Here is a 60,948-nt window from a genome sequence, read left to right on the forward strand (position 1 = left end):
TTTTATTACCAGTCATATACATATTTAGATCATTTAGAGACTATTCAGAAGCGTTTTCTGCGTCATTTATCCCATAAAACTGGTTTTGTAAAATTATTGCCAACCTCTCTCATTTCAAGGTCAAGTTTGTCTCATCGCAGAAAAGTTTCTAATTATATAAGATAGTTAAATGTGTCTAAAAAATATTAAATAAGATAGTTAACAATGTCTTTAACACATCTGTTTTAGAAGAAATTAATTTTAATTTTTTCAATACCCGATTCACCTGATGTACAATTTTTTTTATACACCAAATTTTCATAATAATGAATCACAATTGTACGGATATGCCGTCTTTACGATGGTATGGATGATTGCCCTGATATTTTTGCTAACTCTATCAGTACTTTAAGGGCAAAGGTGAAATTGTCAAACGTACTGTCTGAAACGAAGAATACTATTAATACCGCTGTCGGTGTTCTTTTTCGCTAGAATAGTCCCTTTGGACGATTAATTAAAGAGGAAATAATGTGATGGAGGCGCAATACTTCCATGGGATACTTGTTTACGTTGATATAACGGTAAACAAGTATCAAAAAAAATATCCAGATTATTATTACAATATCGTGTATTTAATTTTGAATCCAAGACAGTGTTATTATAACTTATCATAATTTTGCACATTATGTACCGCGTTAAGCGAGTTAATCTCGCGGTTTTGTCTTCTCAAACTATAATCACATTATTAAACCCTCACACTATTTTAGTCACATTTGTGTTTATCTCTCAAACAATACGTATTGCGGTTGTTTGTTCAGCTTTCGAGCTTTATCGTCACAATAGCACGAGAGCACTACTCGAAAAATTTTATAGATCGGTATTTACACGTGTGTTTTTGTTATTTATTTTAATTCTGTTAATTAAAGCAATGTCATAACCCATTTTCGAGATTTTTCTTAAAGGCATTTTCGCAACAATGTGGAAAGTAGGCCGCGGCATCGTTACGAGACACACGTCACTTCGCTCGCGCTCCTTTGATAATGCACAATGAATTACCGTGGATGTTTTATTCATTAGAATGTCTTAGACAAAAGATATACAAATAAGTACCCGGGGTAATAAGCTATACACACGTATGTTACATACGTACATACATACATACGCAGACCTTATTAACCTCATAGCTGGATAGAGAGAGAATACATATATCCAACAGCCTCCGGATATGTGCGCACTGCCTTCTTTGCCATCTTTACGTACTAACAACCGCTCAATCTAATATGTCAGGAAAACGCTTTTTCTCCGAAATGATACACGTATTATTTTCTTATTATTTTATTCTCGTCCGTTGGCTATTTTCATAACAAGAAAAGTTTCTATGCGGCACATTAATACCTACTTTATTCGTATATCGTTCCCTCGGAGCACAACGGTGATAGCTCTACAATACCTAATTGTTCTGGGTAGCGCTGTATGGATTGTGATAATTCTAGGGGCCGAATATTAAATAATTAGTTTTTCATAATTCGTTCCAGTTAATTGTCATTCAATTGTTGACCCATTTATATTTTTCCCCGTTGATATTTCATTGGATAGTTTTGGAAAGAAATTAATACGTAATTTAAACGAAATCTATCGATTATATTCCCCAGAATAACCACGACCAAATACATTACAGATCACACGTACACACCTACATACATATTACAGATCATATCGCGATGGTGACGATAATGAATAATACCTAAATCTAGTCAGCAGTAATACGGTATCTCCGCATACAAACGTGTGATATAAAATATAGAATCTATATGTATGTACATGTGTATCTAATTTGTCACCACTGTCTGATATAATTTTAATATAATTTTCCATGTATTTATACATTGTATATACATATTTTATTTTATTTTATTTTATTTTAAAAAATCAATACCACAGAGACTTGACAGGTTGCCCCAAAGCGTCAATGTGATTTTAATACAAATAATAAAAATCATAAAAATTACAAAAAAAACATCATAAAAAAAATAATAAAAATCATAAATAAAAAAAAAACATAAGAAAATAATAAAAATCATAAATAAAAAAAAACATCATAAAAAAATAATAAAAATCAAGTAAAAAATATGTACACAAAATAAAAACAAAGAAATAAGATTGAAAAATTTATATCGTGCTATTTAGGATGTGTTCCACCAACTCAACATAACTGGCATCGAATAGGTCCAAGTAATGTGCCAGTAAGTTAAGGAGTCGAACAGCTCTCGAGAGGGGGGAGTTCATGAGCACGTTTGATTTAGCCCTAATTGGTAAAAATATATCATGTTTTCTTAAAACTCTACGATTTTCCGGGGCCCAGAATTTTAGTTTCTCCAGGATAGTGGGATTGTGAATCTCTCCTCTAAGTAATTTTACGAAATGTTTCCCAAGAAATAAATCTCTTCTCTTTGCCAGGGAGTTGAAACCCAAAGATCCCAAGACAAAGGCACTAGGGAACAGATATGGATAAAATCCAAATGTCTTCAGATATAAAAATCTAAGGAATTTCCTTTGGACTCGTTCCAACATTAGAGAGTAACGAAGTTGATAGGGAGACCATATAATGGAGCCAAACTCGAGCACACTGCGAACTAATGTACAATATAAGAGACGAATGGCAGTGAGCCCTAGTTCGGACGAATTACGGATTACGAATCCAAGGATTTTTGTTGCCCTATCACAGATATTCTCAATGTGAATGTTGAAACTCCAACTATTTTCGAAGACTATTCCCAGATCAGATATAAATAATTCTCTCTGAAGAAGAGAATCATGAAATTTATACGGATATTTAATAGGAGAACGAGAACGAGAGTAAGAAATGACCCGACACTTTAAGATATTGAAGGGAAGTTTATTAACATTAGCCCATTCATAAATAGAATTCAAATCCTCTTGCAAATAAAGAGCGTCAGGTAAATCAATTATTCTCTTATAGATTTTTAAGTCATCCGCATATAATAAAAATTTAGAATGGTGAATAGAAGATTGAATATCGTTAATAAATATTAGGAATAATAAAGGGCCAAGATTTGATCCTTGGGGAATCCCAGAAGTGGCAACATACTCATAAGAAAAGCAACTCCCAAACTTAACGAATTGACGTCGATCCTGTAAATAAGAAATAAAAAGACCAACAAGATTATAAGTAAATCCAATAAAACTTAATTTACTAACCAAAATTTTATGATCAACTTTATCAAACGCCTTCTCAAAATCAGTATATATTACATCCATTTGATTATTACAATCCAAAGTGCTGGTTATGTCATTAGAGAAACATAACAAGTTTGTAATAGCTGATCTGGCCGGTCGAAAGCCATGCTGCTGATCAATGAGCATACTTTGAAAGTGATTAAAAATGTATCTGTGTAATATTACCTCAAACATTTTGGCTGGCGCTGACAAGATAGTTATTGGTCTGTAGTTCCTTACACAAGATTTATCGTCCTTCTTATGAATAGGAGTTACTTTAGAGCATTTCCATAAATTGGGGAATGAAGAGTTCCTTAGAATTAAATTAAAAATGAATTTTAAAGGTTCTAAGAGACTAACCTCACATCCTTTTAGGATGTAATTAGGGATGGAGTCAGGACCGGAAGAATAAATATTTTTTAACTTTAGAAAGCCATATTTCAGATCGGAAGAGTCAAGATGATTAATCGCTAAAGTGGGGAAAGTAAATTCCGAGTCATTGGTAGGTTCCATGGAATCAGTAGGATTATTGAAAACTGATTTAAAAAAGTCGGCAAATCCATTAGCAATGTTTTGATCACCCTCTAACAATCCAGAATCATTGTACATAATGGTCGACTTTACACGATTTACACGTTTAGAATTGATGAAGTTCCAGAATTTCTTAGGGTTTTTAACTATGGAACTTTCACAATCAGCTACATAAACATTATATGCATTATTAATTAATTTCTTAATTTCCGTACGTAAAATACGGAAATTATTTAAGATAAGAGGATTGCTCGATTTCTTCCAGAGTTTATGTGTTTGATATTTACTTTTTAAGAGATTAATAATTTCTTTAGTAAACCAAGGCGGATAAATCCTTTTACTCGTCACTAATCCTTTCAACCGAAAACAATCATTAAAAATAGAATATATAATGTCATAGAAATTAGAGAGGGCCAAATTAACATCTTTGCACTCATAAACTCGCTCCCATTGACAATTACAAAGAATATCATTTAAATATTTGAAATCAACATTTGTAAATAACCATCCATTTAGGACAGAGGTATTAAGACAGTTATTTATTAAACGAAGTGAGGAATAAGTTATAGTTAATTTTAAATGAATATCAAGAGCAGGATGATAGCTGTCTTCAGGAACCAAGGAATCAACTGAATTTGAAATAATAATATTCTGACAATCTAAATTTGTTAATAGAAAATCCAACATGGAATTATTAAAATAGTTTCGAATAGTATTAATTTGTTTTAAGTTGAATAAAGATATAAAAAAATTAAGGTCATCAGGAAAACAGTTAGAAGAATTCAGATTAAAATCTCCAGATATAAAAATGCGACCATTACTTAAATGTGAATAATTAGATATAATTAAATCGAAAAATCGCTTATAAATATTTGGTGGAGATCTTGGTGGAAAATAAATAGTACATATGTATATAAAAAAAGGAATGTTAACAAATCTTAGTTTTAGCCATACACATTCATGAATGTCCTCAAGATGACTAAGTCTTTCAACCGAAATAATATTTGTATTTTTAACTGCTAGAAGAACACCACCACCTCTGGCAGATCTATCATGGCGATATATATTGAAACTGCTGTCAAGTACTTCGGCATCATGTACAGATGAGTTTAGCCATGTTTCAGTAATAGCAAGGACGTCAATAGATCTAGAAGCGGCGTTGTTGTAGAATTCCTTGAGTTTTGTATTTAAACCCCGCACATTTTGATAATAAAGTTTAATGTTACGGGTCACGGGTTTGGGCAATCGGTTTCGAAGAGATTTTTTTGAGAAATAACCATTCTCTTATGCCAGTACCCATAGGCCAAAATTCAGGATTGATAATTATATTAAAAGTTTCAGTATCTACACTAATTTTAAATGACGAGCACATGTCAGTTTTAGCAACCTGAGAAACGTTGATTCTTTTATTTTTAATTTTATTTAATATGAACTGTTTCACAGTATCACAAGTGCAGTTATTTGCCAAATTAAAAACGTGTACATTCTTCAATTTCGGAATAGTGGCCACCTGTAAAGTTTTATCAGGTGCTCCAGATCCACGAGTGTATGGCAGTCTCCCGGAAGAAGTCCCAGCGACCTGACTGAACGAATTTGAAGGATCTACAGTAGAAGCAGAAGCAGGAGCACAAGAGACAGGAACATAATCAGATGTTGAAGCAGAAGCTGATGTAAGTGTAGCTGAAGATGAAGATGGCAGAGGTGAAGCAGTAGAAGATAGCGCTGCGACCTGACTGTAAGATTTCGCAGGTTTTATAGGAGAAGGAGGAGAAGCAGAAACAGAAACAGTAGAAGCAGAAACAGTAGCACACCCAGGAGTAGATGCTGAAGCTAAAGCAGACGCGAGTGAAGTTGAAGCTGAATAAGGCTGAGGTGAAACGGTAGAGGATGCCGCTATAACGTCATACGGGCATCTGACAGGTGTTTGTTTATGTACTGTAGTATTGTTACATTCAGTTGACAGTGTGGAAAATTCTCGTAATGTTACCTCGCCCGATTGCAGAGTTGTAGGTTCAACAAAAACAGCTGGAGCCAGAGCTGCTGGAAAGGGACGACACATCATCCTCTTTATTTCACCGACATCAGTGTGGATAGTCTGGAGGGACTCCACAGCGATTTTTAGCGAGGCCAGGTTATTAAAAGCGACGCGTGCGATGGATACTATATTTTTAATTTCGTCGCTGATGTATCGCACCCTGTCCTTGGTAAGGACATTGGCACCAGATCCTTTTTTTGAAAGGTCCGCGAGTATTCTCTGGCTTATAGTAACAATATCCTCCATGGTAGAATGCGAACGATTTAACACGTCCAGACACAACGATAGCACAGATATGTATATCTGTGCTATGTACTGTACTATGCGATATACCATCACGTTTTTACTTTGATATGCGGTCTCACTGTTTCAGTTCTCGCGTGTCAGAGTGGGACTAAATAATACCGACCCTAACAAACTAATCTTAAATTAATAGGGCCAACCCTAACTTAACCTAACCTAACCTGACCCTTAAATAAATAGGTGTTGGCTGCTAAGATATGTTTTTTTTTGTGAAAATATTGATGAAATACAAATTTAAAAAAAATATATCTTAGCAGCCAACACTTATTCATTTAAGGGTCAGGTTAGGTTAGCTAAATTAAGGTTGGCCCTATTAATTTAAGATTGGGTTGTTAGGGTCGGTATTTTCTTTGCTGCTTTGGGCGGCAGGAAAAAACAAAAATTACAATAAAAAAGGTCGTTGCTACGATACAAATAAAAAAAAAATTAAAAAAATTTACGTCGTGTCGATAAGAATTTCAGTAACCGATACTAAGTTTCGGTTTGATAGGACTAACGGTGTTCAAAAAATCCCCAAAATACACAGACACACAGACACACACACATTTTTTCTAGATCATGAAAACGTGATCAGAAATCGATTCTGAGCTCGAATCAGTCAAAATCTCGAGTTCGAATTTTTGCATGATCACAAAACTTCATCTATTGTTTCTACGTACATAGATAAAGTAAAAATATTTGACTGCGATTCAAAGATAGATTGCATGCTAAGGTAGGCCGCATACTAAAGTAGCACCCATATGTACATATGTATGTATTAGAAGCCTGGTATAGGGAGTAGGGATCCCAAATCCGAATATTCGAATACTTTTTATACGAACTTATTATTTTTTTTTCAATCTATAGCACATTTAGTTATATTTGATGTTCCGGATAATGATTCTCTTAAAATTTGAATAATATCTTGAACTTATTATAACTACAAATAAATAATTTAAAGCTAGTATTCGATATTCAAATATTTGGGATCCCTAATAGGGAATAAGTAAATAAATAAAGTGCATGTGTATGTAAGTTCAATTTTGACCATAAGTGTTGATTTGGGCAACCGGTCATGACGATATGATAGAAATAAAATTAAATAATATGGGGTTTGAATAAATAAAGCGTGTATGTAAATAAATGTGTTTCTTGTATAGAGGTCGTTACTTAAGCTTAAGAGTCACCCATATATTCTGAATGCTGCAAGTAATAGGATTATCTCACCTAGAATGACTTTAATGTACAGCACAAATGTTCATGGGAAACTATACGAAATACCCTAGTTTTATCTCCCGGGAGAGATGCGCATTTTCTTTATGAATTCTCGCACATTTGACTAATCAGTGAAAATATTTTCATATTTACATAAATACTGACGGAAATAAGGTAAGAATTCTGTTATATCTGCAAGGGTTTATTTTTATTCGAATCAATTTGTAGTCGATCCGCTACCGGACAGGGTCTAGCACGCATGAAAAACTTTGCCAACTGAGCGAAATAGGAAAATTGTTTTCCATCTCTTGTTTATTCGGTTAGAACGCGTTTTCCTTGAAACAACAACTGCGAAACATTTTTCCTTGTTCGTATATTAAACGGCGTGGTGGATATGTATGTATAATATATACGAAACTGATCAACTTAAAGGAACCGTTCGTTCCCATATACGTAAGCAATAAGGGAAAAAAATTTCCATATCCCTCGCAGCACATCTCTTTAATTATCTCGCTTTATTATTGAATTGTTTCAATAATAAAGCGAGTCAATTATTTCATTTCATTTCAATCGACCGCATCGTTCGCCACGTGCTAATTCCACTCCAATAATCATCGGTTGGTCTTATAATTATATAATTACAGGCATACATATGCACATACGTACATATGTACTATATGTGTGTGATACGTACTTCTGTAGTATGTACTTATTGATTTTCCGCATCACGATGTCCTAATCGAATGCGAATTTAGATAAATGTCCTCGATGCGACGCTTCAAATAGTCTGCAGAATGCTCTCGTCTATTTTACGAAGAAAATTTGGCATTTTTTTATATCCCTTAAACGCAACACGTAGCTAAGTGAGCGCCATGGTTGGGCCACCTGGTATTTGGTAAGACCGTTTAGGTGCAAAGAGTCCCTCATAAACTTTGTTTACCGCATAAAAAATGACTTGGCACCATATCGTCGTTCCGCAGACATGGCTACTAATGTAAAAATATAAAGTTAAGTAGACCTGCGTGTGACGGCACTGGAAAAATGGCTGCTTTTTGCACTTCACCTTCACTTTTTTTAACTTTACTGCCAACTCCCTGCTACATCTGACGAATTTCAACTGGGGTATGTAGTGTTGCGACGAATATTGTGATTACATTTGATTTCAAAGTTTTCTTAATATTTTTCATGCTTTTTCATGGACACGAAAATTTTCGTCTTTAAAATAAGACGAAATCAAATAGAATTCACATTTATTTTAAATTTAATGGTGGATTCTGATATAACGACAATACAGATATTTTCAATTCGTCGCATTAGCCAAAAAGTGAATACACGTTGTTTTTATACAATTAATAAAAAAATTTAAAAGGAAAATGGAAAAAAAGGATATATATATGCAATGCAAATATATTGAGAATATTTATAGCAATAAACAAAGGGGAGTTTAAAGAAATTGATATTGACATACGATCAGGAAAAATTTTCATCTGCAAATTGTCTTCCACGTATATATCATTGGATCGATCAATAATTACGCTTTTTAATAATGTAAATTATTTGCACTGGTAATTATTTGTTATGAAGTCCTATAAATGACGGTAAACTATCGCTAATTCCAGTGAGGTTGACCAAAGGAATGAACAAAAAAAATATGCCAATAATATGTAAAACAAAAATTATTGAAGTATAACAGCATTTTTTCTATTACTTTTGCGAGTTATTTTAAACTGGGATATACATATGTATAATGCTACGTTTAAATAAAGCGGGTGAATCTACTTCGATGCTGCTTTTTTGTGTGCTTCTACATATGTATATTGGTATAGGTGATGTAAATTTGTATGTATATAGGTATACTAATAAATTTGAAGCGATTACTTTTCAGAAAATATATATCACTCGAAAAAGAATAAATTTCAAAAAAGGCGAGAAAAGCCGGCACAGGTGTTCTGTCATCTGAATAGAATTAATACTTTTTACCTTCAAACTGGGTTTAAATATATTGGAGTCTTTCCGTTGGCCTTTTTTTAAAAAGCGTGTTCATACTTAATTTAAAAATTTGAATTAAAAATGTGTCACCTGCGCCACGTACATATGTGTTTCGAACACTATAAATCTCGCGCAGTCAACGGAGATTTTATTTGATTTCGTTGCAACTTTTCGGTTTAGCTCTGTGATCGCTCGAGGAAAATGTATTATTTTTTTTTGGTTCTTGAATTACCCCTTACGCACCGCGGGTTATAAATTGGCCATCATTATTCAAAAATGTACATCCTGATATAGCTCTAGAAATTTATTCCCACCTTTAAGTCAACTCGGGCACTCAAGTTGCTGTAATTTGTCATTGTCGGCTCGCGGCTCAAGACATTTTTGCGGTATTGACACTTTCTTTTACCTGCGGTGGCGGATCATTTTAAAAAGGTACCTATTTCCTTCCATTAACTCGACCGGGCCATCTTGAGAATGTCTATTTTAGTTTTATATTTACATTACTTTTTCTAATCATTAATTACTCTCGAATATCCGGGCTAATGCTGGGGAGGGAGGGCACGGATAATTTAAAAATACGGATAATCCGAATCATCAAATTTTGACTTGTTTTCGAGTATAATATTATATTACCAACACAAATTTTTGTTTCATAATTTTAATACTCATTGTTTATTAAGAAAAACGCTTATAGTTAAGCAGATGTGTGGCCGTTAGTACCTATAGTTAGTACTACTGTTGCCAAAATATAAATAAAATCTAGTCAACCAGCCAGATGAAGTTGTCTACTAATCCTAATTTTTGATTTAACTCATTTTAACTGCTCATTTTTTATTCAACTATTTATTTATTTATTTATTTATATATATTTTAGCTATCAAGCTAATTTAATAATTAATTTAATATGAGTATAGTTGCAACCAAATCTTTGTATCTTGACATTTTCATACTTTTTCGTTTCGAAGGACCTGCAGAACGATCACGATCTCCCGCGAACGCCTCTAACTTATTTTTTTGTTCAAGTATATTTCGAACAGGTATGTAAATCTGAAATATTTTCGAGTTAATAGCAAAGAAAACAATTTCACACACAAAGTATTATAATTGATAATAATTAAACATACGTATGTTCGAAAAAATCTGCTCTGAATACACGCACTTGTTACTTCTTTGATGATCAAAAGCGACTGAAAGAATTGACGCAATAGTAAAATACATTTAAAAAGGGAATGATAAACATTTCTGTGTGACATCATTTGTTTCAAATAACACGCATGTCGCAATCAATCGGTGCGTCTCATTATTATATAAGAACAAAATTTAATTAATTTTAAAAAAATAATTAATATTTTTCAAGCATGGATAATTCGCACCCGGTATTTGCTTTATAGGTATTCATTTGATATGTAAATTTTGTATGGAGATGAAATAATAATATTGAATATACATATGTTTTATCCACGTGGATTCGAATAATATTCTATTCTCAGATGATTAATATATGTAGTTACAGATGGTATAAAAATTAACAGATTGTATAAAATTAATGTTATACTGTATAAATTATAGTATTGTATAAAGTTAAAGTAAATATATTTTCATAATACATAATTATTAGGTAAAATTGTGAATCATCAAAGGCTTGAAAGGAAGCGTCTAACCAACCAGTTGTGCAATAATCTCACATTATAAGCCCGTTTGGGCATTACTTTAAGGTAATATATTGATATAGCCTTAACATGAGGCTGATGTACATATTTCAAACCGAAGACAATACTTGACTGAAGATAGAGAGTTTTATTTTTTTTTGTACTTATTCTTACACACATTCTTACACACTTATTCTTATACAGAGTTTTACGAGTCTTACATATGTATGTTTGTATACTTGCGTAAAATTAATTCAAAAAGGTCAATTTTTTAATGACGTTTAGAAAATTTTATTCTCACGACAATACGTCAGATTTGAAACTGAAGCAATTGTCGTTTCTCCATCTCACAATACAGTTTCTTGAGTTTATAATGACCGCTAGATTGTTCGAAGATAAAGGAGCATTCTACAAAGCTGTAATAGTGTGCCGAGAAAGCACGAGAAAGCTCATTTAAGCTAGTACAATACAATGTGAAACGTTACGTAACGTGAAAAGTAAAGTACATATATACATACATACATACAACTGATAATATAAAGATTGAGGGGAGGTGGGGAATTATATCATCATATATAATATAATATCGTTATTCCGCCTGTCTGTCTGTTTGTCTATCTGTTTGTCTGTCTGTCTGTCTGTTTGTCTGTCTGTCTGTATGTCTGTTTGTCTGTCTGTTTGTCTGTCTATTTGTGTATCTGTCTGTTTGTCTTTTTGTCTATCTGCCTGTCCCTCTCTGTCTGTCTGTTGGTCTGTCTCTCTGTCTGTCTGCCTGTCTGTCTGTCTGCCTGTCTGTCTGTCTGTCTGTCAGTTGGTCTGTATGTCTGTCTATCTGTCTGTCTGTCTGTCTGTCTGTCTGCCTGTCTGTCTGTCTGAGATAACGTCAGTTTTACTACAATAGTCGTTTTGATTCGACATACATACGTACATTACAGCTCGACCACTGCCAAAGCGTATATACGAATACAATAACAAAACAAAAAAAACTTCTATATACTGTCACGTTCCAGGAAAATATTTATTTAATTTTTATTTACTACTTGGTTAACCAACCAAGTTTCTTTATTATTATTAAAATGTTACATTTATCTTATATTATAGATATATTCGAAAAACGACAGATTATGGAACGATGACTTTTATAATAGGAGACACGTAGAACTATTTCACTATAACTTTAACTTTCGTTCACTTTATTCTGCTGCTATGCTGACCGTTATTTGCGGACGCGTTCTCGGAGTCTTTATGATGACGACTGTCACTCTCAGAGTCGATGATGATGACTGTCCGTCACTGCGGAGTCGATGTTGATGACTGTCTCTCTCGGAGTCGATGATGATGACTGACTAATGCGATCGAATGGCGATCTATATAAATGATTTGTTATCTTATGGGTTGGGCACATTCCTGTGTTATCTGAATATCCTATTACAGGATTTTTATAGTTTTGTTATTCACGTATATGAGCGTGTGAAAAGTACATTTGATATTGTGGGAACTAGAGTGATAAGCGGGGTACATAACAATACATATACTAAATGCTACCAATCTTTCATCTTGGCAGAAAATTTAGCGCAATCTATTGAAAATTTATTTAATTCATTTTTCTATCGGTGTTTTATATTCTTTACATGTACATAGGTAGGTATGTAGTTTTTACCATTTTTTTTACATATTAAACAATTAAATATATTTAAAAGGTATTCGAAAAAAAATCGATCGAGTGGGGATCGAACACATGACCGACGATACATTTCTTTTCATTTTTTTTAATTTAATAACTTAATATGCCAACACCCATGCGATGATATGTCATCGGGGCCAATACGAGTACGGATATAATAATGGTAAATACGCGCTTCGATATTCACGTAAGATTAGGAATCATTCGGGGAATTGATCGCATTCGTAAATCGGCTTGCGGTTCAACAAAAGCAAATATTCCCGTCGCGATAAATCACCGACATATTATTATATAATATTTGCGTTTTTTGCCGTCGCAAAATAAAGGACGATAAATTTAATCTTTCGATACATTTGCGGTGTTTATTTAGACGAAGGGGTTTGGGGTGGATGGGGGGGGTGTGGGAGGCGAGAACGCGTGTCCAATACTCTCTCACCTAGAGGGATGGCATTCGGTTCGGTATTGGGTGGCGCATTTAAAACGGCGACAGTTCACCTATAAATCAGTACCGGGTGGCTGGGCCGAGCCGGCAGACAAAACCGCGGAAGCCCGCAACGCCAAATCCAGAAGTTTCCGCTATCATTGTTCGACGAACGACTCAATGTTCGCCAAAGAATAAATCTTACTTTCCAACATAAATCATTTCGGTACGAGAACCTGTTTGAGTTTTCCACCTCGGCCTCCTCCCCCGCGTGCAACCCCTCGCCCAAACCTATCAGCCCTTTCCGTCTTTCAGGATTGCCAAAACCCCCAATGTACACAATCCGAGCGGGCTTTACCTTCTCTGCCTACCCTGGTTGATTTCATCCGAGCCGAGCGCCCTTGCGATACCACAAAAGCGCGTCAACTAAATCCTATTCAACCGCAAAATCGCCTCGCGCCCTATCCTCCGATTTTAATTTAAAAACTTTCATTTTCTGACATATTTACGTTTTTTTTTTTTCGATCATTTTCTGATCCCTCCTTGAACTCTTTTCGTTATTCTTCAGCCAGCAGAACGGCTCAATGGTGGCGTTGTATGTTTAGCTCCAAATGATCAGTGGGTTCGATCTGCTATACTGCTGGTTAGATTTGAGGGTATTTATGACTCCAAATCGATTGTTTCTTATCAGAGTTTGCCAATTTTATCTGATCATTATTGAAACGGTTCCTCAAAATTGGCAAAAAATTATATTTCCTGTTGTCACAAATCTTCTGTATTTATTGTATGTACAATTTGTAAAAATTATGTACAAATCTAAAATCCATAGATGTCTCAATGGATTAATTTTTTGATTAATTAATTGTTATTTAGTGTTCTTCAGCTTCTGGAAATACAGTGATTTATGTAATAATAAAATGCTGCATTGTTTGTAATTAATTGTCCAGGAAGGCGCATTATCCATGTAAAATTAAATTAAATAAATAAATAAAATAAATTATTTCATTGAAAACTTTTGTGTCACATAAATTTGCGTAGCTATGTAAATGGATCCTGTTTTTATTTTTTTCATTTTATATCAGGGCTTCTAACCATAATTTTTCGTTCTGGTTTTTGTTCCGGCTTAAGTCAAAAAATATATGGTGTCCTGACAAAACCGCGCAGCGACAAAATCACGTAAACCAAAATATCGCGGTGACAAAATCGTGCAACGCATATTGTATGTACATATGTATATGAACAAATATAGGCAAGAAAATAAATACAAAATCAAGTAATATAAATATTAAAAACAGGTCTAATGTAAAATCAAAATCCGATAGAACACTATGATGATAAAATAATAATTGTTTATTTATTTTGAAAGTGTACGTTTGAATTTGTGCTGATCCTTTGATATTGTTTTTAATTTAGGACATTAATAATATTTGGGATAATATTTTTGGCACGGCTGTAAAATAAATTACACGACAAATGTCAAAACGACATTTAATGTCAAATTAACATGTTTATTAATTACAACAATTTCAGAATATTGTTTCATCTCTCTTTTCTGTTTACTGAATGTTTTAGTGACTATTTTAGTTTAAATATTGTTTATGTATGTTTGTCGGTACATATATTTCTGTTGAAATTTTTACGATTCTTACTCATTTTAGGGAATGGCTTAAAATCTAAATAATAATTTATGTACATATGTATATATTCTAAAATTAATTGAGTATTATATGTTTTTTATTTTTTGTTTTTTAAATTTATAATGTTATTTTTGCTAAATTTAATGTATGTCTTGAAGCCACTAATTTAATTTCGTTTGTATTTCAATTTCACTATGTATGTATTTAATAATTTTTCTCAAAATTTATTTCTGAAACTTTTTGATATAATTTGTTATTCTTTTCATCTGTCTAGTTTTTTTTGCAACATTTTTCAGTATACATATATGTAGGTTTTACGTAATATCAGTTGTCATGTCACACTTTTTTGCTACACCAATGTATAAAAAAATATCATTGAAATGTAGGGCGTTGAAATTATTAATCGTTTTGATATTGTAAAATTTGGAAAAATTATACAATTATGAAAAAATATGTACAATTGTGAAACGCAGGTAAAAATACACACAATGAACGAAAACCGTCAGTGCCTTTGTAAATATATTCATTTTTATACAAATAAAATAATTCGAAATTTCGACAATACGATGACTGAAAAAATTTTGAGCTCAACAGAAATATATTGAAATTTTAAATAAACCTTTTTAAAAAGATTTTTCCTTCATTTAATATTTATATAAATATATATAGTTCTGAGAGTTTTGAATATATTTTTGAGATTTTAAAGTAATGAAAATAAGTGAACATGATCGTGTGTGACGCATTCTTAGAAAATTTAAGTAGATCCCTTATAAATACATAAATTCATATAAAGCGAGCAATAAAAGTTATGGGCAGAAGCTTTAAACAGCTTTCCACAAAGCCTATATGTATCTTACATTAATAATTCATTGTTTCGTTTGACGCACACGGATTTCAAAGAAAGAAAAATGTTTTCAACGCCTGCTCAATATTAAAGCACAGCGAAAATAAATTATTTAGCACATCACACGTGTGAACAAATGTAAATACGCGTACACTCACGCGTACAGAGATGGTGGTGTGGGTAATAATCTATTTCTTCGAATTCGCAAGATTATTATATTATTCTCGAACACGGCCAAAATGATATACGAAAAAGGAAAGACCTCAGTTTAACTAGGTGGAGTGATATAGATAATACAGTTGGAGCACAGCTTCCCATAATGCGATTATCTTTGTTAGCCCACGACTGCGAGCTTTTGTACCGGAGCGGCGCCTTGGATAATGTGCGAGAGCTTTTTGTTTTCAACCGAGCTTAGGATGTATCGCAAATATTTCCCTTCCCTTATATTTTTCTATCGGACAATGACTTTTTCAACTTATATTATTTTAAGCTACGTCACGTACAGAAAATTTTCTTGTATTTTATTTACTTGAATCATAATGTTCAACCATTGTGGCACATTAGGTACTCCTGTATGGGCACAATGATCCAAACTTAAACTTAAATAAACAAATAATTAATTTCATTAGAATCCATCGGAAGTAGTTTCACTGTGATATTTTCTATCTCAGTGAGCGTCAGTTATCGGAGATTATTTTAACTTATCTGTATGGTGGCCTGCGCTCGTTATTACTTTTATAATTGTATGTGATGTATGAGTGGAATTTTGGTCATCTCTCTTCCATTCCATATAAATATTTGATGCAAGGCATTAACGGATTTTTCGTGGATTAGGTAACTGTATGTGGTTACTTTTCCTTAAAAAATCAACCTAGATTGAATCTTAAGTAATTAAAAATAAATCTCAGGTGAATAATGTCATATAAATGCATAAAGTAAATTCGAAATAATATATTTTTTTTAACCAATCCTATTTATTTTTTTAAATTTTGGACCATTTGAAAGTGTCGATCATAATTATAAAGGATTGTAAATAGGTTTTTGAGCTCTTTTTCCTATTATGCTGTAGATTAACATTAGAATAATATAATACTATGATTACTAACCAAATTAAATTAAATTGTAAAATACAAAATGATCAATAGATCAGTAGCTATTAAAATAGATATAAGATGTATTGTGAACATAATTTCGTAATAATAAAAAGCATTTAAAAATCAAAATCAAATCATAATTATAACAACCGTCTGATTGCATGTATGTATATTAAACGATTTGGTTGTTCTGTATTGAGATTGAATTTATCAATTTGAAATTGCCACATTTAATACAGAAAATAAATAAATCCCAGATGACCTTATCCACAACACGCCATTTGCATTGATTGTAAATGTAATATTATCCAATAACATGCCTGTCCGTTTACTTAATTCGCGATAAAATAGTTAATCAAACCGATGAATTAATATTTATCGGTAAATACCGGTAATTTACCGGTATTTACCGATGGTGAATTTTTTTCAATTAACCTGTAAATCGGTATACCAGTATTGCAATCCCTAGCCATAATTGTCTGTTCAAATTTACATACATATGTACATACATACATACATAAATAAATTACAGGGTGAAATTCGACGGAAAAATAAATGTAATTATTCACGTTTATATTTAACTATTTTAACTCTCTGTGTTGAATTAAATATTTGAGAGATTTTAAGTGTGCCCTTCTTATGTGTTATGACATGAAAGCCTTTGCTCTAACAAGGATAATCGCATTAAGGTAAGCATCCTTTTCTGGCAAACGTATTTCACTCGCGCCATGCCTTTGCGGTTCGACTAAAACTTATTGTGGCTAATTACCATTCCAGATTGCTACAATCTCAAAAATTAAAGCCTTCCCTCTCACGTGAAAGAAATTTCATGAATATTCATTAAAATTTAATACGTTGTCACATAAACGAAAGCTTTTTTTGCCTGTTTCTTTTTTACCGTCCGAACACAAAGGGAGGAGACGGTTTTTATTCAAAGTCGATCATGTGCATTATTTAAAAATATATATATGTATATATATTGCGATGATCTGTGTCGTATAAACTCTCACGTTTTATTACCTATATGAATGTATGTAATTGTATACATTGTGTTGCTTACGGCTGGTAGGGTGCGTGATTATACGGTCCGTTTTCTATTAATGTTAAGGGTGGGACATATGCAAATTCCTTTATGGGTCAACCTCCTGTGAGCTTAGATCACGGGTCCACATCATGCTTAATATGCAAATGATGTCTAGATCCGAAGCGAGACCTTCGAAACTTTCAACGGAAAATTATATATTTTGTGAAAATTACAAATTTGTTACGCAAAAACAACACCGAGCAACAAACAGAAGTACTAAATCATGCAATTCACTTTTTACTTTAATAACATATGCATATACATACTACATACATATGTATACATACTACGATAGTAATAATTTTATTACGGACCATTTGAAAAGTTGGCCAATTGTAATTTCCTTCACATGTAATATGAAATATTGAGTCAATATCGATCCAATTTTATGGCCTCAATATTCGTACAATAAATGTTATTTTGTAGTATTAACGTTCTATGTAGAATGCAAACGAATTGTATCAATTGCTTGGCTTTTAAGTATTTACTTAATAAATAAGGTTTTTCATTTATATTGATATATAATAATAGGTAAGTGTACATATATACATACATACATATGTACGTATGTAGGTACGAGTATTTCATGAAATTTTCGCATACAACAGCAAAACGTACAATGAGGCGTGATTGTATATTTGACGGGCCGTCATCAGCAAACGGTCTAGTCCTTCGTCAAAGTCGAAAAAAAATGACAATGGAAATCAAAATGTGTATACTATCGTTGAAATTTCTTTCAGAATTTTCTTCTTTTGTCAATTTCTTAGGGATGTTTTAATTTTCTGTATTGGAGCTATTTATTTTGCGGTTAGAAAAGAACAAATTAAAATGTATTCGAGTTTTATTCCGTTTCTTTACCGTCTTATTACATTAGAATTAATCATGTTTTGTCATTTTCAATGATAAAAATTCATTACTTAGTCGTTATTCATTCGTGATGGAAACACGTTTCTAATTGACGTACCGTGAATGTGTTCCCTTCAAATGAAATATGAAAGAGTCCAAACAAATTGCCGTAAATGCAAACAATGCACACATTTCTATTGTTAAACCTTTCTTTGCATTTATTTGTTCACACGTAACCTTATCATTATTTCAAGTTGTTTTTTTCCTCACTCCCGGAAAACATTTTTGAATATCAAAAGAATACATTTGATTTTCTGTATTTACAAATATTTTCCCCTCGTTTTGTCAACGCTTGATATTTGAATTTCAATGAAATGCGGAAATTTCCTTGCCGACAACTAATGTACGTTACTTTTTCAAGCTTTCGGAAAACTAACGCAATTTGGAACAGATCAAACGACCTAGTGTCGTGTTTAAACTAAACTTGCGAATTTTCAATGTTGAAAATTATATAATAATGAATATGAAAATTAAATTAAATTATGATTATATGTGTATACTTAAACGATGTTAATTAATCAATCATCTATAGGTATATTTCGTTTCGCGAGCTTCGCAAATTAAGTTTTACCGACTCCCCTAAGTTTTAATTGAGAATTACTCTTACTTATCCTTCGCAAATTGACTCAGCTAATCATTCGATTTAATATTACGTTCAAAATATTTAATGAGCCCAACTTGATAAAATTATTTCCAAATAAAATTCAAACATTTTCGATTTCAATTGTATGGACATATGTATATTGTATGAACAAGTTGATATATTTTTCTTTATGTGTGTAAAATCCACGTTCTATTCCTACTTTAGTAGAATGTATTGCAATTTTTCATTAGACACTTTAATATTTTTTTACACTTTACCAACAACAAAAGAGCTTGTGTGATATATTACGCTTTTAGATGAAATATTATATATGTATGTATATACATACATTCACGATGCTACATACATATGTATGTAAGTTGCGCGAAATGCGAATGTATATCAAAAAATATTATAGGCATCTTAGTGAGAGCATGTAAGACAAGACAGTCTGAAAACTGGAACATTTCCCGCTGATCTATTTTTCATATAAAGCACTTGTGAGGCGAGTGGACATTAAATTCCGCACATATTTCTACTGTGGAGGAGCATTTGTGGCAGGAGAAGATTTGTAGTTTAATTTTGCCCATAAAAGGTGATAAATCGTAATATTCGGTATTTCGCAAGTAAAAATAGCAAACAAGCAAATAGCACTCCTGTTTATGGGAGTTAATAATGGAAAAGTTTCACATTTATGTTTTTTTTTAATTTTAGTACGACGATCTGAACTTCTATCGCTTGAACTATACTACTATGTTCTGAATATAGAACGAAAGTTTATGATGAGAACGAGAATACCCGGCTTCTGGCAATCTCCTGTCAATATCCGCTTACTACGACAAAGCGTTAGACGTACACACATACTTCAATTATTCTACAATATACATATACTTATGTAGAATTGGGATCAAAATGCTGCTATTGAGACTTATCCGGTTTTTTTTTTTATTTAAAAAACATCACCCTTAAAAATATCAGTCAATTTTGTTATAACTTTTTTCATATGGAAAGTATTTATATGAAAATTTATATGCGCATATCTATTATTAGTATGGATACTGCAATGGTTATAATTGCTTTTCCAATTTGATTATACTTCAATCACACACGGTGAGTGCAAACTTCAGATGGCCATAAATGTCCAGCTGAAAGTACCACTATTACCGAATTGGGTCATTCCACTGTGTTTGAGGAAATAAATCATTTCGAATGCACTCACTGGCCCTAGATCTAAATACATCTAATAGTCTCAAATGAATATGTTAATTTTTATTTTCAATTTATTTCAACTGCTAATACCGTTTGAATTTTTGATAATGTCGTTAGATGTCTTGAATATTTTTGACTGGTTCGTAAAAATATATCAAGAAAAATATATAATATCAATAGAGCTGTTTATAAGTATTTTATTAAAAGGAATTTTATCTCGCAGATTTATTGTAACGTTAAAAAAACCTATAAGTATACAACAACTTGCTAACACTAGCAATTTTCGTAGCATAATTCTTGGCAAGCGAACGGATGCAATATTTTGTAGAAACGGGCAATTTTCCTCACTGAGAAAACCAAGCAACTATATGCTCTGTAGTGCATGAAACTACAAGACTTACATCATATTTTTTTATCATTTTAAGCACAACATTTTGAGATTTTTTATTTCTATTGTTTCCATCTATTATTTAAAAATTAATCATGACAAATAACTTTTTAGATTGATCTACCGCGAATAGTAACGTCAATAAATTGTCAAAGAAGAATAGGATAAGTATATTTTCATGGGTATAAAATTTTCGTATAATTGTATTGCAATCTTGATTGTTTTTCAAACAATACCCGGTATCTGGCATTAATCGTTCAAGGCAATTAATTGAATTCAATACAGGTAAAAACACAAAATGACAACCTTTCTATTTATAATAAGCGTACCTCTACATAATTCATAAGCCAATATCTACAACGTTTGATCTTTGAAATTTAATATCACAAACGACAAAGGCACGAAAACTTTTTTGAAAATCGTGAAATGTTCAATCTGACATTAATTTATAAAACGAGAAAATGTCATATTTTAAACGAACACTGTAAATTGTCTCATTTAATCAGATTTGTGAATTAAATTGGTTTTTTATTGTCTGGCTTTATTTATTATTGACAAATAAATGTTATATTATATGTATGTATACATACATATATGTATTGATTTTTTTTCACAATATGATTTAGGCAACGAATAATTCAAAGTATTGTAATGTGGAAACATGAGAGATACATAAAGATGAAAAATAGAGACCCCGGATTAGGCTAACGGGACTCAGTAAGTGCCCGAACAAAGGATACGCTGGAGTTCTGACAGACTTGGACGAGTGCGTGCGTAAACAATACATTCGCCAGGGTGGACCTTTAAGTACCTAGACAATAGACACATTAATGGATCGGGGAAGCTGTGCCGTGAAACTTGTCCTTTATAAGGATCAGATTATTCTGGAGTGAGCTTCAGTTCCGTGTGTACCCTTGGGATAGATGCAAGACGAGAAACCGATCGAATACGTACTACTCGATCCAGACTAACACATATATAAAAATTAATGAATCTATCTATTATATTTATATATATATATATATATATATATATATATATATATATATATATATATATATATATATATATATATATATATATATATATATATATATATACGTCTCGATTCAGACTACTTACTTAAAGTATACTTACTTGAATATATGTAATTTTTTTTATCATCACGTTTACGACAGAAAGAATTTTTTCAACCGATGTTAATGGCAACTAAACGATTAGTGATCATCGAAAAATCTCCACCAGATTACTAGCACAATGCAGTGGTTTGAACAAAACGACACTTGTCCGTTTTTCGCGTCTCTCAATTCTATAAAACTATTTCCCGATGAAAGCTCGCCAGAGCTTAACCGTCGGTCTGCGAACGGTGAGCTTAGTCAAATGTATTCATACATTTGCGTGGAAAACGGTAAGCCTCTTGTCGCCTGAAAACCATTCATAATCTTAAATCCCCTCCAGTGGTACCTCGTACGAGTACAAGGCGAGAGCATCTCAAACGTGCACGCGATTTTAGTCCTTAGTGTTGCATAATGCAACCGCAGGCACTCTGAGCCGATAGATGCATTCGGCTTACATATGTACATACATCATCTATGTATTTGACACATTCGCGATTGCTCTTTCTATTTTAAAACTGATAGCGAACAGACAAGCTCGAACGAAATCTACAACGCCAATTGCATACTGATTACTTGAGTTTATTTGTGTTTATTATGAATATAAATAAAATTTGATTTACGAGCTCTGCACTGTATTGATATATTTCATCTGTCGCACCTTTTATTTTGAACAATTTTTCAATTCGCTGAAGTGTAAGTGAATGTGAATTCGCCTACACTTTTCCAAAATTCTTTGCGTTCTAAAGCGCAAGTGATGTATTATACTATACCCACATAAGCTCTCGCGTCAAATGGTTATTTACATTTATTATTTATATTCTCGTGTGACACTCAGACTAAATCGCGCCGACTGTGAGTCTGTAAATTTCAATAAAAATATATGTATGTACGTTTGGAATAATTGATTGGTATTTTAACCAGATTACTGGTGAAAAAAAATCAACGATGATTCGGTTTGAAATGTCAAAGTGAACAATAATTGCTGCTAGAATTTTCCATGGTGAAAATCGCAAACACTCTTTTACGTTTAACAAAAATATAAAAGATTAAAAAGAAATGCGATGTCAGCGCACCAATTAAGAGGGCTCATTACGGAGACTCTTTCAAGAGCCCGTATTATATTTTTTCCTTTATATTTGATCTACGTCTCGTGTAAGTCAATTTGTCTAGATACTGAACACTCGTCTTATTTATCCTTGCTTACTTTGATCTTTGGCAAATTTAAGTAAATATTTTGGGTACAACCAAAGTAATAATGGTAGATCCAAGAAATATACAAAAATTTATTTGTTATATGTATGTTTAGAATTGCAACGTAACCGTTATTCTATTACTCATATAAGTATGTATGTACATATGTACATAGAAAAATATATGTATCTGCGCAGATTATCACTTCAGTCCGGATAAAGGATTTCCTATTTAAAATAAAGTACGACATTTTTCCTCTCTGAACCATTTTCACAATAAATTTTTAATATAACTGCGAGGTTGCGCCACTGTTGATTCATGTAATGTTTTCTGATAAAAAAAAGCCTACACCTACAGCTTTCATATGTTTCGCATATAAATTACCAGAACCACTAATTAAGCAACCGAGTCGGAATCCGAGCCGAGGAAAAAATGTGATAAAAATTATATATGGCGCGATTCATCCCATTTTAAACATTACTAATTCCGTGCGTTTAATTCGTATGTATTATATTTAAAAAACATAAATTTATTTATTTTTAAGCGCACGTCATAAAAATAAACTTATTGCTGTGCGCTTTTATGAAAGTGTATAAGTATACATATACATACATATGTATTTCCTTTGAGGAGATTTTCCGTTGAAAAACCTTATCACTGCACATTATTCGGGGTTATAAGGGGATTTTGAGAAAATTGAATGAATCGTTTGCATAGAGCACATTATAAAGGAGACGTATTTCCTAGAAGATTGTAGAACGATAAATAATGGAAGTAATGGTTGTGGATAAGACTCCCCAAGTGCCCCATAATAGGACTGCTTGATAACTCCGGCACGCTATTAACCTTGAATTATAGAGATAAGGCTTGACAATATTGCTGTAGTTGTTAAAAGTTCAGATGGAAATTTTTCGCATGCCAACGTCGTACAAAAGGAAAATTCGTTCAGTCTCACGAGGCATGATTAAATCGTTTCGCATAAAAAAACTTCAATATGAAAATGCATTTGTTTAGAAGTGGGTTGCAATTTTTAGCTTGTCATGTTATTATTATTACTATTAGCTTTCCGGCTAAATTGCTTTTGAAAGGATATATCTTGCACAGCCTGTCCGAAGCTTTATATAATACATATAACGTTACTTCAGACAACGTTCGATCTTCCATTGGACGGTTATTTAATCGCGAAATCATTTATTTTCTCCGTCCTCTCATAATGTACCGATTAAGTTGAAGGGGATAAGTAATAATAAATAATCATATTTTTCTCGTTACGCTCATTTTGTAGACAAATTCGTCTGTCCACTTCCCCAGTTCGGATAATGGAGCGATTCAGGTGAAATTTATCTATGGGAATTAATACCAAGAGCCGTTCGAGCGTAGAATTCGATAGTACGGAGGCAGAGATAGTGGCTCGGTTAATCTTGATGAATGAAGAACTGCCTGACTCGGATTATGACGATAACTATGTAACCACCTGTGGGGCTTTCCCGCCCCGAATCTGCTTAAAGGTAGACTCAAACCGAACTACGAACCACACCGTTATGCGGTTTACTGCAAACACGCCGACATCCGTTCACGTTTCAATAAAACTAAACCCCAACGATCGTTTTGAGAGCTTATGTACACAGTCCAAAATTCATTTTATATCAAGAAACTATGGCTGACATCGTTAAGTCAAGCTTTCAATTTTATTTTATTTCGTTGTATGTATGAAAATCATTCAATGGTATTTTTGGTATCGCTTTTGATCCTCAATTCACCTTTCACAACCAAATCAAGACAGTCGCTGACGTTTCCTTTCGTCGACTGGGATTTGTCTTGAGATGTGCTTGGTTGTTCTCCAACCCCTTGTCTTTTCGATTGCTTTTCAACTCGCTTGTTAGAAGTACGCTAGAGTATAATGCGATTTTGTGGAATCCGCATGAAGGAAATTATTCTCTTATGATCGAAAAAGTGCAAAAAGCATTTCTTCGTGTTCTATATAAGAAAGAGTATGGGTACTACCCAAATCTCTACCATACTCCTTTCCTTTTGGGCATGCTTGGGTATATTTTCATGATTGATTGTGATTTATGAGTGAAATTTTGATTAACTCTCTTCCATTTGGGCCTTACAGGGATGTTTTGTATTTGTAGTTGTTTCTTACATATTTATTGAAACTGGCTGTAGGTGCAAGGCATTCCTTATGCTATATTTTATTTGATATTTTTACTTTATCTGTTATTATTAAATGCTATTTTTTATGTATGTATGGATGTATTTATGTTTATGTTTAATTGTTATTTTGTTTTTTTTCTTTTTTGTGTTATATTTTTTGACCATTGTGGCGCTTTAGGAATTCCTGTTATGCCACAATGGTCTGTTTAAAATAAAAAAAATAAATAAATAAATAAATAATTCCCTTCTACTTCGGAGAAACTTCTCATTAATTCGTTTCGTTCTCCAGCTACTACGTGGTAATATAATATGTCAAGCCCGTTGTTGCTGGAAAAGTTGGGACTTTATGTCCCTAATAACTATGTGCGTGGTAGACATCATCATTTGATGGTTGTACCTCCTGATCACACAGTTCTTTTTCGAATGGCTTTTATTCCAAGAGCTATTCGACTTCTCAATGAAATCGTTGCTGCCGTCCCTGAATGCGATATTTTCCACCTAGGTGAGCGTAGATTATCGGATATTATTTTAACATATTTATCTGGTAATCTGCGTTCATCATTATTTTCTTAATTTGAATGTGATGTATGAGTGGAATTTAAATCTACTCTATTCCATTTCGGCCTCGCGGGGATGTTTTGTATTTGTAGCTTGTTCTTATTTATCGAAACAGGCTGCAGTTGCAAGACTTTCCCTTCTTTGTATTTATCCGCTATATTATTACTTTACTGTTTTTTTATGATTGTGTTTAAAAGTTTATCTTTTTTTGTAATTATTTTTGCTTTTGCTTTTTGTTCTATATAGTTATTTTTTGTTTTTCTCCCTCTCTTGTTTCATTATCTAGGCCAGCGGTTCCCAACCTTTTTTGACTCACGTACCACTTGGTAGTACATAGCGCTAAATTGTACCACCATATAAAAATGATTGTATTTCATGAAATTTGTTTTTGCAAGTTTAATTATTATATATATAGTATTTGCATGGTAAGGAATGTGAAGACAGGATACATGCAATATGTATATCTGTTTTGGTAAGAAATTTTGTGGAAAAAAAGTTATTTACGAAGTTACAATTATAATATGCTCAAAGTTTAATATATGTATTTATCTACTATTTTGTCATACTCCTATTATTGATAAATGGTTTTAATAAAAACCATTTATCGCTAATAAGCTCTATGTTAGAAAGCTGTTCATATTATTCACTAATACCTAGCCAAAAATTAATAAACTTATTTATTTCGAATTCAGTTTTCAAATGCTATAATTTGAAAGTTCAATCAAGTTCTCCTTTTCCTTGATAGCTGTCAGAAAATGTTCATTATCAAAGGGGTTTGAAATCCAATTGTTTGCTTCTTAAGGGTTGGGGAAGCACTGCGTAAAAGACGATTTCATCCGTTTTAAATGTTCAATTATTTTTCCACTTATATCCCGAGACATACTATTCTTGTTTTCAGATAAGAAATTATGTAAAGTTTCAAATATTTCAGTTTGATCATTATTGATACATAGATTCAGAAATCTAATTTTCCAATCATACTTTCAATTTTATCTGCAACATTAAAGATCATTATCGAGTTGTTCTCAAGTGTCAAATTCAAGTTATTTATTTATTGGAGCGCTAGCGCGGTAAATTTAAAAATTCACTCTAAAATCCATGCCGGATCTGAGGAAAACGTATTGATTGCCAGATTTTCGATCATCAACTGTACATATTGACGTCGACGATGACTAATTAAGATAATGTTTATTAATTATATAAAAAATATTTCTATTTTTATAATTGGAAATCATTCATTCCTGCATGTCCACCATTACTGATTTTTTTTCGCGTACCACCAACCGGATAAATAAACAAAATAAACGAATAAACAAAAATAGAGCGTGAAAATATATGTATATACAGACAAAAAAAATAGCCAGGTAGCTTTTGGTAACTTATCATATTTCGTTTCTCAGTTGAATGAACAAAAAATATTATAGAAAGTTTTTTCGTAATTAAAATAGTGATAAATAATCTATTTTTTTCTTGATCGCATCCTTTATAATGAAGATGATGCTTCTCTAATTGTCGATGTTTTCAGATGTCTATCAGCACAGAATCTCAGAAATGGGGAAAAAGTTTTTCCTATTATTCTCCCTCCTTCTTCTCCAAATATTCAAATAGTTAAAGTATGAATGTTATTTCAAATAATTATACTTCAGCGTTCGTTAATTATTAATAAAATTTATGTTGTGAAAACTATTTTTAAATTTTAAAACAATAAATAAAAAATCAATTAAGTATCCATTTGAAAGATATTCGATTACTTTATATTTTGTAGTGTAAAAGCATGAATTAATCAAATAGCTCCTATTTTAAAATGTAAATGAATTCTTTGCAAACGATTATTTATTTTTATTTTCATTCTCATATTTTTGTACTACATATGTACACGTGTATATGTACATATATTACAAATCAGCTATTAAATTATAACTCTACAAGCGCAAATACTCTTTAAACAATGTGGGCCAGTTGTAATATATGTAATATCTTTCACAGTTCTGATGTTTTTAAGAATGCTTTAAAATTCAATAATAGATATAATATTTTCTAGGTATTATGAATTATATAGGTTTTTTTTAGTAATGAATATCGTATAACGATAACTCTAAGAATATGTAAAATGTGACTTTCCAACTAAATTTACCATTCGAGTGAAGTTTTCTCTGAAACTTAATTTTAACCTTATACCAACATATAGTTGAAGTGTATTTTCTGTTGGAATGTAATTCGCCATATGAATCAACTTACGTAGGTTAGAGGGAATATATTGCAACTAGTCAAAATATATAACAACTGGAAGATACACTAAATTACAATAAATTTCAATAAAATTCCAAAATGGCGAACTTTTCAGCATAATATTTACGTGAAATTTTGAATGAAGGCCAAAATTCATCGTCAGTTTAATAACGGCTTTCAGTTGATTAAACGCCGGTTTTGACCCTGTGGCTCACCGCCACTCGGGTTTATCCGCGATTTACGTTAAATTATAATTGTGCATTGTAAATAAGAGCCGACAGTATTTATAGTGTTGGAGATTGCGTAAATTATTCGCAAATCCTTGAGCATTAAGCGAGACGCCCGAATGGGTATATTAATTGGAGCACGCCCATACAATTGACATTAATGACTTGCTACAACCATATTTAGTAGTCGAAGGCGCTACGATACAATAATTGCCGATACATAAGACAACACGTACTCGTAAAAGATGTACATATGTACATACATACATATGTATGTGCGTTCATTTTTTACGACTCCTCGTTTCAGATCACTCAAGTCGTCTGAGTGGGAATTCATTTTCAGTTCAAATACTCATCTTTACTATGTGGTACTCATCAAATACTACGTACATATGTAGTTTGAAACAGAATAGTAACAGACGCTATTGAGTTTGTATTTTGTCTAAAATCAAGCCAAATAGAATAATACAGTGAATTTTGGATTACAAATTAAATTATAGAAAGCATTGAAAAGCAATTCCAAGTTACCGATACTTCAAGGATATACATACATAGTCTCGTTTCAATTTTGTCATGATTTGTTTAAATAATTTGATAAATTTAACTGAAGTAATATTCCATAGGGCTTTAGTTTGATTGTTTGTGAATTCAATATGCGTAATTCGATCATTTCATGCGATTTTAATCCGTATTTCCGGGAAAATTAATGTGGCACTATTTATTAATGAACAGATTCCTCAGATTTAGTTGCGTTGTTTTCGTATTTTGAAAAGATAGTTTATTTAATTTGCTAAATAAATACGTGAAAATTGTTGGTCACGTTTTTATAGTTTGCTAATCTATACACAGGTAAAGATCACGTTTTTTGCCGTGTAAATGAGATCAAAATCCTTGCGGATTCTGAATTTGTGATGCCTTTCATAAATTCAGATTCACTACATTTAAATATATGTAAAGCAATAGTTCAATGATGTACCGAATGGATGCATAAATTCATGAAAAAACTAATCTAATGTAACCTAACAATATGTAGTTACCGGAAATGAAAATATAAATATGATATACGAGCCGTTATATTTGAAAGTGGCGGAAGTCCAATTTTTAGTTCCATAAACACTTTTTCTGTATAACTTCATTCACAAATTATTTTAATTAGATATGTATGTCCAGAATCTTGAAAAAGCAAAATAAACGTATTACAGGCCACCGGTATATTTAAATTTTGTTAAACGTAAAATATTATATTTGATGCTTTGTGAAATATTTCTAGAAATGAAGAAAAGTAGACTTATACCACTTTCAAACATAACGGCGCATATGTAACCTACATCGTATGTAGGTGTGCAAGACTGATAATTATTATTACTTAAAAATATTAGTGATTTAATTCTACAAATTGATTATAGTTATTTTTATATCGTTTTAATGAATAGCATCATTCTTACTCAATTCAACGATGTATATATTTTTTTGATTTTTAAATGCTTTTTATTATTACTAAATTATGTTCCCAATACATCTTATATCTATTTTAATAGCTACTGATCTACTGATCATTTTCTATTTTACAATTTTAAATTAATTTTGTTAGTAATCATAGTATTATATTATTATAATGTTAATATGTACAGCGTAATAGCTAAAAAGAGCTCAAAAACCTATACGATGTATGTACATATGTATCTATATGTATGTATGTATATGTAAGTATTTTATTATTTCTTTATGATTGGGATATATTTATAGCAATTTAAAAGTGACTTATTATAGTGTACTCTCTCACTCACATATATGTATGTATGAGCACGTAGTTTTTTTTTTATTGAAATACATACATACGTATAATCTAATGTTCAAATTCAATTACAACAATTTACATTCAATGAAGTGCAATGTTCTGCCCAGTCAATTCTATTATATGTAGCACGTGTTTCTAAATCCATTTTCATCCTAGTTACGTGTTTCAGAAACGTAAATTGGAACGTCAGTACTATTTTGGCAGCGATTCTCAACCGGAAATGTACGAGGAAAAAATTGACAATGGCGGAAAAACATCATTTTTGACTGTCCCTGGCACCGATTATTGATTATTTTGTCAATTTTGCCAAACTTTGCATGGGATCATTTTCCATATGGTTTCGTATATGTTGAATAAGTAAATGAAAGAATGAAATATGTAAAATAAAAAAAAAGTTAATAAAGCACTAGATAAATGAGAATGCGAAAAATCTTTTAAAATGCAAATTAACAAAATTTCAACAAACTATTTCGTTTCAAATAGATTGTTTTTCAACAAACTGTTTAAAATAAATTAACAGTTTTAATAAATGAGAACGGTTTATCTTTATTTTTATTTTATCTTATTTTATTTTATTTTACATAGATATATAGCAGGAAGGCCTAACAGGTAGACCCCAATGCGCCTTCCTAGACAATTAATTACAAGCATTGAAGATTTTTGTTACATCAGTCGCTGTATTTATCTGTAGCTAAAGAACACGAAATTAACAATTAATTGAACCATAGAGACATCTATGGATTTAGACTTATACATATTGTTTTTCATATTGTACATTAATCAAATTCAGACATTTGTGACATAGTGGGTAATTTGACGGAAGAACCGTTTCAACAATGAAATCAGATAAATTGGCAAACACTGATTGGAAACGATCGACTTGGAGTCACAAATATCCAAGTCTGACCAGCAGTATTAAAAATAAGCACGAGATCGAACCCGGTAGCCTGTCATAAACGCAACCACTGAGCCATACTGCTGGCTTAAACACATGTGATTGTAGTTGCTATTTTTCAAAGATCGACTCCAAATTAGTCTAATCTGTATTCTAAGTATATATTCAAACATGTACGAACTACAATATACATATGTACATATATAAGCGCAATAAGCGGAACAATTTTTGCAAATGGGCTGCAAAAATGGTCGAAAAGTTTAGAAATCGCTGTATTATATTATTACATACGTACATTTGTATACATACAAACATATATACGAATACGCGGAGTTTGCGGCTGGCAAAAGCGCAATTTAGTAACATACTGGAGCGCAAAGTCGACTTCCTACTCCATCCGAAGTTACGCACACGTCACCATGGTTTTCATGGTTTCCGACGAGCATATTGATCATGTTAGTTCGACTAGTTGGGAAGATATTGCGAGTTGCATGTCAGCGTGCGGCCGCAGGCACCATCACCTGAATGTATCTTGTAACAAGTTGTCCGGGGCGTAAGACGTCGGGGTAGGTAGGCGGGCAAGGGGGTGGGTTTGGTGCTTTTGGTACCTACCACCCACCGCGGTTCGTTAAACTTTCAACAATTACCTGAGCCCCATCTACTCAGCTCGACTCGCAAACAAACGCTCTCGTTTGGATGCTCCAATTTTGCCGGCGCGTTCGTTCTCTCCCGCCACCGCACGCCGACGAAATTTTATTAATTTTAAAAATAAACTCATGTTGTATCAAAAGACTTTGCTGGCGGAGGCGCCATCGTCGTTAAAAAAACTTCCGAGTTCAACCGCGGTAATAAGTTAATCTTTAAAAGTGAAACGAAACAGAGAACTACGTATAGGCAGAGACAAGGCGGCAAATAAGGCGCCTTGCCATTATTACTTGAGCTTTCGAAAAAATCCAGGATTTAATGAGGATTTGCAAAATTAATACGATTGATTAATAAAATGATTTTGATTTTTAAATGCTTTTTATTATTACTAAATTACGTTCACAATACATATTATATATATTTTAATAGCTACAGATATACTGATCGTTTTCTATTTTACAATTTTAATTTAATTTTGTTAGTAATCATAGTATTATTGTATATATTTCGCATTTTTTGTACATACAATTGTATCGTACATATGTAGGTTTCGCCACTCAAACATTAATTTAAAATTAAATCTAAACTATTAATTTTCAAAACGAATTTCTAATTAAAGAAATTACTTCATGACCGATAGTTACACATTAAATAATATTCAAGTGAAAAATTAGGAAAAAAATGCTTGAAAATAGTATATTTTTGACTTTAAAAATTCGTTATATAATTAATTAATTAAGTGTTTTAAGCAATACAAAATCACAATCAATATCTTTATTTGATTTTTAAATGGTTTTTATTATTACGAAATTATGTCCACAATACATATTTTTAATAATTTTCTATTTTACAATATTAATTTAATTTTATTAGTTATCATAGTATTATATTATTCTAATGTGAATGTACAGCATAATAGGAAAAGGAGCTCAAAAACCTATTTACAATTCTTATAAATGCTCATAATACATCCAATACATAATATTAATTAAAGACTCTCTAAAGTCGACGATCTAAAGTAGATTGTAATTAGGTAATCTGTTTTTATACCTGAAGGGTATAGACATTTTGTATATTTTGTTGATTGCAAATAGGTTTTTGAGCTCTTTTTCCTATTATGCTGTAGATTAACATTAGAATAATATAATACTATGATAACTAACCAAATTAAATTAAATTGTAAAATAGAAAATGATCAGTAGATCAGTAGCTATTAAAATATATATATATAAGATGTATTGTGGACATAATTTCGTAATAATAAAAAGCATTTAAAAATAAAAGTAAAGTATATTTTGTTGTAATCACCGAGACTCTTCACAAGTGTGTTAGTATGGTTATTAGTGATTCTGTCATATAATCTTCTGGTTAGTTTGTTAGTAATGTCTGTAACAAACGGAATATTATTTGTGGCATGCAGTTTTTTCATGTTTGTATATATGGGTGTATTATAAATTATTTTTAGGGATTTATTTTGTATTATTTGGAGCTTGGAAAGGTTAGTATTCGAGGCGTTATTCCATACAGGTGAAGCATAGGTTAATAATGGTAATATGAGCGCGAGATCATTTTATTTTATTTTGAGTTGATTAAGAACTATGGCGATTAAATATTGAGTATATTGAGGATATACCCCGCATCGCCTTGCATTTCGCTGCCTCAATGTGAGGTGCCCATCTCATTCTTTTATCGAACGTTACTCCTAAATATTTTATCACTGACTGCCATTTCAGACTTTCTCCAGAGGAGATTTTCATATCTGAACTTGGCTTATGCTTTCTAACACTAAAAAATATGGCGTCTGTTTGATGAATTTGGATTTTCAATTTAGTGAAGTGTTTCATCATTGTTTTAATTGCAAATTCGAGATTTTTACGAATAGTGCCTGGTTTTTTGCTTCTTGTGAAGCAAATGGTATCATCTGCATATAGGGCTATGTGACAGATTTTTGGAATAGGTATGTCAATTACATATATATATGAAGAACAAGAGTGGGCCAAGCAAGCTCCCCTGCGGAACGTCAGCTCTGATTATTTTCGGAGACGATAATTCATTAGTTACGTTAACCACTAGCTTTCTACGAGTTAGGTATGATTTTATTATTAAAATTTAAAATAAATATCATGTATGTAAACCCCGAGACGTATTTGTTCGCTATGCAGAGTCACAATTACCAAATTTGGTATTCTATTTCCAAATGAATGACTTTTTACTTGAATGACTTTTGAAAGGGTTCAGTACTCGTGATCAAAAGGCTGTCATTTAAAAACGCCACAACAACACAGGGCGGGTGAGTTTGTATATTTATATATGTAATAAACTTATACTAAACGATACGATAGTTATCCATATATGTATATATACATATGTAAATGTAAAAAATTAATCATATATGTATGTATTATAAATGTATTTTTTTATGATGAACGACTGATGCAGAATTGCCTCTCTGCATACATGCAGATACATATGTACATATAAACAATAAGCCGAAGCAAAAAAAAGCAAATTTCGGATTTTTATCGATGGACTAGTGGAAAAATTTTGTCTTAATAAGAGAACGTTAAATTTTTTTTCGTGTTTCCGTGGTTATTCTTGAAAATAAAAGTATTTGATAGCTTTTTTGAGTATACATATAATATACTAGTGGTATTACCCGGCTTTGCTTGGTATTTGTAATATAAACCGCTTAAACATGGTTAATCTACTTAATAGTAAACATTCATTTGTTAATTAAATATATTTGAATCGAAAAAAAGTAATATTCAACCATCGTCATAGAAACTTTGATTTGTTTTTGAAGCTCCCAACCAAACCTTACAAAGTTACAAAGTCTCTTTCGAAATTATATATTAGATACTATAGGTATATGTATTCTTACTTTTAATCTGAATACAAAAAAACTTTGCAAAAATTCGGATGTGAGCAGCCCACGACTCCATCTATGTATTTCAGGAATATAAGAAGGTTATATCAAGGAATATATCCGAATACGTGACTATACAACAGGTAAACAGATTAGGCGTCCTGAAAGATCTACCCTTTATAAGGCGGTACGTAGGCGATATCAGGTCATTCTGGACTGAGCGGTGACAGTGCGTGTAACTCCTTAATCATCAATAAATGCTGTGAAACGACTGTTGGCCTTTTACTTGGATCCTCCACCCACCCCTACGTAACAATAGTATACACATGAAATATCAAGATGAATTTAAAAGGTCGAAATAAAATAATGAAATATTGTTTAAAAAAATTACTACTTCCGGCTTACAAATTCTGATCAAAACCTTATCAACTCTAAGTTAGTACATAAAGAATACAAATATAAAGTTTCAGCTTGATGCGTTCAGGGGTGTGGAAAAAATTGTGTGGTCACAACATTTTTAACTTTTCTATGAGGTAAAATCCCACTTCCGGTTTATTAAATTTAATAATTTTTGAAAAAGATATATATATATATATATATATATATATATATATATATATATATATATATATATATATATATATATATATATATCAGTGGCGTGCGGTCCATGGATGCGGTGGATGCGGCGCATCCCCTATAACTTTAAAAAGCCAAGAGTATTTTTAATAAATATTTGAATTTCGCTTCGATGTATTCTTAGTGATGTACGTGATTATGATGTAGTATATGATATATATTTCACATATCACGTGTTTTTTGTTACATGATGCATTATATAGGATCTTTTGATAATTTTTATTAAGGATTCGCATAGGCCGCATTCGCATAGGCCGGCCACAGGCGAGTGACGCTGGCGAGTAGACGCTGAGTGAAGTGCGCGCGCGTCATGGATTCGGAGTCGCGACCGATCCCATTTGCGCATGCGCACTATGAGGCTTTCATATTCGCGCGGACGCGTTGACACTTGTTTAACCTCTACGGTGGATTCGGTTTCTCTGTTTGCTTATCTATTGAGTTTCACTTGGAAGCCGCTGTTGATCGATATTTCCGCACGCTACGCCCCAAGTTATTTATCAAAAAGCTAGCCGATTCATTTCTTTAGACGAAGTTAATCATTTATACTGTAAGTTGGTTATTTTTTACTTTTGAATTAAGTTTTCATTTAAATTAGTTTCGTCTAACTTTATTTTTAGTTTACTGTTCCACTACTTACGAGTTTTCATTATTGCCTTTAATATGGATATCGAAAATAACAATGAGAGTGGACTTGTCGTCGAGATCAATAATAATTGCAATTGTTTAATTGAAAATGTGCTGAAAAGAAGATTTGCTTCTCTCCCATTTAATGAAAAGGAGATTATTGTTAAGAGCCCCAAACCCACACCAATATTAAATATTCAGTCTAAAACAAAAACATTTAAAAGGTATTTTAACACAGAAACATACGAAAAAATTTCATGGATTTGTGGATGTGCTCACTTAACGAAATTATTCTGTTGGCCATGTATTTTATTTTCTCAAGAAGTGAATGTCTGGAGTAAATTTGGATTTTCTGACCTAAACAATTTAAGTAAATCGCGCAAGAGACATGAATGTTCTCAAGCTCACATATGTTCTGCTGCTCAATTTAAAAAATTTGGAAAGGGACCTCGTATAGAAAATTTTTTAAGTGCTCAATTTAAAGCAAATATTGAAATGCACAACAAAGAAGTTACTGCAAATAGATACATTTTGTCGAAATTAATAAGCGCGATCTATTTTTTAGCAAAACAAGAACAACCTTTACGAGGACATTTTGAGCACCAGGAATCGGAAAATAGAGGGAATTATATTGAATTGCTGTATCTGTTGAGTGAATCAGACATAAAATTGAAAACTCATTTAGATAACTCTACGGTGTTTACTGGACTATCGAACCATATACAAAATGACTTGGTATCCGCAATATCAAAAGTCTTGCTAGATGAGATTAAAACTGAAATACGTGCATCAAAATTTGTTTCCATAATTGTGGACGAATCTACAGATATCAGTCGCAAAGCTCAGCTATCTACTATTTTTAGATATGTAGATGAAAATAATGAAATTCAGGAGAGATTTGTTGGATTTGTCGATGTTAGTCCCAATAGAACAGCTAATGCTCTTTTTCAGCACATACGTGAGACCTTGGAAGAATTTGGTTGTTTGGACAAATTAATTGCACAAACGTACGATGGAGCGGCTGTAATGTCCGGGGAGCATAATGGAGTGCAACGAAAAATTCGAGATATTTGTCCTAATTCTTTATTTGTCCATTGTTACGCTCACAGATTGAATTTAGTTTTGTCGCAATCTGTTAAACATATATCCGGATGCAAACGTTTTTTCAGCCGTATGTTGTCATTTTCAACTTTTTTTTGTAAGTCTTCAAGAAGAATTTCCCTTCTCGATTGTCAAATAAAAAAACGATTTCCCACTGCTGCCCCTACACGATGGAACTACAATAGCAAAATTTTAAATATGATATTAGAATATCAAACAGAATTAATGGAAATATTTAATCAAATAATTAATGACGAAGACGAATGGGATACTGATGCTGTCATAAATGCTGAAGTCCTTCATCGTTATTTAAAAGAGTTTGAATTCAATTTCAATTTGCATTTATTTTCTGCAATATTTAATTCGGCAGATTTTTTATTTGAAATTTTACAAAAAAAAACCTTTGACATATCGTATTGCGTAAGTGAAATTAAAAAATTTGTAAAATATTTAGATAACAAAAAAGACGATTTTGATTCATTGTGGAACAAAGTAATAACTAAAAATTTTAATAGAAAAAGAAAATATGCTGAATGTGAAGAAGATGTGAAAACAACGTATAAACTTCACTATTCTGAAATTTTAGAAACTCTTTCAGTAAATACAACCAATCGATTTCGAGATATCGAAAATTTAAAATTTCTCGAATTTTTTAACGTCAAAAAATTTAAAGAATATGAAAATAATTTTCCAGATTTCCTATTTAAATCACTCCACCTAACTTATGGAAAATACTTTGATTTTATGAAATTAAAAAGCGAATTAATTTACATGTACTCAACGCAAGATTTTCATTTGAAATCTATAAATGACGTAAATGAATTAATTGTGAAAGATGATCTAATAGACGTTTTGGAACAAGTATTTAGTTTAATACAATTAATTTGTACGATACCTTCCACGAGCGCATCGGCTGAACGATCATTTTCGACTATGAAAAGAATTAAAACGTTCTTGCTTTAATTGCAATCGAAAAGAAAATAATGTCAAATTTAAAAAACAATAAAAAATTCTATGATGCGGTTATCGATGAATTTTGTAAAAAGGAACGAAGAATAAAATTAAATTTTAAAAAATAAATTGGTCGGTTTTTTTTTTCAAACAAGGGACAGCATCCCTTGTTTGAAAAGTCACCGCCCGCCACTGATATATATATATATATATCATCATCATCATCATCATTTACAGCCATTCGCCATCCACTGCTGGATGAAGGCCTCTCCAACACGCTTCCACTCGTCTCTGTTTTGCGCAACACTCATCCATCTCATTCCGCACATTTTCCTAATTTCGTTCACCCATCTTCCTTGCGGTCTTCCTTTTACTCTTTTGCCTTCTCTCGGGTACCATTCAAGCACTTCTTTTGTCCACCTTTCGTCCATCCTCCTAGCTACGTGACCCGCCCATTGCCATTTCAATCTCTTCACTCTATCCACTATGTCCACTACCCTTGTCATATTTCTCACCCACGTGTTCCGCTTCCTGTCTTTCCTCGTTATGCCAAGCATACAGCGTTCCATACTTCTTTGAGTGCATTGGATTTTATTTTGCATCTTGGCGTTCAGTGTCCAAGTTTCACATCCATACGTCATCACTGGCAAAACGCATTGATCAAAGATCCTTTTCTTCAGGCAGAGTGGCATTTTTGATTTAAAAACAGCATTCATCCGTCCAAATGCACTCCACCCTAATTTCATACGTCTCTTTATCTCTTCATTTTTACTACCAGACATGTCAATTATTTGACCTAAATATAAATAATTATTTACTACTTCTACTGGTTTATCATCTAAGGGGATGCTATCAGGCATGCAATAACTATTGAACATTAGTTTAGTCTTATCTACGTTAATTTTTAATCCTACTTTTCTACTTTCCCTGTCCAGCTGTGTTAGTCTGATAAGTAGGTCAGCTGAATCACGAGCTACTAAAACTATATCGTCTGCGAACCGAAGGTGACTCAAAAAGCGACCATTGATGTTTACTCCGGCTGTATCCCAATCCAATTTCCTGAAAACTCCCTCAAGCACCGCATTGAATAACTTGGGCGAGATTGTATCTCCTTGTCTTACTCCTTTTCCTATGCTAAATCTATCTGTACCTGAAAAAATTTTAACCGAAGCTGTGGCATTCTTATATATTGCAGCTAACAGTCCCACATAGGGTTCCGGCACTCCCTGTGTTTTTAGAGCGTTAAGTACTGCATTATGACTAACTGTATCGAAGGCTTTCTCATTATCGACGAAACCTAGGCACAATGGCCGTTGATATTCGTTGGCGCGCTCGATTAGTTCGCCAACTACTTGGAGGTGGTCCATTGTGCTGAAATTTGCCCTAAACCCTGCCTGCTCTATAGGTTGGTTCTCGTCGAGGATATTTTTCAGCCTTTCTGTAATAACCTTCGTGAAGAGCTTGTAGACCGCTGAAAGTAGACTAATGGGTCGGTAGTTCTTGATATCGCTTTTGTCGCCTTTTTTGTGTATTAAAATGATAGTTGCGTTATTCCATCCTTCTGGTATAGCTTGGTTCTGGATGCATTTGCTGAAAAGCCTAGCTAAGATATTAATTAGGGGGGGGCCGCCACATTTTAGTAAGTCAATGGGAATATTATCTTCCCCTGGGGTTTTACCGTTCTTTGCAGTTTTTAGCGCGGCCTCTACTTCGCTAGGCAATACTGCAGGAACCCTTTGGCCGTGTGTCGATTCCAGAGCGGGGAATTGGCCGTTGTCGTTCTCGTATAGTTTTGCATAGAACGTGTAAACTCTGTCTATGATTTCTTCTCTATTCCTAATTATTACTCCGCTCTCTGATCTGATTGCGATCATTTGGTTTTTGCCTAAGAAAAGATCCTGTTTGCACTTTTTCAGGCTACGGTTATTCTTAATGGTATTTTCTATTAGCTTGCTGTTAAAACCCCTGACATCCCTGACTATTCTCTTTTTAATTTCCTTATTTACTAGATTGTATTCTTGCTTATTATTATCCCTATCTAAATTCCTTTTATGCTTAATTAGGTTTTTTGTTTCCGCTGAAATTTTGCTTAATTTAATCTGTTTCCTGAATCCACCTAATTTCTTACCTGTTGAGGTTAGAACCGAACTAATTACAGTGTTCAATTCCTCGATGTCTGCTTCTGGGTTTAATTTCCCGTATCGATTTCCAAGTTCGAGTTCGAATTCCTTTTTCCTAGACCTTAGTTGAGCGAAATCTGGAGAGTTACTGCATCCTTTTATTAATTTCCTTCGTTCGCAATTTATATTAATGGCCATCTTGGCACGGACTAATCTGTGATCGCTACCTATATCTACTTTACTTAAAACACTAACGTCTTTAACGGAGTGCAGGGCATTTGTTAGGATGAAATCGATCTCGTTTCTGTCTCCTTTAGGACTCTCCCAAGTCCACTTATTGTTGGTGTTTTTCCTGAAAAATGAATTAGTGATAAAGAGCCTGTTGTGTTCTGCGAATTCTATGAGGCGATCGCCTCTGTCGTTTCTTTGGCCGGTACCAAAATTGCCTACTGCTCTTTCTGTATTTGCCTTTTGTCCTATTTTTGCGTTAAAGTCGCCCATGATTATTTTAAAGTGGTGACGGCTATTATCGTATGCGTCCTGTATTTTTTCGTAGAAGTCTTCTATTTCCTCGTCTGGGTGGCTAGATGTGGGGGCGTACACTTGGAAGATTTGACAAGTGTACCTGCTCGAGATTCTTAATACTATATAGCATATACGTTCCGATATGTCGCTTATTTCTATAATATTTCTTTCTATTCTCTTATTGATAAGAAACCCTACTCCTCCTATTCTACCATTTGGTAGCCCTCTCCAGTAGAGACAGTTACCACTTTTTAGGATTATTTGGTTTTGCTGTTTTCGTCTTACTTCACTAAGTCCTACTATATCCCATTTGATATTTTCTAATTCATTCTCTAATGCAAGCACACTTCCTTCACTCGATAACGTTCTTACATTGTACGTGGCTAAATACAGGTTTCTATTAGCTAAGCTATCATCCATCGTCACTCTTACCTTGTTGGAGGTTTGGATATTATTTTTCTCGCATTTATCCAAGATGTGTTGAGAAAAAGGCGGTACCTGAGAGAGATTTCCATTCAAGGAGTGAGTTCTTACCGCCATAGACTCTTCTCTGTGGTCAGCTTTGACAGATAGTCATCCTAGGTATCACTTGGATCACTTATGAATTATTACATGCCATTTAACAGGGTTACTTTGTAAGTGAAAGTAGTTAGTTATGATAATAATAGATTAGCAATTGTTATACTACTTTTTTATAGATCTTTATCGTGAGACGCCTCTTTGGAGACAACGGATTTATATATGTGAGTGCGGTTTGCAATTTAATATTTTAATAATAACTTTAGTAAAGAATATAAAATTACACGAATTACTTTAATATAATTTAAATATAAAAAAGAACTGATAGACAGTTGGGAAACACCGTTTCTGTTTGCTATTATTCTATTAAGTAAAGTTCGTTAAAGATTTTTGGCTGGAAGCAATTATGTGGAAGATTTATTGCTTCTGTGGGACCGACTGAAGGACCCTTTTTTTGTATTCAGGTAAGGAGATGTATCTAGTTCGTATATTTTTTTGCTCAGATTTGACACAAAAATTAGCACAAAATTTTTCGAAATAACTGATATAAAACCGCTTTTTACGACCGATTTGCTGTTTATTTTTACACTTAAATTATACTAGGATGCAATTAGTAGAATAAGTGATTAGATGGTTAAGTTTTTAGATTAAATTTCGTGCAATAGCCGGGTTTAAGCGAGTAATAGCGGGAAGAACGCAGAAGCACGTCTTCCCCGCATGACACGAAAGACCGAACTCATCATATATATATATATATATATATATATATATATATATATATATATATATATATATATATATATATATATATATATATATATATATATATATATATATATATATATATATATATATATATATATATATATATATATATATATATATATATATATATATATATATATATATATATATATATATATATATATATATATATATATATATAAATCGATTTCGACTTCTTTTCGATTTCTTTAAAATCAATAAAAAAATGAATCAACGTTAACTTGTTATCCACGAGGGCCATCGATGAAAGTTTTCCACGAGGGCCATCGATGAAAATCTAAAATTCGTGTTTTTCGCTCCAACATAACTAAACATTTATTTTTATGCATATAATACCATAGAAACAGAGTGAGTAGCATTTTATAATATAAGCAAGTTCGAGATGCTACGAACCCAAATTCGCGAGAGAAAATCTCTTTACGCCAAAAATTTTTCAATTGCTAGAGATCTTTTGCCGTCGTATTTTCGGATACTGGCCTGCTGTTATTACCCTTTATAAACAAAAATTAGTATTTGATCTAAGTTTATTGATTCTTTTTCGATACAGCAAATTTTTTTACAAAAACTTTTGCATATAAAAGATTAAAGTTGAAAAATACATGTCATACCAATTGAAAACTTTCTATAGCTAATTTTCCTGCTCCCATAAGTTAACCTTTGCAAATGAGACAATTTATAATTAATAATAAATATTAAATAAAACCCTAGCGTGATAAACGTTAGACTTAACTGGGCAAGTCAAACTTTACAAATTCTTTTGCGCATACTACAGAACTCTGCACCGAAAGGAAAATTTAACGAATACACTAGAACGCCAGAATTTTCCGGCTGTAAATTAAATCGGCTGAATTTTCCGGCCGCATCTGTGCTATTTTTGGGTTTGATAATTAAGAACGACCAACAAACGAAACCGTAGTGTCTTTAGCAATACACACACACACACATACACGGATGCAAATTTCATATTGCTCTTGTACGCATATTAAAATGATAATCTTTATCCGCGCCCTAGCACATGCGGGCAAATATATTGGATTATAGAGCTTGAATCATAGTAGGGAATCTAGAAAATTTAATTAAAGCGACACGCACGAGAAACTTAATTTTGCATAAATTGAACGCAATACAACCCACCCAGATCGTCCGCTCCACATACATAAATATTTGTTTAATAATATAATACGAGCATTGAAAGTCGTTTATTTAATCTCTAGAACTTAATTTAGAGTGATTAAACTAATAAATGAATTTCTCAGTAAGTACGTACGGATATGTATGTATATGCATGGCACAATCTGACAAAATCGTTATATTTTAACGTTCAAGTCTTCCATTACCAATGTAGATCGTGGTCATGTGAGTAACATTTGTGCATGTATTTATTCACTTGATGGAAAATTCGCTTTCTTAGCTAACGATATATAATAAGTGGATCCTTAAAATGTTTGCACGTACATATTATTTTAATCAAATAGTTTGTAGATGCAATTACTCGGTTTTGTCAACACCTTGACAATTTTCCTATTTCTCTTCGCTGGAACATTGCCCACCGTACTTAAATTCTTAAAGCTTTCCTCAATGGTTTCTCCTCAATGGAACACTCATAGTCTAGATACAAATATACGCTAGAAAACGTTTCCAATTAAAATTAATCTTTTAAGTTACTAAATTGGACAAAAATTTTAATTTGGGTGAGTACAAACCAAATTATCTTTTATTTATATTTTTTTAATAAACTTTGACCTTATTTTCCTTACGGCTTATCCAAAAAAATTTGTATAATTTTGTATAGAGTTGCTAGAAGTCTTTTGAATTTCCATACATTCAATAGATTCATATATACATTTTGAGCTCTTTTTCCTATTATGCTTTAGATTAACATTAGAATAATATAATACTGTGATTACTAACCAAATTAAATTAAAATTGTAAAATAGAAAATGATCAGTAGATCAGTAGCTATTAAAATAGATATAAGATGTATTGTGAACATAATTTCGTAATAATAAAAAGCATTTAAAAATCAAAAAAATATATACATACTAGTGATAAGCACGATGAAATATATGTAATTAGATGGGTATTTTGAAAAAATACTTTTAGAAGTCACATTATTGATTGTTAATTTATTTATGATCGTAAAGTGATCTTCTCACACACAAAAGTATTTTATTTTATTATTTTACATAGATATATGTATACATATACCAATTTAAATGCTTTTTATTATTACGAAATTATGTTCACAATGCATCTTATATATATTTTTAATAGCTATTGATCTACTGATCATTTTTTATTTTACAATTTTAATTTAATTTGGTATGTAAACATAGTATTATATTATTCTAATGTTAATGTACAACATAATAGGAAAAAGAGCTCAAAAAGCTATTTACAATTCTTATAAACCCTACATCTAATACATAATATTAATTAAAGACTCTCTAAAGTCGATGACCTAAAGCAGATTGTGTTTAGGTAAATATGTATGTATAAAAATATATGTATAAAATAGCAGAATTATATTAAATATATGTATTTATGAGAGGTTTATTGTGAATTCAAAATATTCAAATTATTAAAAGATTTTATACATATATGGAATGCAAACTTTTTTGCAAATTTTCGATCGCTGGTGTTGATTAAACCTTCTTGTTTGCATGCGGAAGGCAGAAGGCGGAAATGGAGAAAAGCGGTCAAATTTTGCAATATGACGAATAATGCGATTTAAGACGGCAATTTTCCCGCGCAAATTCCGTTCGTGTCCGCGCGGAATTCGGTCGAAAATTTCCGTTTCCCGTTCGAGAGATATTAGGGAAAAAAACCAATTTCATGCGAGGCGAAGCAAGATTTTTCAAGAGGCATTAGTCGGTCGACGAAGTAATTTGTTCCGGGGATTTTTTCCTTCCCCTCCATCGGCCGAAGTTGTTAATTTTATAGGGGCAAACAGTGCAAGGACGCCACTCACTGTATATGAAGAGGGCTCACTCATGAAACGGGAAGAAGGGCCCAGAACTTACATCCGGCCCCCTCTGAGGCGAATTGCCCCGATTACGCAAATAACTTCACTTATACGAAATGGTGCCATGGAGAAATACTCCACAAACATTTGCGCATTTTGAATCAAACTTCGGTCAAATATGCTCGTGCACACTCGTCTATGTGTGTATGCGAATGCAAATTTCATGGGCAAGTCATTTTGGGCAAGGCTCTGAAATCGAATCCGGTCGGGAAAGTTCTTACAATGTACTTAATGAGATTGAAAAAAATTATCGGGGGCTAAAATAGGGCTCGCTGGTGTGTTTAACTGAAGAACTGCGTACGTTCTAGCTTCGAATTTCTTACACCGGGAAGGCTCTTTATCAAATCTTACATATAAAATACTAAAGTTTGTTTTTATGTATGTATCTACGTATTTCGTGAACAGTCTGTATTGTTCTGACGTCATCGAACAAATAATTTGCTTTTTTCCGATTCAAAGGATTCGAAGTTCCCGGGAGCGTATTCGTCGAGGGCAGAGCCCCAGGTGTCGAAGACGCCGAGGGCGGAGCCCAAGGGGGCGCAGACGCCAAGGGCGGAGCCCTAGGGGGCGCAGACTCCGGGGGTGTACATATATTTTTTTTATAAAAGACTTATTATATATGTTTGTTTGTTCGTGACAGTCAATTTAATAAAAAAAAAACAGATGAGTTTTCAAATAAATTTATATAAAATAAAACTATTCAAATAAATTTAATAAAATGTTTACTATTATATTATTCATGTTTAAGCGGTTTATAAATACCGAGCTAAACCGGGTAATAAAGCTAGTATTTATATATAATTTTATCGTTACCATCATTGTCTTTTGATTTGTTAAAATCATTAGGATTGACAATAGCTTATTTTATTAGCCTTGAGTGTATAGCAAATAGCAAATTTTATTATATTATATCAAATTTTACTATTAATATCAAATTATATTAATTAGTGGTTTTACCCGGCTTCGCTCGGTATTTGTGATATAAACCGCTTAAACATGACATCTAATAGTAAACATTTTATTAAATTTATATGAATAGTTTCATTTTATATAAATTTATTTCAATAATCATTTGTTTTTTTTATTTAATTGACTGTCACGAACAAACAAACATATATACTAAGTTGAAATTATATGTATACCAGAATCTGGCGCCCCCCCGGCGCCTCTCGGGACTTCGTCCCTGGGGCTTTCGAATTCTTTGAATCGAAAAACAAATAAATTGAATGTCTTGTTAACGAACCAACCAACGAAGGTTACATACATACATACATACATATATACAAAGTCTCTTTCTAAATTATATATACGATGATCGTTGTTGTTCTACTTAACGATAAAAGAATTTTATATTATGATTTAAAGTGATTTGAAAAAGACACAAGTTTCCTGTCTTAAAATAACGTTTGATATTTGAAAATATGTCTTGTAAATGTAGTTTTCCCAAAATTTATTATTTGCTTTATATATTAAAGTAATGATCGGCAATGAATTAAATAATAATTATTATTTTGTTTCCATGAAAAAGAAGAGGAGAATTGTTTTAAATATGATATATTGTATTACTACTTTTTGCATAATTTTATTCATTTGGAGCCAGCCATTGACAAAATTGACATCGTTAAAAGTATACAACATCAAATTTCCATTTTCTTTTGTTCTTTCTTTCCTTCCTTTGCATCGCAAACGTTAAAAAATAATTGTCCGAAAACATTATACTTCGCTTAATATATAAAGCAATTTTATTCTCAATTATATAATCTTCAACTAAATTATAAATATGAACCTACATATAATATATTTACATTCATTTATAGGAATTCGAAATGACATTTTTTATACTCTAATACAAAAATTTATTGACGTATCATTTTCCATCAAAGCGTAATTTTTAACATACGTAAATGTTTACGATTTTTTACTTGATTTTAATATTAATATGGCAAGTTAGGTTCCAAACAAACACAGAATAAACAAAACTTCCTAATGAACAAAAAATAAAGTTTGTTCAAAACAAGCAGTCGGCATCTATTGGGGAAAATATCGCGTGATTTTATGTCGAATCTGATTACTCCAGGTAGAGAAATGACTTGAAAAATGTTTTACTCGAGTAAAAGATGTGAATTTTGAAATTTTTCTTTACCTATAAAGGTACACATTCATAAAATATTTCAATATTATCCTATGCTTCACCTGTATGGAATAACGCCTCAAATACTAACCTTATCAAGGTCCAAATAATACAAAATAAATCCCTAAAATTATAATACACCCATATAAACTAACTTGAAAAAACTGCATGCTAACAAACTAACCAGTAGATTCTATGACAGAATCACTAATAACCATGCTAACACACTTGTGAAGAGTCTCCGTGATTACAACAAAATGTCTATAGCCTTCAGGTATAAACACAGATTACCTAAATACAATATGCTTTAGATCGTCGACTTTAGAGAGTTTTTAATTAATATTATGTATTAAATATATTATGAGCATTTATAAGAATTGTAAATAGGTTTTGAGCTATTTTTCCTATTATGCTGTACATTAACATTAGAATAAGATAATACTATGATTACTAACAAAATTAAATTAAAATTGTAAAATAGAAAATTATCAGTAGCTATTAAAATAGATATTAGGTGTATTGTGAACATAATTTAGTAATAATAAAAAGCATTTAAAAATCAAAATCAAAATCAAAATTTTAATTATTCATCACTCATATGAATTGTATTAATTTTGCAAAACCTCGTTAAATCCTGGTTTTTTTCGAAAGCTCGAGTAATAAAAAAAAGGTGCCTTATATTCACTAGATCATTAGCCATTAAAAGACATATAAGATGTATAATTTAGTAATAATCAAAAGCATTTAAAAATCAAAATACATAAACTATTGATTGTTGTGAAATTTTCATATTCTTAAAGTGATGCCGCCAAAGGGTTTCCTCTTTTGACTTTTCTTTTAATATTTTTTTCTTTTTTGACTCTTCAGCATTTTCTCAGAAATTTCAGTGAACCAGGCTGATAATAGAATTAAGGAATATTAATTTACTCTTGAATAATACATATTTCATTTATTTTTGACCTTTTAAATATGTTTTGTGGTGAAATTACATTTTCAAACCTAAATATTATTTGATATAATTCTTTGTTTGTATCATATATGTGTGTGATTAAGCATATTTTGTTTATGATATACACAAATTTACAAATAAGATCGCAGTTTAAAAATATTTGATTTTTTCAGGTTCAGTATTGGTAGACTGCAAGTATGACCTTATAAAATAAGATTCTCATACAAGCAACATCAATATATATAGTGGTAATTCAAGACCGCATAACATATCTACAAGAAACTCAATTAAATCGTGTAGATTCGCCTAGAATAGGAATAAAGTACAGATGCCGACAAAGTTGTTTCCTTGTTTCGCGGCCTCGGGCCAAAGTTTTTAATTATTAGCCCCTAAGAATTGCACGGGCGGGATGTTTCCGTTTTGCCCGCTCTAAGCAACGTTGAAAATAAAAAATAAAATAAAAAGGAAGTGAAAACTTTCTCAAAACGCTTACATTTCACTAAGACAGCTTTATTCCTCCGCGAGCATAACCATAAAACACAATAAAAATACAAACAGGTAACGTCGCATCGTTTCATATAATAAAAAAAAAACTTTTGAAGCGTGTTTGCCACGTTCAATTAAAAATATTCATATTATCAAATATTTACGTACATGTAGTTACAGTTAGTTATATTACATATTATAGTTTCTGGTGGGTAGTGTTGCATATGATTAAAATATATTATTGAATTTGATCCAATATTCATGTGCAACATGAACTGAACTACAAGATTAATGTACGTACATATTCTAGATTTCTGAATATCAAGCGATTATTCCAGATTTGAATTCAGAGTCGACATTTGAGTGACGGATATCTTCATTGCATCTTACTAGCAACAAGTGATGTTCGTAATATAATGTTGAATGCAATTCTAAATATGTATGTATGTTAAATATGCAAATCGGTTCCACTCTACCCTGTATATTAAATTCAATCATACTCTACATACATATATACATATATATATATATATATATATATATATATATATATATATATTGTACATAATACATACCTATACATACATATATTCGGTTATAAAATCAAATCAAAATTTAATCATCTATATGTTCACTTTTATTATTAAATTTTAGTTGTCTAAAAAATGTACATATACAGTGAAATCAAATATAATCCCAATTATGTAAAACAAGAATATAAATAATATGAATTAAACTTAAGGTTATTAAATTCCGTCGACTTTAAAAATATGATAAACAAAATCAATTTTGACAGCGTACTTCGAAGAGAGATACTGCTTCAATTCTATTCTGTTAATATTCCTCTTAAAATGACAAAAGTATCATCGAACAAAGTGCCTGCGCGCGAATCCAGAGTGGTCTATAAATATTTATTTCAGGAGTAGACTAATAAAGTGATTATAAGGGAGATTCCTCTAAAGATATCGATAGCCTGAATGCTCTTAAAAGCAATTTGTATTCAACTTCAGGTACAGATTATTATGGAAATGAACATCATTCGGACGAGGAACACAAGGAAAACCGAGTGTTTCGTTGTACACGCTTGAGATATTTAAGCAAGAAGTATTTATACGATGTAATATATATATATATATATATATATATATATATATATATATATATATATATATATATATATATATATATATATATATATATATATATATATACATATATATGTATGTATTTTATTTTTATTTAGTCATTTTTACTATATTTGTATTGATATATCATAATCGTTAAAGAGACACCATGAATTATACATATTTGGATTGCATATAAATGAAAGTTTTCTTATATAATTCGCCGCTGACCTCAACCCTTATTTATAGCCGGATATCCCTCGAATTGTGAACATAAATCAAAACAGTCTAGCCACGACCGGTGATGAATAGAAAAAAGTTTGTTTTGAGTAGAGATAGCCCCACCAGCATAAATTCTTGAACTTCTCTGAGGGAACTGAACCTTAGCAAAGTGAGAATCTATCAAGACCCAACGGGAAACCTTCTCCTTCCGGTGGAAATGTTTTTCAACAAACGTCAGAAAGTGGTGATACACCCTAAAAATTTATGGCATCTCTTATTTTATACACCTTTCCATCACTTTATATAATATATGTTTGGTAGTGTTTCTTTAAAGTGTGATTTTATTTTTAAAAATATATATACATATGTATAGACACAAACGGTCTGCAAGTTTATGTGTGCTACATTTTCATAAACTTTGATCTACATTTACGATGAAGCTTTCACATTTTCAGCGCTAGCTTTTGATCTGCGAATGTCTACTTTTACCGAACCCGAAACGTACGAAATATTTCCCCATGTTCATATGTTCATTTTATTCCAGTGACACTAAAGCTCAAAAGCATTACGTGCTTTTGGAGTCTGTGTGTAAGTACATACATATATGTACATATACGCGTAGTAGGGAAAAAAACGCGTCGCGTCACGGTTTATGGAAGTCATAATTTTTATTACGAGAACAACAAAAACAAAATTGGTTTCTTTATCCATTTTGCGAATCTCGGTAATTTATTTCGGGGGACTAAGCGGGCCCAGCCACCGGCCAAAAATGGATACGTTTCGCGGCGAACTTTATTTTTCGGCGCGAAACATCCATTTATTGTATGTAAATATGTACGTATAGTGAATACGCACCTTAACATTCGCAGATAAAGGAGCCGTTTTGTAGTACGCCTTGTTCGCTCGCTAACTGTGCGAATTAATCGAGATCGTTCGCAGCCGCATTATATCTTGTATAATAATCGCATTACTTCACCTACAAATAACGACTACTCGCTTCTGTCGATTGTTTCATTTACGACCGACGGCCGTTTCAATAGATGAAACTGAGACCTAACCGAACGAACGTTCAAGATTGTAATTTAACTTACATAATGCATGATTTCATCTATGCTTGAACCGCGATCGATCGGATGATCGCGTAAACTTTGTAATTATCTTCGTCTCTCCCCATCTCTCTCTCTCGAATTTTCGGAATTACTCTCTATAATCTTGCCATGTTTAGATTGTATTATATACTCCTGCCATCAAACTATTTCTGTACAATAAATTTCGGTTCGTCTAAAACCATAAATTATCACGTGCTTCATTCTTTAAAAAAACCATACACCTATCTCATACAAGGCACGTCTACCTGTTATTTAAAATAATATATGTGAAAACGACTAATGATCACACCTGCTACACGTTTAATGTGTAGACATCAAAGTGATATAAAAATTGGACAACCACTTTGATGACTAGTTATTATAAAAATGAACAAAGGCTATTTTATTTTTTCCATATACACATGTGTATGTATGTACATATTTACAAACATATACACATATACATACATATACTAACTATTCTTTGGTAAATGTTTATAAAATATACACATAAACTTTCTTTTTTTTGTTTCAAAATATTGCAATTCATATGAATTTATAAAAAATCTCCTTTTACTTTATTCACCGTATACATATTTACATACATATAAAGCTGAATTACTGTTTGGGTGAAAAATTTCAACCAATATTTTCTTACTATAGTATTTACATAGATTTATGTATATAGGGCTTTCAAGCCGGCTTAACCCGAAACTGAAAAACCGGCTTTTTGACCATCTTTCAAAAAACCGAAAACCGGTTTTTTTGGCTCGATCAACCGGCTTTTTAAGGTTTCCTTTAATTAATGTTTTTTCCTGATAACTAACAATTATGAATTCCAAATTTCTATGAAAGATCAAAAAAATGTCGTATTGGATCCAAACTTTCTCAGGGAATAGGAGTATATTTTTTTGAACAACAAAAAAAGGTACGGGACTTGAGATATAGTAATGGACGAAGACCAGGTTATAAACTAATAAAATATTATTGAAAGTAGTTTCAATAACCTACACAAGGCCTTTCAGAATTTCACCAAATTGGGTTTTCCATAATTTGTAGTTTTTGCGTGTTCTTCTTCGTGATAGTAACTTATTTAAATCATTTAATAATTTATCCGTATTCAGGATTTGCCATTTTACGGCTGTGATATTTGTAATAATAATAATGTAATTATGATCTTATGAAAATTATTTTTTTGCATAATAAAATATATATTTACAATTTTTTTTCGATATAAAATTTAAAACTTAAAAAATTTTAATTTTCTGAAACCGGTGAAAGCCAGTCAACCTGCTTTTTATTTGTAAATAAAACCAAAAACCAGCTTTTTCTTTTGGGCGGTTTTTTGGAACCCCTAATAGCGGACAATCAAATAAATTAACAAACAAACATATATCTTTAAATTCTTATAATATTTTACATAGATATACATATTACCAGGAATGCCTAGCAGGTAAACCCCAATGGGCCTTCCTGGCCAATTACAAATATTGTAGATTTTTTTATGAAAAAACAAGAAATTAACTATTAATTAATGCAAAGAGACATTTATGGATTTAAACTTGTACATAAATCTAATTCGGATAGTGGTCACAAATGTAATAGAATATAAAATAAATAACTATAGGTACTTACTGCATACGTACATATTATATTACATAAACATGTATCAAAACATTAAAATTATGTTTTTAAAATCCTTTATGATATAAAATTTAAAACGGAAACATAACCATTACATTATATTATATTTCGGATTAAATATTAATATCATACATATCATCAGCGAATGAACATTAATTCCCATTGTTATTTTAGTCTCCGGACCCGCTTGGAAAACAATTCAAACGCTGCAGCCGAGCGTCGGGTCATATTAAAAAAAGTTGGCATACTTTTTTAATCACCTTTTCAAATTAAATAGCGTAGCAGGGTTAGCGCAAATCCCGGGATCGCACTGCCACACGAAATCAACTTTTGTGTCCATTAAAATATGTTCCAAATGAGTTTGAACCCCGGCTATCCCACCGGTGCCCGGATTTCCCGGAACTCGGACGACATTCCCTGATTTCGTTCTTGATGGTTTGCTTTCCACGCGTTAGACTACACGCTGATTCAAAACCAACGCAAATATAATTTAAATAACCGAAACGTATTATCATACGATTGTTTGAAAATCCATCGCATCACAAATTTGAGCCCGCTCAGTTTCGAAACTTTCCCTTTCATATTCAAAACCTGTCTTTGGATGAATGCCGCGCTAAAAGGATCTCGAAGATCGTTATCAAAAGGATGTATGTATGTAGGGCAAAGCACAAACCCTTGAGTGGATCGTCCCATATGAGTCACTATTCATTATTATCCCTCACGGATGACATTTTCAGATACGATAAAGTCTGTGGTTTTTATTAGCGCGAAATTTATAGTCGCAGAGTGTTCTTGGAGACTCTGTATTTGAACCTCGACACTAACACACACGTTGCAATGTGCATTTCACCATTGTAAAATCCAGCTAGGAATAAATTTCGAACTTTTATTCAAAGTTCGTCGACCACGTCTGCTCTCGTCCGCTTGTTTGTAGATTTGCGTGAACGTGCCACTGCTCTACATTCACATAGGGTGTGGTTTGTGTGAACAAGCGTTTAAAATTTCCTATGCAAAATAATTATAACCTATTTTATTTCATACAAGTTCCAATTAGCGTGAATTATATAAATTGCCATAGAAATTGCTCCTACGTACGAAATGTGCATACATATGTATGTATATAATGCGCCTCACAACATTCTCAGCATCACGCGAGTGTGGCAAGATTTGCAGTTGTTATAATTTTATTTTCAATTTATACCAGAAAGGCCTAACAGGTAACCCCATTGTGCCTTCCTGGCCAGAAACACTGTACATTTGATACAAGTATTATTAGTGGTATACAAAGTAAATACATATCAATTAATATGCACAGAGACATCTATGGTCAAATTTGTAAATTTGCAGCATTTTATACAATTCAGCGAAAATCGAGATGCCAAAAACTCGAGATTTTGCGAGAAAATGGTCAAGGTTAACAATTTGTTGGAACCGTTTCGATGAAAATCAGATAAAATGGCAAATTCTGATAGAAAACGATCGACCTGGAGTCGCAAATTCAATGTCTCGCTAGCAGAAACCAGTGGGATATGAACCCGTGACCACTTTGTTCAAAGCATTTTATGCTAACCACTAGTCTATTCTGCTGGTTATTAAATCTAAAAAGATGTATGTATGTCTGAAGATGAAATTTAAGCCTTCGCAATGTCGACACTTTTCAAGTCGACTTAGAATGTATCATTTTTTTCTTTCCCAACTTATTGAACAACACTTATTGAATAAAATTAATTTCAGATCATGGGGTCGAAATCGGGCTGCTCGGTTGCTTGACTGGGCTTTAAACCATTACACCAAGATGGCTGACAAAGGAACCGTTCTAAATTTAATGTAATTTAAAATATTCAAGGTTGCGAGGTCAATGACCGGGGTTTGTTTATACATTATTGTGGGCATTGGGTTTTGTAAATTAAACATACATTTTTGCTTAAGTCACGCGATGTAAAAATACGTACTTTTCATATTATCCGATTCCAATTCAGATTTCGAGTTTTATTTATTATTATTTTTTATTGCATAATTTAATTGGCATAACCGATTCCCAATTTCTGTTTCAGTTCCGATTCCGATTAATTATTACTATTTATATTGTAACTTTATTTTAAATCATGTATCAATCCGAAAGCACCCGTTGAAATTTCAACGGGCATAAAACTAGTTATAATAGAAGTATTGAATGTTGATTAATTGACAAAGTAACATAATAGTTAAAGCATATTATTCCCAATTCAATCAGGCTTGAAATTTTTCTTAACATCTCCGAACGAAATGTATTGCTTCAATAAATGTTTGTGCGAAACTGTAAGATGTCACTTCCAATATTCTGTTGAATTTATCTAATACTTAAAATAGGTTTAAGGTTGCAAAAATATGTGTAGGTCCTCTATATTTAATAAACGTCTGAAAAAGTTTATTAAAGCGATCGTAACGTCAGCGTGCTATGAGACTTTGCGACCCTGATCTAAAATGTATGTTTCGCAAAAGTTTTGCCAGCAAATAGTATACTTTAAAATTCGTACGAAATAAGTTTAGTGTACGTAGAGTTGAAAATCAATTTAATCCATCGCCGTTTTACCTCTGAGATGGAACGGTACGTAATATATGTACACATGTGTATGCAATCGCTCTAGTGCTTATGTCTTTTTATATGTATGCATATTAAAAAGCTTTTCAAAGACTTTTCCTAACGGATGGAAAAGCCATCTACACAATTTTTAGGAGGTGTGTGTGCCGTAAATATTTTTACATCTATCATGAATAAATTACGTGCGTTTTATGTTTCGTTTTGACACGGGCCTATATTAAATTTTCGAGAAAAATGTGCTGTTATACGAGCTCTTACCGCATTACGAGGTGGCAAATTAAATTTAAATAATATACGTAGCTTAAAGAATACCCGCTGGTTTTACGAAAATCGTTTTGCGGTAATTTATTCCGATTAAGACGTAACTACATAACAAACCATTAACGCGAAAAAAACGATTCAACGAAGAGATTCAGGCTATTTGAATAATAATGGACTTACGTAGATACACTCAACAGTGTTAATGAAAGTATGATTATACTGGCTGGCGCAGCCTCCAACCTCGCATTACAAAATGCTCTTTTGCGGGAGATGTGGGTTTAGAAAATGTATTTGTTTATTTCTATAATGCAAAATTCTAGGGAATTAATTGTTATATTTTCGAGTTTGTTTATCACGATACGCTCTTTTCTTAAGAGATAAGACTTGACTTTGAAGTGATTTAATTTCCAATTCGTAGATATGTACTTACATATATGTAATATAAGGTTTCAATTGCATTTTCGTTATCATTTTCAATCAAAAAGAATCTTCATTATTGAATTGATTTTTTACTTATCTATATCTATTTTATTTATATGTGCAAATTGTAAATTTAGTATGCATGATAGTGATCATCGTGTGGCAAAGTAAAAAAATTGTGTATATTTTTGACTTTGAAAAATTCGCTAAACAGCTAATTATAAATATTTTAAAGCAATAAAAAATCACAATCAATAGAAAACAACATCCGATTATATATTTCAATACTTAATTTCGGCACAGCAATACTAGATTTTGGGTTAAAGACTGCAAAAGCTGAAATTCTGTAAAATTGCGATATTTTTAAACGTTTGATAAACGAGATATAAAATCATCGTCATATTTTAATGAATTGGGTCAAATTTAGTGAAGGTTGATAAGTCTCCGCTCCGAAATTGAAATTTAATTCAACGATGTACAACCTATGTATCATATTTGTATTTGTGTTTTTCGATATAAAATTCACAATTATTTGAGCTGTTTTACGCATATTTATTATATTTGATAATAATAAATGGAAACTCAAATCAGGCAATGATTATTTGGCGAGAAATACATGTGACAATTCAGATCGAGCACTACAAATACATCTCTATTGTTTTGATGAATTCAGCAGTATGTTACTTGTACTCGTATGTATGAATATGTATACATATATATTATCAGTATAGATGGTAAAACTCGGCTATTATTGTACCCTTTACTTAAATTTTAACAAATGACAACGTAAAATCGTAGATAATCCACTGCATACGCCAGTGAGATTGGCTTCAATCAACCGTTTTCCATCTTCTCCACTCCACAAAAGAAGCTCCTCATCCGAATAATACCAGGTCGGCCCTTAACCGGAAACGTATACGTGTGTGGGACGAAGATGGATGTCATTGAGGTACGGAGATATTGTCGCTGCCCACAATGTCAGTTGCTCGGATCTGCGAGAGATAAAATGACTTATATTGCGGCCCTTCCGTGGTCTAAGCCCACCCTTATCACTAGAGAAAGTTGGACCAATATCGAATCGATATTGGACCAACTTTTAGCTTAAAGGCTTAACGTCGTCTGGGTTTCCCCCTGCCCTGTCTCGTTTATCAGGTGCGCTGAAAATATTATAACTTTTTTTCTTTTTGTTTGTGTTCAATCGCTCGCTAAAGTTTCCACAACCGATGGTTCGATCGCCACAAACTTTCCGCGGAAAATTAATGAAAAATCAACACGTATACGTTTACGTTTTCATACGTACCAGGTGTGATCGAGAAATTCAATGAATAACCTCTATCAATAACCATTCATAAATTAATTTATCGATTCTTGTGAAAAAATATCTTAGCAACTTCTGATTAGTTAGTGCTTTTAATTAATATATGTATATTAGTGTTGTACCCGATGACATATCATCGCATGGGTGTTGACATATTAAGTTATTAAATTTAAAAAAAATTAAAGAAGTAATGTCGGTCACGTGTTCGATCCCCACGCGGTCGAATTTTTGCATACCTCCTTTACGTTTCACTAACGATTACAATTCAGGAAAAAATTTGCCTCTTATCCGATTGTTTTCATACTTTGCCATATTGCTCATTTTGGTCATCAATATAAGTAAATGGATCCTCCGCCATTACGATGGTGAAAAAATATCGTGAAAGACGCGTTTGAAATTTCTGAAAAGTGCCTGACGTCTATCCAGTTTTTAGTTTTAAACATAGATGGCGGTAGTAAAATAAAATTATTGGTATTTTTATTCAAAATAATTTTCAAATACCTTTTAAATGTATTTAATTTAATATTTATATTTATTTGTTTAGTACGAAAAAAATGTAAGAAACTACCTACCTACCTACATGTAAACAATATAAAACAGTAATAGAAAAAATAATTAATTAATAAAATACATTTTCAATAGATGGATATAACTACATACATAGTATAGACAGGTTTGTTTGCATTATTCAAATAGAAATCAACAAATTCAGTTTTGATAGAAAGAGGAATTTTCGGTATATATGTATGTATGTATATGAAATATGTAATATGTTTGAAACAGGCAGAATTTTAAAATAATCCGCTGCCTCTTTGTTAATAACTCAATAGAATTTCTTCGAATATAATTAATGACAATCTTTGTTTTTGATATCGGAATTTATAGCAACTAGCAACATTGAGTGATGGGGCGAAGACATATTCTTGAATTCACCGAAACCCATATTGGGTTACTCGCAAGGATAATATTCATGTACATAGATTAAGACGTACAAATTCGTATGTATGTATGTATAATATTTACTATATATATGTACGTAGTAACAATAGATGAAGTATTGTGAACATGCTAAAATTCGAACTCGAGATTTTGACTGATTCGAACTAAGAAACGATCACTGATCACGTTTTCATGATCTAGAAAAAATGTGTGTGTGTCGGTGTATTTTGGGGATTTCTTAAACACCGTTAGTCCTATCGAACTGAAACTTTGTATTGGGTACTGAAATTCTTATCGACACGATGCAATTTTTTTTCAAATTTTTAAGTTGACCGGAAAAGGTACCTCCCCTTATAGGTGTGCTCTTTTTTTAAGTTTTTGAATTTAATTACCTCCCAAACCACTAATCAAATCGGGCTGAATTTTTTTGACATGTAATAGTAATTATAAATTTTATACATCAATATTTTAAAATATATATTCCTAAACCAGAGTTAGTACTTTTACTCTAGAACAGCGTTTCCCAACCTGTGGTACGTGTACCACTTGGTGGTACGCGAAAAAAAATCAGTAATGGCGGACATGCAGGAATGAATGATTTACAATCATAAAAATAAAAATATTTTTTATATCTAATATATAATTTCGAAAGCGACTTTGTAAGTTTGTATCTTTGTTTGGGAACTTCGAAATCAAAATAAAGTTTTCATGACGACAATTCAATTGGTTGAATATTATATTTTTTTCGATTAAAATAAATTTAATAAAAAAACAAATGAATATTCGCCATCTTTAAGCTGTTTATATTACAAATACTGAGCGAAGCCGGGTAAAACAACTAGTAATTAATAAACATTATCTTAATTAGTCATCGTTGACGTCAATATGTACAGTCGATGATCGAAAATCTGGCAATCGATACGATTTCCTCAGATCTGGCATGGATTTTGGAGTGCATTTATAAATTTACCGCGTTCACGCTCCAATAAATAAATAACGTGAATTTGACACTTGAGAAAAGTTCGATAATAATCTTTAATGTTGCAGATAAAATTGAAAGTACATATGATTAGAAAATTAGATTTTTGGAAATTATGTATCGAAAATGATCAAACTGAAATATTTGAAACTTTACATCATTTCTTTTCTGAAAACAAGAGTCGCATGTTTCGGGATATACGTGAATAAATAATTGAATATTTAATAGAGCTGAAATTGTCTTTTACGCAGTGCTTCCCCAAACCTTAAAAAGCAACCAATTTGATTTAAAACACCCTTTGATACTGAACATTTTCGGACAGCTACCAAGGAAAAGGAGAACTTGACTGAACTTTCAAATTATAGCATTTAAAAACTAAATTTGAAATAAATAAGGTTATTAATTTTTAGCTAGGTATTATTGAATAATATGAACATCTTAATGACATTGCGCTTAAATTTCTGTCGCCGTTTACTAGCACTGAACTTGTTAAGAGAGCTTTCTCTTCATATTGTTTAATAAGACAAATATAGAAATTGATTGAATTCAGCTCCAGACTTAAGGGTAAATCTCGCATCATTTGAACCAAATTTAAAAAACTAAGTACAAGGATCTCATTAAATTTATTTTATAAGGAGGTTTAATGAAAAGAAAACATATTATATGTACTTTGTAATTTTGTGCTTTTATTAAAACAATCAATAATATTTTTATCATCAATAATAGAAGTATGACAAGATAGTAGATAAATATATTAAACTTTGAGCACATTATAATTGTGACTCCGCAAAAAAAAAAAATTTCCATAAAATTTCTTACCTAAACAGATCTACATATTGCGTGTGTCTTCACATTCCTTACCATGCAAATACTATATATAATAATTACACTTGCAAAAACAAATTTCATGAAATACAATCATTTTTATATGGTGGTACAATTTAGCGTAATGTACTACCAAGTGGTACGCGAGTCAAAAAAGGTCGAAAATCAAGATTTTTTCATATTTTTCTCAGAAATACTTCCGTTTATTGAACTGAAATTTCACATCTAGAAGTTTAAGCTTAATACCAAGCTATTTATAAAAGTTGGTAAGCATCCGTCAACCGGAAGTGCCAGTTTACTCTCGTTCGATTTTTCTTCCACTATTTTTTTCGACCCCTTAAACATGTGTGCTCTTCACGAAAAAATTCAAGTACCGATATAATTCTTGTATTAATGTGATGAAAATAAAAATAAGAACTTAATAATACTATATAATAGCAATTTTAAGTAATAAAAAAAATGTGAACAAAATCTAACAACTGAAAGTATAACTTTTGTCTTGTGCAAGTTTCCATATATTTGCGCTCAATTTGTATCGAATTAATCCACACATACCGGCAGTATTATGTATTAGTATTTCATAATACTGCCGGTATGTGTGGATGTGTCTGTACGGTTCAATATCGAATTTTGTTTTGTGACATCCTTATATTCCTGAAATACATAGATAAAGTCATGGGTTGGTAACATCCAATTTTTTTTTACATCATCTCAAGATTGAAGCACTGCGCGCGGTGGGCGTGCATTCTCCTTGTTTTTTGATCGCACCACCATACGTAGTTGCAAGGCGTAGGGGTTATTTAATGAAATCATTCAAATGGTATGGTAACGAAAGGTTCTCCGGTTGCGACCCCATCCACAACCCCCTTATAAATTATACGGTGGTTCGTTATGTCCGAGGTGGCGGCTGACGCAGACGTGAACGTGACACCTCAGGGGCCCCGCATCAATTACCGGGGGCCCCAGGACCGACCACGACCCCCGTATCAACCTCAATGTCATCGGATCATTTTAACCGATACCATTTTTCATGCACGTCATCCTCGGCATCGATGAAAAAATACTGATAAAAAGAAATTTTCATATAGCCTTAGATTTTTTTTTATTTCGCTTTAACTATTGTCGCCGTTGTTTTAAGTGTCGACGAATTTTAGTTTTTATGCGGTTTTTAGATTTTGAAATTTGATTAAGCGTAATTGTAGAATGATCGGTACGTAGCTGGAGGTCTTTGTTTTATATT

The 60,948-nt window shown here is 32.1% G+C and overlaps 1 protein-coding gene across 1 annotated transcript; it reads left to right on the forward strand.

Moving 5' to 3' along the window:
• The first annotated feature begins 35,456 nt into the window (after nucleotides 1-35,456).
• Nucleotides 35,457-60,630, forward strand: LOC143912389 (uncharacterized). Its single transcript, XM_077431667.1, has 11 exons — nucleotides 35,457-35,637; nucleotides 35,708-37,472; nucleotides 44,452-44,599; nucleotides 45,201-45,293; nucleotides 48,080-48,143; nucleotides 49,050-49,206; nucleotides 49,254-49,411; nucleotides 52,560-52,623; nucleotides 53,151-53,239; nucleotides 53,282-53,357; nucleotides 60,544-60,630. Exons 2-11 carry the CDS (start codon nucleotides 35,751-35,753, stop codon nucleotides 60,628-60,630), a joined length of 2,658 nt encoding a protein of 885 aa, XP_077287793.1. The 5' UTR covers nucleotides 35,457-35,637; nucleotides 35,708-35,750.
• The last annotated feature ends 318 nt before the right edge of the window (nucleotides 60,631-60,948 follow it).

This window comes from Arctopsyche grandis, chromosome 5 (assembly GCF_051622035.1).
Source record: "Arctopsyche grandis isolate Sample6627 chromosome 5, ASM5162203v2, whole genome shotgun sequence".
NCBI classification, from domain to species: domain Eukaryota; kingdom Metazoa; phylum Arthropoda; class Insecta; order Trichoptera; family Hydropsychidae; genus Arctopsyche; species Arctopsyche grandis.

Bases quoted from the DNA above. Each gene is read 5' to 3' on its own strand.
- LOC143912389 (XM_077431667.1), top strand. From the start codon at position 35,751: ATGGATATCGAAAATAACAATGAGAGTGGACTTGTCGTCGAGATCAAT. The intron at 44,600-45,200 runs GTAATTTGTTCC...TCCGATTCAAAG, and splicing joins GGCATTAGTCGGTCGACGAA to GATTCGAAGTTCCCGGGAGC. The intron at 53,240-53,281 runs GTAAAATCCAGC...TTTTATTCAAAG, and splicing joins GCAATGTGCATTTCACCATT to TTCGTCGACCACGTCTGCTC.